The sequence below is a fragment of the Trachypithecus francoisi genome, unplaced genomic scaffold (assembly GCF_009764315.1).
Source record: "Trachypithecus francoisi isolate TF-2019V2 unplaced genomic scaffold, Tfra_2.0 Contig00518, whole genome shotgun sequence".
Classification (NCBI taxonomy): Eukaryota; Metazoa; Chordata; class Mammalia; order Primates; family Cercopithecidae; genus Trachypithecus; species Trachypithecus francoisi.
This window is the reverse complement of record NW_022680694.1, coordinates 6,734-77,509: the sequence shown is the minus strand read 5'-3', so window position 1 is coordinate 77,509 and position 70,776 is coordinate 6,734. Positions and strand designations below refer to the sequence as shown.

The 70,776-nt window shown below is 49.1% G+C and overlaps 1 protein-coding gene and 3 long non-coding RNA genes across 6 annotated transcripts in view; 1 reads left to right on the top strand and 3 right to left on the bottom strand.

Moving 5' to 3' along the window:
* LOC117085007 overlaps positions 1-4,964 on the top strand; it is a 6,743-nt gene extending 1,779 nt beyond the window's left edge. Inside the window, exons 2-3 of the long non-coding RNA XR_004437755.1 lie at positions 4,105-4,243; positions 4,926-4,964. This is a non-coding gene — a long non-coding RNA (uncharacterized LOC117085007). The remainder of the gene's footprint in view (positions 1-4,104; positions 4,244-4,925) is intronic.
* On the bottom strand, positions 2,258-41,608 carry LOC117084991 (protein FAM153C-like). 2 transcript variants are annotated; one of them, XM_033213356.1, is made up of 13 exons: positions 41,556-41,608; positions 41,077-41,147; positions 39,775-39,964; positions 39,447-39,567; positions 37,339-37,432; positions 36,849-37,062; positions 34,599-34,702; positions 24,980-25,035; positions 9,045-9,069; positions 4,542-4,579; positions 4,062-4,129; positions 3,877-3,973; positions 2,262-2,464 (listed from the first exon to the last, which is right to left on the bottom strand). In XM_033213356.1, exons 6-12 carry the CDS (start codon positions 36,887-36,889, stop codon positions 3,889-3,891), a joined length of 417 nt encoding a protein of 138 aa, XP_033069247.1. In that variant the 5' UTR covers positions 36,890-37,062; positions 37,339-37,432; positions 39,447-39,567; positions 39,775-39,964; positions 41,077-41,147; positions 41,556-41,608; the 3' UTR covers positions 2,262-2,464; positions 3,877-3,888. The 2 variants fall into 2 exon arrangements, with proteins under 2 accessions (XP_033069252.1, XP_033069247.1); XM_033213361.1 differs by lacking the exons at positions 9,045-9,069; positions 24,980-25,035; positions 34,599-34,702; ... (4 more) ...; positions 41,077-41,147; positions 41,556-41,608 and adding an exon at positions 6,555-7,298 and having other exon boundaries at positions 2,258-2,464.
* Positions 20,248-22,163, bottom strand: LOC117085013. The gene is made up of 3 exons (XR_004437758.1): positions 22,128-22,163; positions 21,669-21,699; positions 20,248-20,326 (listed from the first exon to the last, which is right to left on the bottom strand). It is a non-coding gene; the product is annotated as an uncharacterized LOC117085013 (long non-coding RNA).
* A 4,528-nt stretch (positions 41,609-46,136) lies between the features above and the next one.
* LOC117085000 lies at positions 46,137-63,514 on the bottom strand. Of its 2 annotated transcripts, XR_004437750.1 has the most exons (6): positions 62,738-63,514; positions 61,061-61,222; positions 56,758-56,950; positions 50,719-50,786; positions 48,101-48,242; positions 46,137-47,715 (listed from the first exon to the last, which is right to left on the bottom strand). It is a non-coding gene; the product is annotated as an uncharacterized LOC117085000 (long non-coding RNA). The 2 variants fall into 2 exon arrangements; XR_004437753.1 differs by lacking the exons at positions 50,719-50,786; positions 56,758-56,950 and having other exon boundaries at positions 62,738-63,507.
* Positions 63,515-70,776: the final 7,262 nt, after the last annotated feature.

Sequence of the window (70,776 nt, the reverse complement as noted above, 5' to 3'; positions counted from 1 at the left end):
TAAGGCCTGGCACAGACCCCATTTTTTCATAAAGCCTCAGCCATACCTGCCTCAAAATTCTGCCGCCATGATTCCCAGACACATTTTAGTGCTGCTGGATGTACATAACACAACCTGAAATGCGGTTCTGCATCTCTTCTTTGCACCTGGCTGAGGTCTCAGAGAGCGGTGGCTAAACATTTCATGGCTCCCTCAATTTCTAAACAGTGCTGTATACTGAGTGGCACCTCCCGGTGACTACTTTGTACCCTAAATGTTAAACGGAGGGATGAGTGAAACTGTATCAGGATTAATATACAGAAATACATTCCTGAATCCCATCACTTAATAGAAGTGGCCATTTGAATGCTGGCAGGTAGGAAGAAAAAAAGAGGACAAAGAAACCCCAAAAGTTGGCATCATAACTACTGCCACAGAAAAAGAGAATAAAGCAGAGTGGCAAGGTAAAGACCAGGGAAACACTGGCCACTGCAGGACAGAAAAATCTTCCAAGCTTGTCAGTAATGTAAGTTCCTCATTTTCCAATAAACTAGTGTGGCATAGGCCACTGTTCAGAGTCTAGAGTCTTGTCTTCAAAATGTTTTCCAGTATCAAGGACAACAATCTACAAGAAACAAAATGGTGAGAAAAAGCAGCACACTCACAGCTCTAAAGAGCACAGGGTAAGGCTACAAAAAGGACCAAGCACCTTCTCAACCTGCAATGTGCTCAGTGTCTGTAAATCACAAGTTAGGCGACGAAGGGCTGGTAGTTTCACACGAATTAAACTTTCCTTCTTGCCCCCGTTATCTCCCTCACCTGACCCACCCGATAGAACATCCTTAAAAGGCTCCTCTCAAATTGCTTGCACATGCTTGGAGAAGCTCACGGTACAGTCAGTGCACTCACACACAACTGAATGTGAGCAACACGAGGCTTACGAGACAGCAAAGACAACAACAAAGCTGGGCCCAGCGGCCATCACCTAAAGAACTCTTCGCTCGTTACATTGGAGCGAGTGATTTCTCTGGGACCAGGAACCACAGAACCCTGAGGGACACACAGCTGCTGGCCAAGGATTCAAGGCCTGGAGTGAAAATGTTACATTTCCCTCCCAGTGCTCATGTCTGCTATAAACTAGTTTAGTTCTGCAATGAACAACTAGATTTCTAACTGATATTAACAAACTTTTTTTTTATTTTTAAAGACAGGGTCTCGCTCTGTCACCAGGTTGGAGTGCAGTCATGGCTTACTGCAGCCCCAACCTCCCGGGCTCGAGCAATCCTCTTGCCTCAGCCTCCCAAGTAGCTGGGACTACAGACAGATGCCACCATGCCCAGCTAATTAAAAAAGTTTTTTTGTAGGGATGAGGTCTCACTATGTTGCCCAGGCTGGTCTTAAACTCCTGAGATCAAACAATCCTCCTGCCTTGGTCTTCCAAACTGCTGAGATCACAGGCGGTAGCCACTGCATCAGGCCATTGACACTTACATATGTAAAATACATCCAGAATATAAACCACTACAAAACAAAAATACTCCATCTTGATGTAACTTACCATACTATGGATTTGTTTTTAAAATGAGGTAAAAGTCGTTAAGAAAATGAAAGCACAAAAGAAGTCTATCAAAATTATAAAAACTCAAAAATGGCGGGCGCGGTGCTCAGCCTGTAATCCCAGCACTTTGGGAGGCCGAGACGGGCGGATCACGAGGTCAGGAGATCGAGACCATCCTGGCTAACACAGTGAAACCCCGTCTCTACTAAAATACGAAAAACTAGCCGGGCGAGGTGGCGGGCGCTGTGGTCCCAGCTACTGGGAGGCTGAGGCAGGAGAATGGCGTAAACCGGGAGGCGGAGCTTGCAGTGAGCCGAGATCCGGCCACTGCACTCCAGAGGGCGACAGAGCAAGACTCCGTCTCAAAAAAAAAAAAAAAAAATCAAAACTGAGTGAACAAAACTTCAGAAAGAATGAAAACAATTGGAATATAATCAGGAAACAATGTAAAATAGAAACAACAAAAGAACAATTTGTGCCCGCTAAAAAATAGAGGTTAAAGTCAGAATTTTTTTTTTTTTTTCTTTCTCTCCAGCCTGGAGTGCAGTGGCATGATCTCGGCTCACTGCAACCTCCGCCTCCCAGGTTCAAGCGATTCTCCTGCCTCAGCCTCTCGAGTAGCTGATATTACATGCGCCTGCCAGCATGCCCAGCTAATTTTTGTGTTTTTAGTAGAGACGGGGGTTTCATGTTGGCCAGGCTGGCCTCGAACTCCTGACCCCAGGTGATCCACCCGCCTCGGCCTCCCAAAGTGCTGGGATTACAGGCATGAGCCACCATACCCAGCCAGGAAAATATTTTAAAACAAATTAAGCAAAGATTATAAAAGTTTTGGAGTAGCACAGTTCCCGAAACAATCACGATCCACATCAGGTCTGGGCCAGGCTGACATCTCCACATCAGGGCCCTTCCTGGTGTTCGCAGAATCTGCAACACAGACAGAGGTGCCAGGGTCACTGGGGGGGGCACAGAGGTGGAGGGAGGAGGGGCTCCCTGGGGTCGTGCAGGTCTCAGAGCTCCTCGGGCCCTGGAAGGTGACCTTGGGCCCCTGAGCTCCCCACAGTCAGGTCTACTCAGATGCCAAGGCACTGAGGCCTGTGTGCTGCTCTCTGCTGAGGGGTTATGTGTCCACAGAGAGTGTCTGTAAGTGTCATGGAGGAAGAACTGAACCTGGGCACTCACACAGGCACCTTCAGGGGGCTGGTTCCCCGGAGAGTAAAACAGACACAGAGAAACCGGAATTTTGAGGATTCCAGGATCAACAGGCAGAGCCCTGGGCCCTAAGGGGAGCAGGAGGTCTCATGACACAGGGTGGGGGTGGTGACCCTGCCTTGCCACCCAGATCCTCTGTGCCATCCAGACAGAAGAGCTGCACATTGAATATGCACAGCTGCCTGGAGCACGTCATTGTTATTGCCTAGTAAGACCTGGTCTTTCTAACATCCCCACCAGACCTGTCTTTGTATTGTAATTTTTAAAATTACGCTTTGGTAAAACAAATTTCTCACTTTAGTATATTTTATAATAATAGGGTTACAGAAGACATACATTTGAAAGAGTGAAAAACAGTGTATAGATACACACAAACACACGTTATATGTGTACCTGATTTCAAGATTGGAAAACAGATTTAAAAAACAGAGGCTACCTGAATCATGCCCTTAACCCTCCCAAGTAAGCATGGCCCTGAAATGTCTTCAGGGGTTTGTTTTGTTGGCATTTGGCACAGATACAGAACCACTGACACCCAAGCCAGTGCTCTCTACATACAGAAGCCTCCAACCTCATCTTGAAAAATGGGGCCATGAGGTCACCCCAGGTCCCCAGGCCCCCACAGAGGCTGAAGAACCCCTGGGACTGGGCACATTTCAGTGCTTCTTGGATCCTGCCGTGTCCCCTGCTTGATGCCAGGACCTACTGAGTGCCTGCTGGCCTCAATACTGGGCAATACTGGGCCGGGTGGGCTGCTTGCTCGTGTGACAAGGAGCCTGGGGGTACCTCCATCCTTCTCACACCTTTCCCAGGAGGCCTGAACTGGGGGCGATTCATGGTCAACCCTAGTGTCTCCTCAGGATGAACTAGTGATGCTCCCAGTTGGCCTCAAGGGGCTGGGGGGGGCAGAGCTGGGTCCCCTCAAATGAGATGCTGGTGAGCTGAAGGGTCACTGCAGACAAGTAACAGTTCACATCCCATGGAATCCTGCACACGATGGCCTGACCAGCACCTCAGTGTCTCCCTCACTAAGCAGCCTGTGGAGGGCTCAGGCCAGCAGGCTCAGGGACTGCTATGGAGTGGGTGTCTGTTTCCTGGAGGATGTTCTCAGGGCATCCTTCACTTACCTTCAGAGGTCTCTAAAATATACTTAAAATGTCCCAACGGTTCAGGACATTCCACCAGGTATTCTTCCTGGGCTTCCTGGTTTTCTTCGTGGTTTTCCTGATGGGACAACAAGAAAGTGAGCGTAGCCATAAAGAACACGGGCATGTGTCTGCTTCCCTCATCATTCTGCCCACCGCACACTCACACTTTCTCTTCCACTTTTGTCTTTTCTGTTGCTTCTTCTGCAGGTGCAGAGGAGGGACTTGCTGACATCTGTGAGAAGGAGAACAGTTGTGTATGTCCAGAGACGCCAGTGCAGGAAAAGTCCTATCTGGGCAGGGGGTGCCCAGAGCAGACCCAGATGTCACTGGGAGTCCCTCCGGCACGGTAGGGTCCAGCTCATCTGACCCAGCCCAGCCCCTCCCTGGACCCTGAAGGGTTGTTCAGCAAGATTCAAAGCTGCAGCCTGGGGGCCAGTAAACAGGGCAATGCCAAGGCAGCGGGCAGGAGGGCTGGGGTGGGGTTATCCACACTGAAGACCCGAGGACCTCAACTGTGGGATGAGACCAAGTGCTTCAGAACAATCACAAGAGAGGAAAAGAGGAAAAGGACCAGAGCTAAGAAAGGAGCTCAGGAGTCAGAAAGAGGATAAAAGAGAGAGAGCATATAAGAGGAGATCACTTACCTGCTGGTGGCTGCCTGTGATGGTGGAGTCTCCCAGTTCTGGGAAGCAAGCATCAGTGTCCGGAGGAGCAGCGGTGATGGGTGGCCATAAGAAGGAAAGGGGAGAGTTACAGTCAAGAGAACCCCTCAGACTCCGCTGTCCCGGGGCTGTGGAGCCAACCCCAGAGCCTCTGACCTGCCCGTTTCTGGAGCCTTCTCCACAGCCCGTATCATTTCCTCTGTGCTATGAGGGAGGGACCTCTGGCTTCCCACACACTTTCCCAGCCCTCACATTCCATAACTGAGCCCAGGGAGGGGAAGCCGTGTCATTCTGTTCCTCCAAGAGGCGGCCGCCCTCTTCACAACATTGTGCATGACGTGGAATTTCTCCCTCCTCCTCCTGTAGGGCCTGCTTCTCTTCCCTCATGAATCCCATTTCCTTCCTCCTTGTGGGCCTCCACCAGTCCTACTGTTCTCCAATAGAAGAACATCGGAAAGAAGGCCAAGGCTGCATGCACTGCCAGCCTCCAATCAACACACGGATCGCATCCTGGGTCAGCAGCACCTGCCCAGGCCTGGGTTGTGTTGGGGGCTGTGGGAGCTGATGATGAATGACATCACAGATACAGTGACTGTTCTATGCCTGGAATGACCCTAGAGACTTGGAAAATATTCAGTCCTCAAAAGAATCCCACCAGCTTCTGAATATTTGGAAACAATGGAACAGAATTCAAGATAAAGCCTCTTGTCCCAGTTGCTTTAATCTGCAGGTGAGGCCAGCAGTTGTCAGCACAGAAATGAGGGGGCCTCCCGGGATTTGCCTGAGCTGTGGGAAGACTAGGAGGGTGGGTACCTGGCAGGCCTGACACACAGAACAAGCTGGGCCTGACTGGAGTGTGGGGAGCAGGACGAGGCTGTTGGGCCAGAGAGGAGGGTGTCACAAGACAAGTGACCCAAGAGGCTCCATCTGGGCCCAGTGGATGCCAGGGACCAGGCTACAGGGAGGGCGAGAGCCACTGCCTACAGCAACACAGCAGCCCCTCCACACATATCCCCGAGGACTCCTGCCAGCCACAGAGGGCCTTGAGCCACAGCTGGACTCGGGCCTCTCCAATGAAAGCCAATTTAGGTTTCATTCAAAGCCCAAGGATTTGGGATTGGGTGAGATTGGGTGCGGAGTGGAGGCCAAAAATGTGCTCAGTCATGTGTTCCGCCCTCAGGACTCCAGGACGCCGGGGCACACGCAGGAATCCCAGAGGAAGGACTCCCTGTGTCATCCAACCCAGGGAGCACCCTTAGAGCAGGACGGTGAGGACAGGACAGGAAGGTGCCGTTGCAGGTCCTGAGAGTGTAGAGAAAGAGGGTGGGCTCCTTTCAGCTCCTGGCACACGTATGAAGGACTTTGTCTTCAGGATCACGTAGCACCTGTGAGGGGCTGTGTCCCACCCCACACTCAACATTACACCTGCATACTCATCCTGTCATCTCTATTCACAACAAAACGCTGCCCCATCAAACCCAGGGCTCTGGTGCTTGCTGTGGCAAAGGCAGGAATGATCTGGTCTTTGCAAAATGTAATCTTTAAACACCAGAGCAAGAAATGATGGTGACAAACACAACTCACACAAAGCGCATGAGGACAAAACTTTTACGACTTTCTCATTAAGATACATAAACCAAATCACACTTCTACACCTACTTCCTTTTATGTTTGGTGACTTATAGATCCCATCCCAGGCTCCAAAACAAGTGTCACCCAATCCCCAAGAACCCTCCTCGCTGGTCAACCCTGGAGTGTTGGTCCCTACCTGACCAGTCTATTTCCTCCTGGATGGATCCAGAGGTGGTGCCCATGAGCCCAAGCACAGAGACACAAACATCAGCACTACGCTCAATCCACGGTGACCTCCCTGGGCTCTGTGAACTCAGGGGCTGTTAGGAAGGCCCTGGTCACAGTTGTGAGCCTTCAGGTGAGAGAGAGAACCGAACAATCCCTTTCAACTGTTCACCGACACTGGCTCAGAGCATCTCTTACCTCCAATCTGAGAACCCGAGATTCCAGCCTTGATGCACATGCACTGAGGCAGGTGAGCGCAGTGAACAGAATCTGGGCCAGACTCACAGCAGCTCCTTCCCAGGTGATTCAGGGAGAATGGAGATGCTCTCTTAAGAGCAGACATGTGGCAACTGGGAACTTACAGTATGGCTCTTGTGAGGAGGTTATGAATTTTTCATTTATTAAACATGAATGGGCACATATGCCACGGAGGACCACACTGGAATGCACAGGTCTAAACCCAAAGGTGAGGGAGATGTGACTCTCCCCCCTGCTGATTCCTGGCAGAGTGGTTTGCTCTGATCTGATCATTCATGGATGGGTACTTCAGGGGCACAGGAACAAGCTCCAGGTCCCCTGTGATGTGCAGGGATGCCACAACAAGAATAAAAACGCCTGGTCCAGCAAAGGAGGACTTGTAAACAGAAAGAGAGCATCTTCTGCAGCAGAAAAGCTGAACCAAGGCAGCCAGAGTAGAGATGAGGGGAAACTTCGGTGACTTCAGGAGCCCCCCGTTCTCCTGTGACCTTGGATCAGAACCCACTCAGGTTTCTAGATTACCATGAGAAACAATAGATTGAAGAAGATGAGCAGGAAGCCTTTTCACACTGGCGCTGGATCTCAGCAAAGGGGTTGGAAGCACTGGAACATTACTGGGGCCCAAGATGGGCTGGCCAGGGCTGCGCTCTGGGATGAGAAGGAACGAGGAGGACATAGTCCTTGCCCTCCAGTGACCAGCCACGGCCAGGATTCCTCCACACATAAGTAAAACAAAACAGAGTTTGAGACTAATAATTCCAAGACTATCTCAGAGAAACAGGTGAAGTGATGTCTCAAGGGTCACACGGGAAAGCTGCAAGGACCACCTGGACTCCGCTCCCTTTGCTGAGCTCACCTAGCACTGAAGCAGGGTCGCTTCTCACCTTCCCTGCAACTAGTGTGGAGCAGCCATCCTGCCTGAAAGCTGACACTCCCTTCAGTCACACAGGATTCAGGCAAAATCACACTTGGCTAACAGCAACCACACAAGGACCAGCTGTCAGGCCACGCCCAGAAGCAGGTGAAAAGTAAGAGACTGATCTCTGTCACAGCCAGAGAGACCAGGCCTGGGAACTACTGTGTATCTGGCCTGACCCTGAAGTCCATCCCTGCCGATCATGTCCTCTCTGGGCCACACTGGCTATTTCGGGAACTCAGTCCTGTTCTCTGCCTCTCATTAATTTCTGGTGGTGCCACTGCCATCCACATATAGGAAATAGAGAAGACAAGAAACAACAAAGTAGCTTCTCTCTTCAGACTCTCAGGAAGATGGGCAGACAGTGCTAACGCCAGCTATGAAGTCGGAGCTCGACCCGTTCTCCCTCAGCTGGAATATGAACATCCCGGCCACGCCCAGGTGATGATGAAGAACTGACTTCCTGATGTTGCACCTCGGCTGCCCCCGTGGCTCTGCTGCCCTCATGCCTTCCTTCTGCTCCTCCAAATCATGTTCCTTTTCAGGCCCAGGCCAAGGCTGTACCTGCTCTCTCTCTCACAGAGCCCACTGGGCAGCTGTCTGGGAATTCTTAGAGCCTCAGTGTTGGTAACGCTGATTTGTGCCTTTGATCACACACAGCAGAAGGCCCTGAATACCACACAGAAAAAAACTGTATTCTAAAGATTAGAGATGACCAGGGGAATTGGGTTATGAGGAGATAATTTCTGAGGTTAGTGAGGGACATTTTAAAATCACAGCAGCCTCATTGTTTTAAAATGTGGGTTAAGTATGGACACCTACAGAGCAATCAAATTCGCCTCACATACAACATATTTCCACCAGACGCACGCTCCCAAAAGAAACTCAGTCCAGAACTGGGCTAATTTTATCTTCATATGACCTTAAGCCAACCACCTTGACTTGTTTTCTGCAAAGGCCTTCAGGAGCAAACAAAAACCTTTGTCCACAGTGGGTTCAATGGGGACACCCTGGAGCCTCTGCTGTACCACAGCCACATTTGTCTTTCCCCACCTCGTAATGCATGAGTCACCCTCCATCCTCCTAGGAAGGCAAGTGCTCGCCCTGCCACTCACACCCTAGGGCAAGCCCTTTGGTTACCTTTTCATGTTGCTGTGTTTCCTAAGCACAGAACACGGAAACCAGACTAGGCTGAGGGATAGAGGCTGAGCCTCTACATGACCTTGACAATACGTATTTTGGACACTCACCACATGAATTCAAAAAGACATGCAGGAAAATCAATGGGCACAACCTCACCCCATCCTCAGAGAATGCAGTTGCTCCCAGGGACTGCAGAATGTGACCATCACGCTCTATCTGCAACAACCATCCCTCCCATCACAGCCTAGGTCCTCATCCATGAGAGGAAGCTCCACGCAGGCTGCCCATCCACAGGCAGGCCAGCGAGACCGTGGCACATTCCTCATCATCTGGGTGACTCATCAGTATGGGAGGGCTTCCACAACATGTACCCTTTTGTGGAACTCCTGAGGATTTCTGTAATGACAGAAAATAAATTGCTATGAGCATCAGACCCTGCTGCATCCTGTGTGCACAGGACTTTTCTTCACTCAGTGACATTAGAAAGCAAGATGGAAACCAGTGTTCAAAGGACTCAAAAGAAGGGAGAAAATCGACTCACGCTAAAGACACATTTTTCTCAGAGGATGTTTCCTCTCAAGTCCATGTTGGTTGGCCAGTAAGTGATTTTGTTCGAAAGAGAACAAAGTTGGTAAAGGCACAAGCTCACTGCCCCACAATGTGTGGTGGATGCTGTCACTTTTCCCTCTGTATTAAGTCAACCCTCAGTGGGGAACAGACTCTTACTTAAAGCTCCTCCCAAGGACATTGTGTAACAAATCTAAGATACATATTGTCACATTCTCATATCTTAATTTTATCCAAATCAAATAAAATTAAGAAAACAGAAGTTTTTCTTAGACAAATCCAGGTGGTTTTATCTCCATAACTTCTGGATCCTCCTCGTCATCGCTGTCACTGCACGACTTCTGCAGATGCTCCGGCGCAACTAGGAGGACACAGAGTGACCGTCAGCACCTTGGTGGTGTTGCTCACCAACAATTCAGTAACATTGCTTGAGGTGGGTGGGGGAGGAGGACAGCAGAACAGGGGAGAGGCAGGGAAGAAAGGAAATCAGGGCCTTTGGCTTTCTAGCTCCAGGCCACCTTGTAAACGTGAAATAGCCAGTCTCAAACAGGGCACACCACATAGTGCAGGCTGTGTGTCCCTGGCAGCCTCTTAGGGCTCCTCCTTCCTAGTCTGACCTGAGCTAAAGTGCCCTCTTATTGATCCCTGCCAAAGTCATTTCTCCTCAGAATGCACATGTGCTGCTGCTCTGTATATCATCCCTTCTAGAAGGTTTTGTACAGAATCAGCAACCTTTCTTGAAAGAGATTTAATTCTAGCCAAAAGATTTCATTAACTTTTTGTGATGAGGCAATTAAACCAAGATTTGAAAAAACCCAATTATCCCACCATTTAAAGATGACCCCTACCTAGCCTGTGAGATTTCTCCTTCCACTCTTCCTTTTCAGCGCAGTGTGTGCGCCATGGGGTTCACTGCTGCTCGTGCTCACACTGACTCCAGCACCGGCACAGCCTGTCATGGGAGCAGCGAGGGGGCCGGGGGGCGGGCACTGACCCTCTCCAGCCCAGCTATGCAGGACATTCCAGCAGGGAAAATGGGTGCCAGGCTAATACCCAGGTTGATCCTTGAGATTTTATGGGATGCCGTGTCTTGGGATTGGGTTCCACTGAATTTCTAAGACGTGCAGTGATTATCTCATTAAATACGATAGAATATGCCACTCATCATTGTCTGCTTTTGAACAGGAGCTGAGGAATGACCTCACCGCTGCAGACCAAAAGCCTGGGGACTCTGCATGTTTTACGTTAATGATCACACTGAAGCCCACTGTACAATGTACCTGCTCAAACCAGCCCCAGGTGAGCTGAGCACTGACACCATCCAGTCATGATAAGTGTGTGGGATCTGAATAGGTTTTCATTCTCCCACACGCACACACAAGTGCTGGAACAACCTGGCCTAGCAAGAAATTATACCAGGGCTTTGTGACAAATTCCGGGTAGTAGCCCATGGCATTAACCTTCCACTCATTCCCGAGGTCACATGTGCCTCTTCCATTTAAAAGACCAAGAGCTTGGGAAATTCGTCTCTGCACCATGTCCATCTGAGGACTGGGGATGGTCAATTTATCTTCAGGTACAGCTGTGGTGGAGGATGAATGGGTTGATTTATGCAAACTATGCAGTGGTGATGGAATTTTCCTTGAACACTGATGCTTGTGTTGTGCTGTGAACATGGGAGTATGTTTTCTGGGGAAATGAAACACACACTCCCAGATACCCACAATCATTCCATATAGACTCGCTCCTCTGTCCCTCCAAATCCTGATGTAGCACCTCACGCTACATGACACTGCTACTTTCCGGGATGACAGTACCATGGTTACATGACACTGCTGCTTCCGGGATGACAGTACCATGGTTAGGGTCGTTTACTGGACTCTGAGTTTCTGGTCCTTTTTTTTTTTTTTTTTTGAGATAGAGTTTCACTCTTGTTCCCTAGGCTAGAGTGCAATGTCACAATCTTGGTTCATTGTAACCTCCACCTCTTGGGCTCCACTGATTCTCCTGCCTCAGACTCCTGAGTAACTGGGATTACAGGCATGCACCACTAAGCCCGGCTAATTTTGCATTTTTAGGAGAGACAGGGTTTCTCAGTGTTAGTCAGTCTGGTCTCAAACTCCTGACCTCAGGTGATCCACCCGTCTTGGCCTCTCAAAGTGCTGGGATTACAGGCATAAGCCACTGCGCCCGGCTTGATTCTTCGTATTTTTTAAACCAAACTTCCCAAATTTCATTTCTGGCAGGAAGCTCAAACAAGACAGGCCCTTCAGCAAATGCAGGTGAAACAGAGCCACCTTCGCAACACTGAGATTTCAAACCTCAACAAAGAGATGACCCCAGTGTGTGTGCGCCGTGGGGCCTGCTGCTGCTCATGCTCACACTGGCTCCAGCCTTAGGACAGCCCACCCGGGGGGCAGCAGGTGGGGGCAGTGACCCTCTCTAACCCAGCTGTGTAGAAGATTCCAGTGAGAAGATGAGTACCAGGAAAACACCCAAGTTGTTTCTTCCGTTCTTATTTGGTGCTGTGTGTTGCGTGTGAGTGCTGAACTGCAGCACATGTAAGGATTGTGGAGATTATCTTATTAAGTACAATATAACATGTCTGATCATTTTCTGCTTTTGACTAGCAGATGAGAAAATTAACCCAGCACTGCAGCCAAAAGTCTGACCTCTCAATGTCTGTTTCCCATTTGTGACCACACCAAAGTCCACTGTAAAATGTACTTATCCCTACACTGAGTTATGTGACCACTGAGACAATCCTACGTGAGAGCCAGCGTTTGAGATTTCTGAAGGCTATCGAGATTTCATCTGCCACCTAGGTGCTCAAGCTCTCTGCCATAACGACAAATTATACCAGAACCACGTGATTACTGCCTAGTAGTAGCCCATGGCATCACCTTCCACCCACTCCTGAGTTCACCTCTGCCTCCTCCACTGAGGAGATAAAGAGCTTGGCAAATTCATCTCTGCACTATGTCCACCTGAGTACTGGCGAGATCCAACTGCCCTTCAGCTACAGCCGTGGTGGAGGACCAATGGGCTGATTGACGCAAGGTGTGCAGTGGTAATGGGATTTTTACTTACAACACTCATCTTTGTGTTGAGCTGTGCACATGGAAACATGCTTTCTGGAGAAACGTACACATCCTCCCAACGACATTCATCATCACTCTACACAGACTCTCCCCTTATGCCTCCCACCCTGATGCACCTCATTCAATGTCATAAAAATGACACTGCAGCTAACAGGCACTACGTAGGATGATCACCCCTCTTCAGTACACTCAGTAATTTCTGCCCTAACCTCATTTCCAATAGAAAGTTCCAACGAGAATGGTTCTCCCGATAAACCAGGCAAGAATGTGTCACCTTTCTTAACACTAAGAATTTTCCTTACCAAATAGGTGATCCCAGAATACGTACCATCTGTCTCTGCGAATGTGTCCTCCTGAGTTTAGAGAAAGGAAAACACTGTGAGGGTAAGATCGTGCTGTCCTTGTACACAGGTCTTTTCTTAACTTAGTGCTATTAGAAAGCCCGATGGGAAATTCTGGTGGAGGCAACGGTCACAAAAATAAAGCCCAGAAAACACTTGTACAAAGTCACCAGGTTTTTGTGCAAGATTTTAAAGTTAATTTTGGTGGTAAATTCAGTATTTTGAAGAAGGGTTTCTCCTGATGAAAGTGCTTGCTGACATAGTTGTAACTGAAGCTGTCATCAAGAATGCCATCTTGAATTAGTTCTTAGTTGGCAAAGAATTCTCATTTTACAATTCCCACCAAGAAATTCTCTAGTCATCTATAATGTACATGGTAGTAAGGTTTTCCTATCTTTATTCAACTGAAATTGAAAGAAACCTAGGAAAATGAAATTCCCCTTTCAGACAAAGAAAGAAGAACTCACGTCGATATCAGGGAGGAGGAAGATCCTCTCAGCGGGTGTCGCATCTGGATACACTACTAAGTGGTACTTTGGAGGATCTAGGAGACATAGGGTAAGTGTCACCACACGGATTCTGCTGAGAAAATCCCTCGGGTTGTACTGGGTGGTGTGGACATGAGGCTGGCATGTGTGAAGAAGGTGGGTTACCACAGACGGAGCTGTAGGCCTACCCTCCTTGGTGGTGAAGGCAGGCAAATGAGACCGTGAGGAAAGCCATGGGAAACAGCCTTGGTCCTCTAGCTAAGGCAAGTTCAGCAATGAGACACAGCTGATCTCAAAGAGGGCACAGGACATGGGGCAGGCGACCCTCCCTACAGTGTATCAGGTTCCTCCTTCCTAATCTGACCCGGGCTAACTTGCCCTCCCTTCGTGATCCCTTCTGAGGTCATTTCCCCCGAGGATCCACAGGTGCTGCTGTTCATCATCCCCCACCCCGAAACATTTTGTGCTGCATAAAAAGCCACCTTTCTTCAAAAAAATTTAATTCTAGTCAAAAGAGTTATGACTTCTCTGAACCTTTGATTCAAAGAGAATTAAACCAATATTTTAAAATGCTCAACTATCCTATTATTGAAAGATGACACGCACTTAGCAGATTTGCCCTTCGACTCTTCCTTTTCAACACAATGTATGTGTCTGTGGAATCAGTTGCTGCTCATGCTCACGCTGGCTCCAACACCGGGACAGCCCATCATGGGGGGCAGGAGGTGGGGACGCTAACACTTTCCAAACTAGCTACGCAGGGAATTCCACCGGGGAGATGGACGTCAGAATAACACCCTAGTTCTTCCTTGAGTTCCTATTCTGCACTGAGTCTTGGTTGTGTGGGTGGAATTAGGGCATATGTGACACTTGTGGCAATCGTGTTATTAAACAATAGAATATGCCCATGATTGTCCTCCGGTTTTGTTTTCTTTTCTTTTTCTTTTTTTTTTTTTTGAGATAAAATCTCACTCTATTACCCAGGGTAGAGTGCAGTGGCATGATCAGGGCTCACTGCAACCTCCGTCTCCCAGGTTCAAGTGATTCTCCTGCCTCAGCCTCCTGGGTAGCTGGGATTACGGGCACCTGCCACCACACTCAGTTAATTTTTCTGTGTTTAGTAGAGACATTGTTAGCCAGGCTGCTCTGTAACTCCTGACCGCAAGTGATTCACCAGCCTCGGCCTCCCAAAGTGCTGGGATTACGGGCGTGAGCCACCACACCCAGCCTGTTCTCTGCTTTTAAACAGGATCTCAGGAATAACACGACCACTGAATGAAAAGCCTGTGACCTCGCATTGTGTGTTTCACATTTCTGACCACACCAAAGTCCACTGTAAAACATCCCAACTCTAATTCTGGGTTATGCAACCATTAAGACCATCCTATGATGACAGACAGTGCTTAGAATCTCTATACGCTATCAAACTTCCACATGCACACCTAGGTGCTCAAAGTCTGCCAGACTGATGAGTTATACCAGGGCTGTGAGATCAATACAGGACAGTAGCCCAGAGAATCAACCTTCCACCCACTTCTGATTTCCCATTTCCCTCCTCTACTGAGAAAGCCAGACGTTGAGAAATTCATCCCTCCCCAACCAGTATCTGATGACTGGGGATATTAAACTTAACTTCAGACAACTGTGGTGGAGAATGAATGGGCTGATTTATGTAAAGTGTGCAGGGTGATGGAATAGTTAAAAAAAAAAAATTTAAAAAAATTAATCCTTGTGTTGTGCTTTGATCATGCACAAAAACTCCCAAAGACACAATCACCTCCCACAGACTCTCTCCTCCACACCTCCCAAACCTGATGCACACCACCCTCTTTCATGTACGGGACACCACTTCCTGCACAGACTACAAAAACATGGTCATGATTCCTCCACCTATGAGTAGGAGACAACAGACTTTTAGACTGATGATTGCAAGGCTGTCACAGAGAAACAGAGAAACTGATGCCTTATGGGTCACATGGGAATGTAGAAAGGACAACCTAACTCCAGGGCAGCCCCTCTCCCTTTGCTGAGCTCAGCCTGCCTTAGAGCAGGGTCTCCTCCTCAACTCCTCTGACACCAGCACTGCGCACCTGCTCAGCCTGGGAGCTGAGGCTCTTGGCCAATAATAGCTACACAAGGACCAGCTGCCCAGAGACTCCCAGAAGCTGTTCTTTGTCCCAGCCACAGGGAGATCAAGCATGGAAACTACTCTGTGTCTGGCCTGACCCTCAATCCGTCCCTGCTGATCATGTTCTCTCTGGGCTAAGTTGAACATTACAGGAACTCACTCCTGTTCTCTGTCTCTCACTAATTTCTGGTGGTGCCATTGCCATCAACACACAGGAAGATGGAGAAGACCAGAAACAAGGAAGGAGCTCCTGTGACCAGGCTCTTAGGAAGACGGCCAATGTTCAGGCCAGTCATGAGGTTGAAGCTCAACTCCTCCTTCAGATGAGGCTTGAACGTTCCGCCCACGCCCAGGTGATGATGTGGAACTGACTCTCCTGATGTTGCACCTCGACGTCCCCTATGGCTTTGCTGCCCTCATGCCTTCCTTCTGCTCCTCCAAATCATGTTCCTCTGCAGGCCCAGGCCAAGGCTGTAGCCTGCTCTCTCCCTCATAGAGCTCAGTGGGCAGCTGCCTGTGAAGGCAAATGGTGAAGGCAGGCATCAGGAAGGCCACAGAAGACAGACTGTTGGTCCTCTAGCTAAGGCAACCTCTTGCACATGAAATAACCCATCTCAAACAGGGCCCACCACACAGTGTTTCCCTGCAGCATCCAGGGCTCCTCCTCCTAATCTGACCTGAGCTAACGTGTCCTGCCTTCTCGATCCCCTCGAGGTCATTTCCTCCCCAGGATCCACATGTCTGCTGTGTGTTTTTTGTCCCTCCTAGAACTTTTTCCTTTTTTTGAGATGGAGTTTTGCTCTTATTGAGCAGGCTGAAGTACAATGGCACGATCTCAACTCACCACAACGTCCGTCTCCCAAGTTCAAGCGATTCTCCAGCCTCAGCCTCCTGAGTCGCTGGGATTACAGTCATGCATCACCACGCCTCGCTAACTTTGTGTTTTTAGTAGAGACGGGTTTTCTCCATGTGGGTCACTCTGGTTTCAAACTCCCGACCTCAGGTGACCCACCATCTCGGCCGCCCAACATGCAAGGGTTACAGGTGTCAGACACCGTGGCCGGACAGAACATTTTGTACTAGATAAAAAGCAACCTTTCTTCAAAGAGGAGACTTAATTCTAGCTCAACTATTCTCTATATTCACTAACCTTTTGTTTTAAAGAGGACCAACCAAGATTTGAAAATACTCAATTATCCTACCATTTACAGACGACCCCTACTTGGCATGTGATGTTTGTCCTTGGCCCTGCCTTTTAACACAGTGTGTGTGCGCCGTGGGGCCTGCTGCTGCTCATGCTCACACTGGCTCCAGCCCTAGGACAGCCCACCCAGGGGGCAGCAGGGGGGGGCGGTGACCCTCTCTAACCCAGCTGTGTAGAAGATTCCAGCCAGAAGATGAGTACCAGGAAAACACCCAAGTTGTTTCTTCCGTTCTTATTTGGTGCTGTGTCTTGCGTGTGAGTGCTGAACTGCAGCACATGTAAGGATTGTGGAGATCATCTTATTAAATGCAATATAACATGTCTGATCATTTTCTGCTTTTGACTAGCAGATGAGAAAATTAACCCAGCACTGCAGCCAAAAGTCTGACCTCTCAATGTCTGTTTCCCATTTGTGACCACACCAAGTCCACTGTTAAATGTACTTATCCCTACACTGAGTTATGTGACCACTGAGACAATCCTACGTGAGAGCCAGCGTTTGAGATTTCTGAAGGCTATCGAGATTTCATCTGCCACCTAGGTGCTCAAGCTCTCTGCCATAATGACAAATTATACCAGAACCACGTGATTACTCCCTAGTAGTAACTCATAGCATCACCTTCCACCCACTCCTGAGTTCACCTCTGCCTCCTCCACTGAGATAAAGAGCTTGGCAAATTCATCTCTGCACTATGTCCACCTGAGTACTGGCGAGATCCAACTGCTTTTCAGCTACAGCCGTGGTGGAGGACCAATGGGCTGATTGACGCACGGTGTGCAGTGGTAATGGGATTTTTACTTACAACACTCATCTTTGTGTTGAGCTGTGCACATGGAAACATGCTTTCTGGAGAAACGTACACATCCTCCCAACGACATTCATCATCACTCTACACAGACTCTCCCCTTATACCCCCTACCCTGATGCACCTCATTCAATATCATAAAAATGACACTGCAGCTAACAGGCACTACGTAGGATGATCACCCCTCTTCAGTACACTCAGTAATTTCTGCCCTAACCTCAATTCCAATAGAAAGTTCCAACGAGAATGGTTCTCCGATAAACCAGGCAAGAATGTGTCACCTTTCTTAACACTAAGAATTTTCCTTACCAAATAGGTGATCCCAGAATACGTACCATCTGTCTCTGCGAATGTGTCCTCCTGAGTTTAGAGAAAGGAAAACACTGTGAGGGTAAGATCGTGCTGTCCTTGTACACAGGTCTTTTCTTAACTTAGTGCTATTAGAAAGCCCGATGGGAAATTCTGGTGGAGGCAACGGTCACAAAAATAAAGCCCAGAAAACACTTGTACAAAGTCACCAGGTTTTTGTGCAAGATTTTAAAGTTAATTTTGGTGGTAAATCAGTATTTTGAAGAAGGGTTTTCTCCTGATGAAAGTGCTTGCTGACATAGTTTGTAACTGAAGCTGTATCATCCAAGAATGCCATCTTGAATTAGTTCTTAGTTGATAAAGAATTCTCATTTTACAATTCCCACCAAGAAATTCTCTAGTCATCTATAATGTACATGGTAGTAAGGTTTTCCTATCTTTATTCAACTGAAATTGAAAGAAACCTAGGAAAATGAAATTCCCCTTTCAGACAAAGAAAGAAGAACTCACCATGATAACAGAGAGGACCCTCTCAACGGGTGTCTCATGTGGATGTATCACCGCGCGGTCCTCTTGAGGATCTAGGAGACATAGGGTAAGTGTCACCACACGGATTCTGCTGAGAAAATCCCTCGGGTTGTACTGGGTGGTGTGGACATGAGGCTGGCATGTGTGAAGAAGGTGGGTTACCACAGACGGAGCTGTAGGCCTACCCTCCTTGGTGGTGAAGGCAGGCAAATGAGACCGTGAGGAAAGCCATGGGAAACAGCCTTGGTCCTCTAGCTAGGGCAAGTTCAGCAATGAGACACAGCTGATCTCAAAGAGGGCACAGGACATGGGGCAGGTGACCCTCCCTACAGCGTATCAGGTTCCTCCTTCCTAATCTGACCCGGGCTAACTTGCCCTCCCTTCGTGATCCCTTCTGAGGTCATTTCCCCCGAGGATCCACAGGTGCTGCTGTTCATCATCCCCCACCCCGAAACATTTTGTGCTGCATAAAAAGCCACCTTTCTTCAAAATAAATTAATTCTAGTCAAAAGAGTTATGACTTCTCTGAACTTTGATTCAAAGAGAATTAAACCAATATTTTTTTTTTTTTTTTTTTTTTTTGAGGCGGAGTCTCGCTCTGTCGCCCGGACTGGAGTGCAGTGGCAGATCTCAGCTCACTGCAAGCTCCGCCTCCCGGGTTTACGCCATTCTCCTGCCTCAGCCTCCCGAGTAGCTGGGACTACAGGCGCCCGCACCTCGCCCAGCTAGTTTTGTATTTTAGTAGAGACGGGGTTTCACCGTGTTAGCCAGGATGGTCTCGATCTCTGACCTCGTGATCCGCCCGTCTCGGCCTCCAAAGTGCTGGGATTACAGGCTTGAGCCACCGCGCCCGGCCTAAACCAATATTTTAAAATACTCAACTATCCTATTATTGAAAGATGACACGCACTTAGCAGATTTGCCCTTCGACTCTTTCTTTTCAACACAATGTATGTGTCTGGAATCAGTTGCTGCTCATGCTCACGCTGGCTCCAACACCGGGACAGCCATCATGGGGGGCAGGAGGTGGGGACGCTAACACTTTCCAACTAGCTACGCAGGGAATTCCACCGGGGAGATGGACGTCAGAATAACACCCTAGTTCTTCCTTGAGTTCCTATTCTGCACTGAGTCTTGGTTGTGTGGGTGGAATTAGGGCATATGTGACACTTGTGGCAATCGTGTTATTAAACATAATAGAATATGCCCATGATTGTCCTCCGGTTTTGTTTTCTTTTTCTTTTTTTTTGAGATAAAATCTCACTCTATTACCCAGGGTAGAGTGCAGTGGCATGATCAGGGCTCACTGCAACCTCCGTCTCCCAGGTTCAAGTGATTCTCCTGCCTCAGCCTCCTGGGTAGCTGGGATTACGGGCACCTGCCACCACACTCAGTTAATTTTTCTGTTTAGTAGAGACATTGTTAGCCAGGCTGCTCTGTAACTCCTGACCGCAAGTGATTCACCAGCCTCGGCCTCCCAAAGTGCTGGGATTACGGGCGTGAGCCACCACACCCAGCCTGTTCTCTGCTTTTAAACAGGATCTCAGGAATAACACGACCACTGAATGAAAAGCCTGTGACCTCGCCTTGTGTGTTTCACATTTCTGACCACACCAAAGTCCACTGTAAAACATCCCAACTCTAATTCTGGGTTATGCAACCATTAAGACCATCCTATGATGACAGACAGTGCTTAGAATCTCTATACGCTATCAAACTTCCACATGCACACCTAGGTGCTCAAAGTCTGCCAGACTGATGAGTTATACCAGGGCTGTGAGATCAATACAGGACAGTAGCCCAGAGAATCAACCTTCCACCCACTTCTGATTTCCCATTTCCCTCCTCTACTGAGAAAGCCAGACGTTGAGAAATTCATCCCTCCCCAACCAGTATCTGATGACTGGGGATATTAAACTTAACTTCAGACAACTGTGGTGGAGAATGAATGGGCTGATTTATGTAAAGTGTGCAGGGTGATGGAATAGTTAAAAAAAAAAAAGAATTAAAAAAAATTAATCCTTGTGTTGTGCTTTGATCATGCACAAAAACTCCCAAAGACACAATCACCTCCCACAGACTCTCTCCTCCCCCCCCCAAACCTGATGCACACCACCCTCTTTCATGTACGGGACACCACTTCCTGCACAGACTACAAAAACATGGTCACGATTCCTCCACCTATGAGTAGGAGACAACAGACTTTTAGACTGATGATTGCAAGGCTGTCACAGAGAAACAGAGAAACTGATGCCTTGTGGGTCACATGAGAGTGTAGAAAGGACAACCTAACTCCAGGGTAGCCCCTCTCCCTTTGCTGAGCTCAGCCTGCCTTAGAGCAGGGTCTCCTCCTCAACTCCTCTGACACCAGCACTGCGCACCTGCTCAGCCTGGGAGCTGAGGCTCTTGGCCAATAATAGCTACACAAGGAGCAGCTGTCCAGAGACTCCCAGAAGCTGTTCTTTGTCCCAGCCACAGGGAGATCAAGCGTGGAAACTACTCTGTGTCTGGCCTGACCCTTAATCCGTCCCTGCTGATCATGTTCTCTCTGGGCTAAATTGAACATTACAGGAACTCACTCCTGTTCTCTGTCTCTCACTAATTTCCGGTGGTGCCATTGCCATCAACACACAGGAAGATGGAGAAGACCAGAAACAAGGAAGGAGCTCCTATGACCAGGCTCTTAGGAAGATGGCCAATGTTCAGGCCAGCCATGAAGTCGGAGCTCAACTCCTCCTTCAGATGAGGCTTGAATGTTCCGCCCACGCCCAGGTGATGATGTGGAACTGACTCTCCTGATGTTGCACCTTGGCATCCCCCATGGCTTTGCTGTCCTCATGCCTTCCTTCTGCTCCTCCAAATCATGTTCCTCTGCAGGCCAGGCCAAGGCTGTAGCCTGCTCTCTCCTCTCATAGAGCCCAGTGGGCAGCTGCCTGTGAATTCTTAGGGCCTCAATGTCGGTAACGCGGATTTCTACCTTTAATCACTCAGCAGAAAGCCCCCGAGTACCACACAGAAACTGTATTCTAGAGATTAAACACGACTAGGAGAATTGGGTTATGAAGAGATAGTTTCTGAGGTTAGCAAGGGACATTTTAAAATCACACTAGCCTGATTGTTTTAAAACGTGGGATAAGTATTGAAACCTATACAGCAATTAAATTCAATATATACACATAAGTTTCCACCAAATGCATACTCCAAGAAAAAACGCAAGCTGTACTTGGTTCAGGTTCTATTCCTATTGACCGACACCAAATGCGTTCACTTGTTCTTTTGAAAAAGCCTTCAGAAACAAGCAAACAACCAACCTTTGTCCACAGTGGGTCCAATGGGGACACCCTGGAGCCTCTGCTGTACCACAGCCACATTTGTCTTTCCCCACCTCATAACGCATGAGTCACCCTCCATCCCCTAGGAAGGCAAGTGCTCGTCCTGCCACTCACACCCTAAGGCAAACAGCGCCACCTTCACAACACTAAGATTTCAAACCTCGACACAGAGATGACCCCAGAATACGTACTTTTTGCCAGTGTGGCTGGGTCCACCTGCATCTAGAGAAAAAGAAAACACTATGAGGGTCAGACTATGCTGTGTCTTGCATGCATAGGTCTTTTCTTAACTTGACACTAAAAAAACCGATGGAAAATAGTGGTTGAGACAATGGCCCCAATATCTAGAAGACATTCATTGTAAGGCACAAGATTTTTTTGCAAGATTTTCCAATGTTTTTGTTTGACAATTCCAAATACTTCTCAAGAAGAAGGCATTTCTCTTGAGGAAAATGCCTGGTGACATACAGTTTGCAAATGTGGATGCCATCTGAAATCATTTTTTTTTTGTTGATAATGAACTCTGACATTTGCCCACCAAGAAATTCTGTAAGTCACCTATAATGTACATGGTAAGATGTATACATCTTAATTCAATTGAAACAGAGAGAAATAAAATTTCAATTTCAGAGGAAAAAGGAAGACTTTACCATGTGAACCCCTGAGGCTTCCTCCAAGGATGTCTGTCCTCGCACATCCTCCTCGACAAGTTCCTTGTCACCTGGGAAACAGAGTCACTATAACCACATGAGCTCCACTGACTGAATCCCTCAGGTGGTCTTGGAGTTGTGGACCCGGGGCTGGCGTGTGTGGAAAGGTGTTCACAGCACAGACTCAGCCTCTGCCGGTCCATCCTCCATGGTGGTGAGGGAAGGCAAGTGGTGAAGGCAGGCATCAGGAAGGCCACAGAAGACAGGGCCTTGGTCCTCTAGCTAAGGCAACCTGTTGCACATGAACTAACCCATCTGAAACCCGGTACACCACACAGTGTTTCCCTATAGGGCTCCTCCTTCCTAATCTGACCTGAGCTAATTTGCCCTCCCTTCTTGATCCCCTTGAGATCATTTTCTTTGCAGGATCCACATGGCCTGTTGCTGTGTTTTTCATCGCTTCTAGAACATTTTTTTTTCTTTTTTTGAGACTCACTTTTTCTCTTCTTGCCCAGGCTGGAGTGTAATGGTGTGATCTCGGCTCACTGCAACATCAGCCTCCCGGGTTCAAGCGATTCTCCTGCCTCAGCCTCCGATTACAGGCATGAGCCACCATGTCCAGCTAATTTTGTATTTTTAGTAGAGACTGGGTTTCTCCATGTTGGTCAGGCTGGTCTTGAACTGCTGACCTCAAGTGATTCGCATCCTTTGGCCACCCAAAATGCCCGGCCAGAACTTTTGAACGAGATAAAAAGCAACATTTCTTCAAAGAAGAGATTTAATTCTAGCCAAAATATTCTATGCATTCAGTAACTTTTGTTTTAAAGAAGACTAAATCCAGATGAAAAGACTGAATTATCCTACCATTCAAAGATGACCCCTCCTTGGCATGTGATGTTTGTCCTTCTGCTCTTCCTGTCAATGTGTGTGTGTCATGGGGTCCGCTGCTGCTCACGCTCACACCAGCCCCAGGACTGAGACAGCCCTTCCTGGGGGGCAGCAGGTGGGGGTGCTGACCCTTTCTAACACTGTTGTGCGGAAGATTCCAGCAGAGGAAATGGGCACCGGAATAACAGCCAACAGACTCCTTGAAATTTTGTTAAGACCTGTGTCTTGGGTATGTGTGATACTGAATTGGAACACTTCTAATGTTTGTGGTGACGATCTTATTAAATACAATAGAATGTCCCTGAATGTTCCTTGCTTTTGACCAGGAGGTGAGGAATACCCCATCACTTAAGACCAAATGCCTGGCAACTCTCTCTGTATGTTCATACTAACGACCGCACCATTAGAATTGAGACCATTCTATTGTGATACACAGTGCTTGAGATCTTTATAGGCCAACACTTCCACATACACACACAGATGCTAAGGACTCTCTGACAGGGTGACAAGTTACACCAGGGCCATGTGATAACTTCAGACTAGTAGCCCACAGCATCAACCTTCCACCCATTCCCGAGTTCATCTATGCCATTTCCATTTAGGAGACCAAATGCCTGAAAATTATCTCTACATCATCTCCATGTGATGACTGGGGATATTAAATTTAACCTTCCACTACAGCTGTGGTGAGGAATGAATGGGTTGATTTTTGGAAAGTGCAGTGGTGATGAAATTTTGGTTTCAGAGTATCAATCTTTGTGTTGTGCTTTGCACACGGGAACATATTTTCTGGGGAAAAGCACACAAACTCGCAGAGATATTCACAATCACTCCACATTGACTCATTCCTCCATACTTCCCAACCCTGACGCCCAGCACACTCTTCTCTCCAAATGACACTGTGCCTTCCAGGCACTAGAGTCAATGGTCACATTTCTTGACTGGGTTCTTCACTTTTTAAGACAAAAGTGCTTGAATCACATTTCTGGCAGGAAGTTCAAACCAGAGTGGTTCTCCAGAAAAATGAGGCAAGAAAGTGTCACCTGTGTCAACACTAGAATTTTTCCTCAGCATAGGGGTGATCCCAGAATCCGTACTGTTCATTTGTCTGGCTTTGTCCACCTGCATTTAGAGAAAAATAAAACACCGTAAGGGTCAGACCATGCCGTGTCCTGTGTGCACAGGTTTTTCTTTTCTTTCCTTTTTTTTTTTTGCTGGAATCTTACTGTCACCCAGGCTGGAGTGCAGTGTCATGATCTCAGCTTACTGCAACCTCCGTCTCCTGGGCTCAACTCTTCCTGCTCCCTCAGCCCTGCCAGTAGCTGAGATTACAATTGCCGGTCACCATGCCTGGCTAATTTTTGTATTTTTAGTAGAGATGGGGTTTCACCATACAGGTCTTTTCTTTACTGGTGATATTAGAAAAGCAGATGGGAGACAGTGGTTGAGGCAATGGTCCCAAAATAAAGCCTAGAAGACACTTCTGGAAAGGCACAAGTTTTTTTTTTTTTTTTTTGAGGCGGAGTCTCGCTCTGTCGCCCGGACTGGAGTGCAGTGGCCAGATCTCAGCTCACTGCAAGCTCCGCCTCCCGGGTTTACGCCATTCTCCTGCCTCAGCCTCCCGAGTAGCTGGGACTACAGGCGCCCGCCACCTCGCCCGGCTAATTTTTTGTATTTTTAGTAGAGACGGGGTTTCACCATGTTAGCCAGGATGGTCTCGATCTCCTGACCTCGTGATCTGCCCGCCTCGGCTTCCCAAAGTGCTGGGATTACAGGCGTGAGCCACTGCACCCAACCGAGATCATTTCTTACCTGGTAATGAACGCTCACATTTTCCCACCAAAAAATTCTGTAAGTCATCATCTATGATGTACCTGGCAAGATTTTCATATTTCATTTCAAATAAAATAAAAAGAACCAAGAGCAACAAAATTTCCATCTTAGAAACATAAAGAAGAACTTACCGTGTGAATGCCTGGGACATCCTCAGATGAAGGCTCCCGCGCCAGGTCCTCATCATCTAGAAAACACAGAGTAACTGTCAGCATGTTGGTTCCACAGAAGGAATCCCTTATGCAGCGTTGGGTGCTGGGGACAGGGGGCTGGTGTGTGTAAAGGAGGTGAGTTAAGGGGAGAAACTTGACTACCACTGGGATACCCTCCTTGGTGATGAGGAAAGGCAAATGAGACCATCAGGAAAGCCACAGAAGTCAGGGCCTGGTTCTCTGGCTCAGCCACCTCACCACTGTGAAATAGGCAGTGTTCACACAGGGCGACACACAGATGCACTGCTGATTCCATGACAGTGTCCCAACACACCTTGTGCGTTTTGAGGCCTGGTAAGTTTCCTTTTGTTGTTCAAATGTTATAATGTCATTTATCTTTCCTGGATATACACATGCTCCTCCTGCACTTATCATTCATTTTAGTGGCTTTAAAATCAATATGTGGCCAAAATACATCATATTTATTATTTTAATAATCAAGTGCACACTTCAGGGTCATCAGTGCCATTCACAGTTCTGTGCAGTAAATTAAACATAATCCAAATCCAGATGTCTTACTTTCCACCTTAAGAAACTAGAGAAAAAAGTGTAGTGTAATGTAAACCAGACAACCCCCAAATATAATAATATTTGCAGAAATCAATGTAATAGAAATAACAAAATAAACAAAGAAACTCAACAAAACCAAAAGCTGCTTCTTAGAAAAGATCAATAGAATTGGTAAACCTCCAACCAGGCTAATCACAAAGAAAATATATATTAACACTGTTTGATAAAACCAATGGGCTATTGTTCACTGATAAGAATTATTAAGCTGTTAAGCTTCAAAAAGATACAAAAGATCTTACATGTACATTGCTAAGTAAAATAAGTTAGTCATAAGCAGCTACATATGACATGATTCCAACTCTATGAAATTCTGGAAAAGGAGACCTATAGAGGCAGTAAAATCATCCATGGTTGGCAGGAATTCTTAGAAACGGAGAGAGGAATTAGTAGGTGCAGCTCAGGTCATGTTTAGGATGTGAAATTATTCTGTCAAGATGACAAAGGACATTGTGAGTTTGTCAGAACTCATACACTGGACGACACGGAGTGAACCTTGATGCTAACCCCGGACTTCTGTTCATAAGAATGTGTCACTATTGGCTCAGCCATTGTTACAAGCGTTATCACACTCACGTAAGACGGGATCACAAAACTGAGGGAGGTGGGTATATGGAAATTTTTGGTACCACTTCCTCCATTTTTAGGTTACTTCCCAACAGTTTGAAGTTATGTCCATCACTTTACAAACCTGGCAACACTGTCTCAGAAAAAGATCCTTGTTAGTTAATGTTTAACAATCAGCAAAATGTCTACAATTTGCACTGAGATGTTCTTTACTATTAAAAGGAAACCCAAACCGGGAATGGAAATACACCTTTACTGCTATAGTTGCAGCACTAGTGACTGACTTAATACATTTAAACACGTACACGTGAAACAAAGAATACAGTGTAGCAATTTTACAATTGTCTGAAATATGACACTGAAGAATCTAGAAATCCTATTGTGAATGAACTGAATGGTATTGTGAATGAGTTTCCACGGTACCTTCCACTGCTATGGCACCAACGCACACATAGCTGGGACACCACCAACAGAACTTTCGCTTCTTACGCCTGCGGCGGCAGACGGAGGACTCCCTGGGCACCCCAGGACTGGCTCTTGGATCCTCAATAAAACATGCTGGGAAGTGAATTAAAATAAAGACAGCTGTTGATATCTTGCTGCAGAAGACCAGAGAAATGAGTCATTATTTATTCACAGCTTAAATGTTTGATCCCATTGTTCGTCATCTGCAGAGCAAAGTCCCCTGAATCTGAGTTTGGCTTCAGAAAGGACTTGCACTGTGGGTTGCACTTACAACGGGGCAGGCAAATGCCTGTACTGAGATGAGAGGTTACAGAAAGGCAGATTGGACTGACCGAGAGCGTAGGGTCTGGTGCATAGGATCTGAGCTCGAGGACTTTTGAGAAGCTGCCGGAACCTGAGGAAGTTCTATAGACCCCTCTGTGCCTCCAATCCTTAGTCTGAATGTTGAAATGTTGATAACAGCCCATGTTATGTTAAAAGGGTAAAAACAGCTAAACGGACCAAAAGCCTTAAGACGGGTGCTTCCTAAGTGCCATAAAGTGTTGAATTCAATTATTTCATGTCTGGAAGAACAAGTCAGGCCCTTGGTAGTGGTTAACAGAGAAGGCACTTGAGGGACTCCAGGGCAGTGGAGGGTGAAATTCTTTTCATTCTTGACATGTGTCTCATGCTTTAGAACTCGTGAAAAGTTTCTGTTCGAATTTCCTATGGGGCCCCCATCAGCCCAGAGAGATGGGCAGAGCAGGGGCTGCCACTCAGAGTTGACAGTTCAGGGAAATGAAATGAAGAGATTTGAAGCGACCTGCCCAGAGTCCCAACACTGACCAATGATAGATCTGAGACAGGAATTTGGTTGATTTTCCGGGGACAGAGATCCCTGAACACCTGAGGCCTCTAAATCATGGCCCGGACCCTGAACCTGGAGCTCTTTCCACTCCCTTTCTCAATCCTCCTGCACCAACGGCTCTTCAGGAAGGTCGAGGTATTGGAAGAGGTGCTGAGTCCAGAAAAAGCTCAAATAATTAAACAAAACATAACTCCTGTCCCTAGGTTTTAACTCCTGGGCTAAAATATGGCACTTTCCTGCAAATGAAGCCTCTCTGAGGAACAAATGCAAACGTCTGGTCATCCTACCCAGCGCCCGTATTGTCAGCTGTCTGGCAGTGAGCACCCCTCCACGACCAACTGACCACACCAAGGGACCAAGTTCTGCTTGGCCCCCAAGCTGGTTCGGAACACAGGACATTCCAAACTAACTACCCTTGATGGCTGTGCCAAGAATGAGCTTCCCTTCGACTGAACCACCCTCAACAAGCAGTTAATGGGAATGAACTGAAAATGTGGCACCCCAGTTGGGTTTTCAGTGGTTTCTTCTGTATCTAGTCAATGGGAGAGTGTGTTACAACAAAAAACAAAACAAAACAAAAAGGCCGGGTGCAGTGGCTCATGCCTGCAATCCCAGCACTCTGGGAGGCCAAGGAGGGCAGATCACAAGGTCGGGAGTTCAAGACCAGCCTGGCCAATATTGTGAAACCCCGTACCTCCTAAAAATACAAAAATTAGCTGGACATGGTGGCAGGAACCCAAATCCCAGCTACTTGGGAGGCTGAGGCAGGAGAATTCCAAGAACCTGGGACGCGGAGGTTGCAGAGAGCGGAGATCATGCCACTGCAATCCAGCCTGGGTGACAGAACAAGACTCTGCCAAAATAAACAAACAAACAAACAAATAAATAAAATAACACAAAAATCCAGGCGCGGCGGCTCATGCCTGTAATCCAGCACTTTGGGAGGCCACAGCAGGTAGATCAGGAGGTCTGGAGTTCAAGACCTGCCTCACCAACATGATGAAACCCTGTCTCTACTAAAAATACAAAAATTAGCCGGGTGTGGTGGTGGATGCCTGTAATTCCAGTTACTCAGGAGGCTGAGGCAGGAGAATCGCTTAAACCCAGGAGGGCGGAGGTTGCTGTGAGCCGCGATCATGCCACTGCACTCCAGCCTGGGCAACAGAGCAAGACTCTCAAAAAACAAACAAAAAAAATTGGCATGGGAAACAGAAATTTTTTTAGAGAAAAATATTTGAGGCAAAAACCTTGATAGAAGAATAAAAAATACAAATTGAGTAATAAAACTCTAAAACATATTTATAAACGTGGACAAATAGGAGTTGGGGAAATTTTTTTAAAAATCAGAATGACATTTAACATATAGGAAAACTGGCCCATCTGAAGAAACTGCAGTCAGAAGATAGAAATGAACATACATACCTCTGAGGCAGCCACTGGAACTATTCCCCATCGTGAGGCCTGAGACAACTAAGCTGCTTTAACTGCCCACGTTCAGCTGTGAGAATCTCAGTGGAAATGAAAAGGCAAGACCTACATCTCAGGTCACCTCAGCGACAGGTCACAGTAGAATTTTTGCAAGCATACATGTCACAATATGGGGCCCCACTGCTGTGACCTAGACCAGTCCATGGTCACTTTGACAAGGGGTCACTTAGACTCCATGTTTCGTTTCAAAGCCTGAATCCGCCTCTCCAATATATTTGATAGTGAACATTTCAGGGTGAAGATAAGAAAAGCTAATACATTGAGAATAAAGGCAGATTCCAGGCTAGATGTGAAATACCTTCCTCACCCATTTCTACTATTCCTGAGTCACCAGAGAGTCCTAGCTTCAACAATTCTAAACTCGTTCCAAATTCAACTTAAAATGCATTCGTGTAAGTTCAATTTTAAAGCCAATCTCTAAGAATTCATACTAATAAAAAAAGATATGAAATGATTCAGTACAAATTTCCATCACTGTTGATTCATCACAAGTTTTAAGAACTATTAAATCAAATGGGTCATTGATAAGGAATAAAAACTGCATTAATATAGATGTTGCAATTTTTTCAGGGATTATCTAATTGACAGAGTGGTTAGCAGGATTTGGGAAGGAACACATATTCCCTGTGTAAATGGAGAATTTTAATTCTCAACAACTGAATACAAAATTGTGTAGGTGTGCACATATAAAGGTACACATACATATGAGAGAGAGAGAGAGAAAACTTAGTTTAAAAACACTAGACCACAGATTTATATCTCTTAATGCTAAATTGGGACAGGCATTTTTAAAAACAATATATTAGGAAGAATAAAAAGGAATGAGCCTAAGCCTTTCCTTCCTGGTGCCACCTAAGTGTTCACAGTAAATGAAAATAAATGAGCCTTTTACCCTGGTAGCCAAAGCCCTTTTAAAAAGCTTTGTTGTGGTGTCACTGCTATATGATTGTTCAATTAATAAATCTGGTAAGATGTGCAGAAACTTAACAGTTGTTATTTCCAGAGGCAAACGCTGGCAGGCCGCAGAAGAGGGAAAGACAAGTCCAGATGTCAGTGTGCAGTCTTCTGTGCCTTGGAAATGTCCTACTAGCATGTTATCCCCCCAAAATTAAACCCCCAAATGCTGGTAGAAAACAAACATTTCAATTTGCTAATGCTTCACAGGGACAAGAATTCAGGCAGGACACAGAAAAGAGAGCTTACTGGTGGTTGCTGATGTCTGGGGACTGCAGAGAAGCCTTACGGAGTGGGATTAAATTCACAGCAGGGGGTTGGAATCTTCTGGATGTGCCATCATGCACAGGTCTGCAGAGGAACTTGGGCTTGGCTGGAGAACACACAGGACTTCCCTGGGCTTCCAAGCAGCAGGCAGTCTCAGGACACTCAAGAGCTTTGAATTGGTGGCCAAGGGCTTCACTGGTGAGTGTCCCGAGTGAAGCAGGCAGACGCTCATGGCGTTTCCAACATAACTGTGGAAGTTACACAACATCACTTCCACGTCATCTGCCAGTGACAAGTAAGCACTGGGGTCAAGTCTGGTTAACCAGTGAGGGTGGGCAGAGACTCCACCTCTCAAAAGGAGAATAGCAAAGAAACTGCAAACGTGTTAAAAGCCACGTGCATATTCCAGCTTAAACATCTCCAGTACAAAGATACCTCTCAGATATGTGAGGAAGCGCTTGTCACTCTCTGGCACCAGCCAAGGGTAAGCTAAGCGTGGGTTTCACTTACGCATCAGCCACTGTGAGTTGATTGACAAGTGAATACAAACATTCAGGGAAACTAACCAAAGCGCGTTACAGGGTAACAGGTAACGAAAGGTAACATAGACCTGATATGCTGCTCTACAAAGAAACCATTTCATCCACTCTGTTCACAAGATCTACGCATTTGGAAATGGAGAGGAGACTTTTTTCCTCCACTTTAGATTCAGGGGTACATGTGCAAGCTTGTTACATGGGGAAACTGTGTGTTGCTGAGGCTTGGTATTGGACCTAAGAGTGTCTGCTCAGCAAAGAGACCTTATTTCTCATAAAAGGTTGCATACAGCCCACAAAGTGGCCATCCCGCAGGCTGGGAAGTGTGCCTCCCACCAAGGTAAGAGCCTGGCACGTGGAAGGAGGAAGAGTTGGGGCAGGAGCTTCACTCTGGACAAGCTGGCTAAACAGAAACTTTCAACAGGTTACAGGAGGAGCCATGAATATTCATGACGGTGGTCCTGATGCACGTGTACCGACCAAACATGCGTGTTAACACACGACCCATGTTCACTTTGTGGTGAAGACAATATATAAATGTGTTACAATTAGGCTGTTTACCTCAAAAGGTCTTTTCAGGACACACAGGCACACAAGTGCACAGCTTCTGTAAACCAGCCAGAATCAGTCCATGGTGGGTGGGCTCTTAATAAAAGAAAGTTTTTATTTTATAAAACAGTCTTAATAAAAACAGTCTCCTGTCCCATCAGAGCTGTAGTCACGGCTGCTAGAACAGGGGTTGGGGGCCAGTTAGTCCGTGCCTGGTGCTGAGCTACCATGGTTTTAACAATGCTTATTTAGCTGCTAGAGAAAAAGAAAACCCTGTGGCAATCAGAACAGTTTATTCCTTAAGTCGAGGGGTGTGTGACTCCACCCTTGCCTGGCATGGCCTTAGGTGCTGTTTGTAATTTGGTACCTTGGTGTCACAAAGCTTCCGTTCTGTCAATCGTATGATCTCTACTGCAGCAGGCAGGCTGGGCGGCCGTGTCTAAACATAAAAGGAAGGGTCATAACAAGGCATCAGATCGCCCAGCCTGTCATGGCCCAATGCCCGGCACTGAGCGGGTGAGGAGCAAAGGCCTGGGGCAGGCTGGACTGAGTGGTCCACAGGAGCCTCATTTTGGGAGGCAACTGCCTCAGTTAATGGCCCCACAGCCCAGCTGCACTCACTTATGAGTCAGTCCCTCCATCTGGAAAATCCGACAGCCCGTCCCGTTTCTAGTGCCCTCAGTTGAAGCATCTCTCTGTCAAGCCGTCAAGAAAACACTGGTCTCTGGAGATGCATGGACAGCCTAGTGCATACACTGGGCACTCAATAAATGCCAAGGGCAGCTACCTCCCTGGTGTGCAGTGAGGACTGTCATGATCATGGCAGTGCAGCCTGAGTCCCAGACTTCAATTCCTTCTTCCCAAAATGTAGAGCAGGGGACCCAGTGTGGGGTGCAGGGTCTCTTCAGACTCCTCTCCTCCTGGGCCCCCAGCGGGGAGAAGGGTGGCCTGGCGGAGCAGCGGGAGGAAGAGCAGAGATGGGAGCTGGCCCTGGCCTTAAAGGTGCCACCATCTCTGCATTGCCCTATCTTCCTGGAGGCTTCCTCCTCCAAGATTCTGCCTGAGCCACCCATTGGAGAACACAGACATCCCTCCCCGCATTCTGTGCCGAGAAATGGAGGCCCCAAATTTGCCTCTCACGCTCATGTTGGAACCGTGACCAGGACCTGAGCCTCCTGACACCCTTAGAAGACACACAGCCCTCTGCCACGGGTGGGAAGGGGTTAGGGCATGGCTGAGGTTTCATCAGCAACTGGGCACTGGGGGAGCCAGCACCCCAAGGCTGCACATAGGCCCGGTCTTCTGCTCTGAGGGGCCTGGGCCCCAAACAGTGCCACGCCACCACCCACACTTCCACACCCGCCAGCCCAGCTGCAGCAGCTTGGCCAAGATAACGGGCACTCCTGCTCAAACCAGATTTCCCAGCTTTTGTGGAGTTCATCACCAGCCTCGCTAGCAGTGACTTCCCACCTCTACGCAAAGGAAACTGCCAACGAGGTTACCATCCATTTTTTTTTCCTAGAGTGAGGCCTGGCTGGAAAAGGAACAGGCTCCCCCAGTGGCCTGTGAACGACCGTGTGAGGGTCACCAGGCCCCCTTGGCTGCAAGGCTCGAGCCCACCCCTGGCCGACTACATCATGCACTGGCCCTAGCTGGGGTGATGAGGCCAAGGCATCACCAGCTTTGACCTGGTGCCTCTGGGCTGGGCAACTGTCCCCTGTGCACTCAGCAAGGCACATACTAATTTAACCCAATCTGTCAGCCTAGGTACCTGGAGCTGAAACGGCCTGCCCACTTTTGCCCCACCCCAGCCCCTTCTCAACATGAACCTTGAGAGTCCGTGGTGCATTCTTCGAGAGTAGGCGCGCTCCAGGTGCTTCACCCACATCGGCCCACTGTCAGAGGGAGGGCCTGTTAGGATCCCCATCTCCCAGAGGAGGAAACTGAGGCAGAGACAGGGTGGGTACCCCACCTGAGGACACACAGAGAATAAGCTAGGACAGAGCCTAGTGGCAGGTCCGGGCTCCTCCACTCAGTGACAGGCATACATAGAAGCCGGGGCACCTTGAGCTGCCATCCCTGGGCCACTTACCCACCTGCTTGCAACCCAGGCCAAAAACTTCACCATAAATAACCATCCACAGCTGCCCTCGGCCTCCTCTAGAAGGCAGGTGCCCCAGAAGCTTCCTCACAAGCTCTTTGACATTTCAGTGACATACGGGTGGCTGAGGAGCCCTGAAGCCAGGAGAAGGTCCGGCAAGGTAAGACAGGGATTTAGCTCAGGCAGTGCCCACCAGCAGGGACAGCACCACCATGGGCGTCTGCTTGGGAGGAACACCTCAGGTGGTTTCCCCGATGCTCAGTGCTCGAGGCCTCACACCCGTCCTTGCTGGACATAGAGAATTAACTGAGCTTCCAGGGGTCCCTCCGTCAGCCCTGCCGGGTCCTGGTGCCACCAAACACTTAAGGATGTGGAGGTGACAAAGTCAATTACAGAGCTGAATGTCTGTGCACACCAGTGACGTGACGCGGGATTCACAGCTGACAGAGCTGAGTTCCTGCACACACCAGTGACGTGACACGGGACTTAGAGCTGAGTGCCTGCGCACACTAGTGACGTGACACGGGACTCAGAGCCGACAGAGCTGAGTGCCTGCACACACCAGTGACGTGACACGGGACTTACAGCTGGGGATGGGTCAGGGCAGCCCTGGCAGAGCAGCTGCCACATGGGGCAACCCCTGCAGTGACAGTATCAGGTGGGTCTCCACCTCCCCAGGGTAGCCCGTGGGGCAGAGCTGGGCTCCTCTGAGACCCACTGCAGCTCTGGGGAAGGGAGGGGTCTGGACATATCCTCATCACAGGCTAAGAGGAGCAATGGGGGTGAAGTGGCAGCCCAGGTCCCACATGGAGCTGCCTTGGACTCCAGAGCAGAATCCAAGGGGAGCTTGGGGGGTGAGCACAAAAAAGGCCTGAGGGTCTGCTGGGGTGGAGGGTGAAGGGAAGAGAGCTGGGAACCTCTAGAGCAGGTTCCAGCCCAGCACAGACTGGGGTTCAGACAAGCCCAGGACACAGCCAGGCAGCCCAGTGCTGGGGCACAAGTCACCTTCATCTGGACACTGCTATCCAACCTCAGAACCTCAACTTCAAGAGCAAAAAGGAATCCAAGCCCAAGGTGGGGTGGCTGTGCCAGGAAGGGTGGTAGCACCAAGTTTCCAATGATGCTGCCCCCATGTGTGACAACTCATGCCTCCCTCTGGGCCTCAGTTTCCCCATGTGTAAAATGAGAGGTTTGTACCTGATGCTGAGGCTCCTCTCAGCTGGGGTTCTGATGCCCTTTGAGCCAGTGTGACGTCTGCAGGATCATTCACCAAATAAACTTCTGACCAGGGTCCAAGGAGCCTGTGGGCATGATGGAAATCAGGATGGGTCCTGGCCTAGGTGGCCCCCTGGGGGTGAGGGACAAGGGGCGAAAATAGGGCCAGAACCACAAGTGTCCTCCTAGGCCACTGACCATGAGGCAAGAAGATGTGAGCCTAGTCCAAAGGAGCGATTTCAGCAACAGGAAGGAGCAGACAAGCAAGGCAGAGCAGCCCATCCCGTGCCTCTGCACCCCTTTGTTCTATGCCACGGCTGGACACAAGGCCTGACTCTGTTCCCAGCTGTGAATGGGGACAGGAACTCCTCCCTGGGAGCACAGAGTGTCTGCCTATGGATGCCAGTTCTCCCACCCCAGCAGTCAGATTTGTGGGAACCCACCCCTGTGCTGGCCTCCAGAGCTGCCTGGGTGCAAGCACCACTCTCCCAGGAAAGTGGCTCAGGGCTGGCGGCATGTCATCTCACCACAGCAGTTACAGTAATCAACTCACACCGGATCTGCCCGGTTATTGTTAGAGTCTGGATGGAGGGTGAGCAAGGGAGGGCAGCCCTGCTTTCCCACGCAGCTGAGCCCTGGCCCATCATGGAGTTGTCCCTGGCACCTTCCCCAACCCCCATCCTTTCCAAGGTGGTTCCTGAGCAGCCCCTTCTCACACGAGTGGTAACATCATTGCTTCCAGGACGTTTGCACTCAATGTGTCCTCGGGGTCAGGTCTTCTGACAACGTCCTCAGGGTACCTGAGGATGTGGTGACTCAATGCCCACATTAGGACACAGATACACCCACGTCCTTCCCACCAGGGACCTGGGGCTCAAGCACTGACAGGGATGCCCCTGGATGGAGCTGCTTCTGAGAAACCCAGGTGCCGCTGTGACAGCGAAGTCAGCTCCACTGCAGGACGGCCACGTGAGATGAAACCACGGCTCAGAAGAACTGGGTGCAGATGTGACGTAAAGTCAGCCACACGACAGGAGACCCCTGAGACAGCCGGGTTGAGGGCTCAGAAGGAAGCTTCTCCAAAGAGAGAGGCCACTGGCTGGCAAGCACAGGAGAAGATGCCCAGCTGCACTGTCACCAGGGAAAGGCAAACCAAAGCCACAAAGAGATAGCACCGCGCACCCACTGGATGGCCAGGTGAGGCACACCAGAGAATAACACATGGTGCTGAGGACCCGATAAAGGATGACCCTCTGCACCTCTGCTGGAAATGGAACGTCATTCAACCACCGTGGAAAACAGTTTGGCAGCCAACTTCATACCTGTGACCCCAAAGTACTAAAAGCAGGGACCCCGATATTTCTAACAAGAGTGTGCCTAGCAGCATTTTTCATGACCACCAAAGGGTGGGAAGCACCCACGTGTCCATCCCGTGATGGACAATTCACCCCAACAGAAAGGGGGCCTGACACAGGCCACAGCAGGGAGGAACCCTAAAGATCTTATGCTGAGTGACAGAAGCCAGACAAAAGCCCATGTGGATGAAATGTCAAGAGGCCAAGTCATAGAGGCGGAACTGCAGATGGGGTTATCAGGGTCCGGGGGAGGGGAGTGGTGAGCCACTGTTTAATGGGCATGGGGTTTCCTCTTGGGGTTATGGAAATGTCTTGGAACTATGTAGAGGCGATGGCTGTGCAAGGCTGAGAAGGGGCTAAATGCCACCACATTTTTTAAAATGTTAGTTTTATGTTATGTGAATTTCATCTAAATAAAAAAAGAACCCATCATTATTTGACACACTTTTTCTCCCTCTCTGCCCCCCCAGCTGCTGGGCCCATCGCCAGCTCCTGCTGTTCACATGAGGACAGGGACAGAAGAGCCCATGGGCAGAAGCGTGTGCAGGCGTACCCCTCGCCCACTGCCCCATCCCTGTGTCCTTTGTACTCCAAGCCTCCCTTGCAGTGAGAAGGGCCATGTGACAGGACCCCGTGGAACACAGACAAAGTGATGGTGGCCCCCCTTCCAGGCCTCAAAGCTCCTCAAGCCTCAGCCTCCTCAAATTCTGTGCTCTTCTGTGCAAATGGCTGGTCACACGAGCTGGAAGGTGTGGCCACCAACCCCAGGGCCTGGAAGACATGCCAGGCTGTGCCATTGTGTCAAGCAGGACACAGTGGACGGCGCTAAGCCCCTGAGACTGGGAGCGTTTCTGCCACCCAGTTCAGTCTCACTTACCCTTGCAGATGCAGGTGATGGGGAGGCTGGGGAGTAAACATGATGTGAGCCCTTCTTCAGTCACGATGTTCCAAGGCTCTGCGGGGCGTCCTGTTTGTGACCTGCCAGAGGAGGCTCCTGCAGAGATCACCTGTGGGCTGCCCACTGGTGCTGGGTCACACAGCCAGACTGACCCCTCACGATGGCAGAGCGTCGTGCCCACGTATCTGAGTGCCTGTGAACCCCGCTTCCCCAGGTGAGGAGGGCCATACCCAGAGCCCTGCCTCAGCTAAGTGACTGGAAGGGGGCTCAGGCTTCCCTGAGCACAGCAGATGCCCCACAGGCAATAGTGGAACAGCAGGAAGGGGAGCAGACCAGGAAGCCCCCGGCCCTCCCAGGACCAGCCCCTGGCTGCCGAGTCTGTACTGGTTTTAGTGGCAAGAAACCCAGTGAGCCCTCTCCCTCCACTGGACGCCCACCCCAGATCCTGCTGCACCCCCAGCTCACTCACCCTTGGGTCCTGGCACCTGGTGTGCTCACCTACCCCAGCATCTCCCAGCTCATTCACTAAATTCTAGGAAATAACATGGTTTCATTTTCTCTTTCTGAAACACAAGGGAGAGAATTTCCTGGAGTCACAGAGGCACAGGAGGGAACTGGAAGCAACATCGATGGCCCTCGTCCTGCCTCCTGCCCAGGACCACATTGACCCTCAGCCACTTCCCTGGAATCCTGGGCTTCTACAGAGCACAGATGTCAGCAGCCCAGGGCACAGAAGAGCCCAGAGCCAGGAATGGAAGTGCCACTGCCAGCAGCTGAATCTGAGAGGCAGCTCCAGGGCCCTGGGACCTAGGCCTGCACGCCACAGACATCTCCCTGAGCTGGCCCCAGGCCTTCCGGGTATCCCCAGTATGAGGGAGAAAAGCCTGCATCCACCATCCCGCCAGGTGGGCGCACACCTGTCTGGAGGCACAGGTGACCTTTCTGAGGTGGTGCCTGGACCACTGTACTTTGTGCTGCCACCTGAACTGCCGCCCTCAAGGTCCTGCCTGTGCCATCTCCCTGCCCCCGGCTCTCTAGGACGCAGAAGCCAAGCAGGGAGGAGCTGCGGGAACACGGACCTCGCTGCCGCTCTCACGCATTCCCTGCTTGCCTGCAGGAACATGGACACCTCGCTGCCGCTCTCACGCATTCCCTCCTTGCCTGCAGGAACATGGACACCTCGCTGCCTGCTCTCACGCATTCCCTCCTTGCCTGGGGTCTCAGAGAGGACAGTTCAGGGATCCACAGGATTCACAGCCTCCAGGCTCTGGGGAAGGGGAGAACGGGGTCCCTGAGGCCCCAAGATCATACACCTATGAGGCTAGGGCTCCATGGAGGCCCAGGTCTGCTCAGAGCCATCCATGTGCCTGGGCCTCACCACAGGGAGGTAAGACCAAAGTGGGGAGGAAAGGCAGGACTTCAGGCGCTGCCAAGTGTCCTGCAGCCTGGGTCAGGAGAGGGCCTGTCCTCCAAGGTCTCCTGGGGGAGGTGGAGCCCGCCTCAGGGGGCACAGCATCACCTCCTTCAGCCCCAAGCCTGGGCCAGGCTGCCACTCTGGTGGGGGAGCCAGGTGGGCTCTGGGAGGCCTGGGACTTTCTCACCCCTCCCAGCCCCCAGGGGCACAGTGCCTGGGTGAGAGACCCCAGGGGACCTGTGAGCTTGACCTTTCTGAGTCACACTGACCCACGGCCTCCCAGGGGCCAAAGACTCCACCCCACAGAGCACAGAAGATGGCACTGGCAGGCCCAGGCACAGATGGTCAAGGAGACACAGCCCCACTGCTGTAGTCCCCTGTGGCCACATTACGCTCCTTGTCTGGTAGCCAGCTCTCAATCTCCTGCACCTCACCACACAGGCATGTGGAAAAAGTCACCGCACAGGGCCTTGACTGCTGCCTCTCCCTGCCAAGTGACAGCTTGTGAGGTCTCTGCTGCTGTCTCCCCAGGGTGAGCACAGACCGGCAGGAGCTGAGGCTACCCCAGGAGTGCTCCTGGGCTGCCCACAGGTGCTGCCGCAGATTCCCCTAAGTCACTCACAAGGAAAAAGCTGTGGAGAGGCGGGAAGTGGGGTGGAGAGAGGGCACAACTAGGGTGGGGGCTGGGGGCACAGCTCTAGCACCAGGAAGTGGTCTCCCGGCACCCCCTGGAGGGAGCTGTCACAATAGACACGCAGCCCCCTCCACTCCAAAAGGATGGAGAGAAGCGTCAAAGTGAGGGCTGGGCTGGGCTCCACTCTGCCCCTGTTCCTTCTCCCAGGGTGAGCTGGGACGTGGGAAGGAGGCCCTGCTCTGGACAAGGAAACAGAGTTGACCCCTTGCCCCCTGTCGCCCAGCCTCCACCCTGCACCCTGCACCCTCCACCCTGTCCCCAGCACGGCAGCTTCCATCACATGCCAGATCTCCAGGCAGGCAAACGCGGGTTGCAAGGGCCACAGCCTGACTTCCTCGCCACACACCTGCACCACCCCTGGCACAGATGTCTTCCCGCCCCTCCCTCAGGCCTCCTCTGATGTGGCCATGCCTGGTCTGGTCCCCAGACCCACCACACTCCTTGACATCAGCCAAAGCAAGGGTCCTACCTCAGAAAGCAGCTGAGACCCCAGGGCTCCTATTTCAGCCTCTGAGCACAGTTCCACGAGTCACTCCTGTATCTGGGCCAGACTGTCCCCAGGGCACTGGAGCCTGAGGCAGATGCTTTACCTGTGAATGGGCAGGATTGGGGCCACCTCCCTTGTGTGGGAGCCCTCCTCAGCCCCACCCCTGGACCCTCACCACTGGCCCAGAGAAGGGGCTGGAGCAAACCAGAGGACCCAGGCTGGGGAGCTCCTGCGTCCTTTCCCCCAGCACCAGAGTTCATTGACCATGGATGCCTCAGTTCCCTCACTTGTGAAATGGGCCAAGGTAAACCTGGTGAAGCTTCTGGCCAGAGAGAGGAGAGGAAAAAGAGAAATGAAGCAGGCGGAGCTGCGTCCCTGGCCTGAGCAGAGGTAGGCCTGCTTTCTCCTGCACGCCAGGCCGCTGGGCCACTCTGGCCTCCAGGAGTCGCCTGCAGCCCTCACTGGTGGGCTGCCCACTGTGGGGCTCCTGAGGGTGGGCCCTGCAAACAGAGAGCCAGTGGGGCAGTGTCCTGAGTGGATTGGCCTAATGCAGCCTCTGCAGAGGGTGTCCCGGTGGCCTGGAGAGGGGGACCTGCCAAATCACAGCGCCCAGCTCCTCCGTGCTGGGAGCAGAAGGCCCCTGGTCTGGGGGAACAGAGGGCAGGTCCTTCCTTGCCACAAAATGGGACCCAAGAAATCAGGCCAGGAAGATGAGAGGCCTGCTGAGGAGCTGAGGGGAAAGGGGCGTGGGCCGGCCTGGGACCTGTGGGGGAGCCCCCGATGCTTGGACTCCGTTTTCCCATCCACACAATGGGGACAGCCAGACCTATGTGGAGCAGCGACATGCCAGAAACTTCTAAAGTGCAACTAGAGGTTCTCTAGTTCTGGTTCCAGGATACCTGGCACGGACAGGCTACGCCCCGCATGTATGAAGGGCGTGTGTCTCTGTGTGCCCATGTAGGGTCCCTGTATATGTGAGTGGTAAAGGGGGCTGGGTTTCCTGTGTGGACCTGGGTGGAATGGGGGTGTGAAGGAGTCACACTGTGTGTGTCCACAGCCTCAGGGGCATATCTCCATGAGAAGAGACAAGAGTGTGTCTTGGTGGTGACCCAGCGTGTGAGTATGCCTGTGTGAACTGGGAAGGATCCTCATCCCCCAGAGACAAAGCTCACACCATGGCAACAGGCCAAGCTGATGGCAGCAGAGCCCATCTGAAGTAGCCACTGTCATGATGCCGGCCACCTGGACAGGCACAGGCAGCGGATTCTCAGGTGCAGCTGCCAAGGGGGGCAGTCCCCGGAGCCCACCCTGGGAGCCCTCTGGAGCCTACCCCACCAACCCCACCCTAAGCAGGTCAACACTTAAAGTACTCAGTAATTGTGGCCCTGAGCTGTCCCATGGCCCCAAAGGCCACATCTTCAGGTGCCCTGCCAGGCAGCAGCACAGGACTCCAAGACTGCCGGGTGGGTCTCAGACAATAGCAGCCCCTCCAGGGGAGCCACCCCAGAAATCACAGGCTTTTAGGTGTTTAAACACCAGGGCGGCAAAAAACGCAGAAGGAAATACAACCAAGGGAAATAAAATTTCCATTTCAGAGGTAAAAAGAATTTACCATGTGAACCCCTGTGGCTTCCTCCGAGGATGTCTGCGCTGACGCATCCTCCTCCAGGTCTTCCAGGTCACCTGCGAAACAGAGTCACTATACTATAAGCACATGAGCTCCACTGACTGAATCCCTCAGGTGTCTTGGAGCTGTGGACCCGGGGCTGGCGTGTGTGGAAAGGTGTGTTCACAGCACAGATTCAGCCTCTGCCTGTCCATCCTCCATGGTGGTGAGGGAAGGCAAATGGTAAAGGCAGGCATCAGGAAGGCCACAGAAGACAGAGCCTTGGTCCTCTAGCTAAAGCAACCTCTTCAACCTCAAATAACCCATCTCAAACAGGGCCCACCACACAGTGTTTCCCTGCAGCATCCAGGGTTCCTCCTTCCTAATCTGACCTGAGCTAACTTGCCCTCCCATCTTGATCAATATGGTGAAACCTGGTCTCTACTAAAAATACCAAAAAATTTACCAGACTTGGTGGTACACACCTGTAATCCCAACTACTTGGGAGGCTGAGACAGGAGAATCCCTTGAACCTGGGAGGCGGAGGTTTAGTGAACCCCAGATCATGCCATTGCACTGCAGCCTGGGTGACAGAGAGAGATGCCGTCAAAAAAAAAAGAAAGAAAGAAAAGAAAGTTAGAATCTCATCCACCTCTGAGAGAGAAATACTCTGTGCCAGGAAGAATGAAAAAAAAACACTGAAGACACTCAAGGAGGGTGCGGTGAGCCAGGATGCTAACACCCACCACGCCGGCTGCCCCACAGGAAAGGCCCTGCCATCCACCTCACCACTGATGGCCTCAGGGATGCTGTTCCCACGATCCCGTCCAGAAAAAGGAACAGATTCCAGACAACAAGAACTCAAAAGACACTGATGTGAGAAAGAGGATCAGTGTGGATTTGCTGGTCCTTTGTCCAACTGAGACAAAGTCAGGAAGACAAAGAGGGAAGGCCATAAGATGACCGGTGCTTTGTGAGTACCCTGTGAGATTCAATCATTCCATGTCCTGAGGAAGAAATCAGACTTGGCCAGGCACGGTGGCTCACACCTGTATCCCAGCACTTTGGGAGGCCAAGGCGGGTGGATCACCTGAGATCAGGGGTTTGAGACCAGCCTGGCCAACATGGTGAAACTCTGTCTCTACTAAAAATACAACAATTAGCTGGGCATGGTGGTGGTGGGCACCTGTAATCCCAGCTACTTGGGAGGCTGAGGCAGGAAAATTGCTTGAACCTGGGAGGCAGGGGTTGCAGTGAGCCGAGATCATTCCATTGTACTCCAGCCTGAGTGACAAGAAGGAGACCTCCTCTCAAAAAAAAAAAAAAAAAAGAAAAAGAAAGAAAGAAAAGAAAGAAATCAGGCTCTTGGTGGTGGTAAATATAGAAAAGCTGCTCCGGGGGCTCCAGGGTGGGGGACGGAATTTTCTTCCTCCTTCACATGGGCCTGATGATTCAGAGTCATGGGGAGAGTTTCTGTTCTTTCCTGTGATGCCCACATCAGCCTGGAGGGATGGGCAGGGCAGGGGCTGCCACCCAGAGTTGACAGCTTAGGGAAGTGAAATGAGGGATTTGAAGTGAGTTGCCCAGAGTCACAGCACTCAGGAGTGATGGATCTGGGACAAGAATGTAGATGGTTTTCTGGGGACAGAGGTCCCTGAACGCCTGAGATCTCTAAATCATGGCCTGGACCCTGAACCAGGACCTCTTTTCACTCCCTTTCTCAACCCTCCTGCCCCAGGTCTCTTCAGGAAGATGGATGCCTGGAGGTGGCTGAGTCCAGAGAAGAGCTTCAATCATTCAAAACAGAAACCTCCAGCCCCTGGCCTTGCTTTGTGGTGAGCATGTGACCAGTGACCACCCCAAGGGACCAGGGGTCTGCCTGGCCCCCAAGCTGGCTCAGGACTCAGGATGTTCCGAGCCAACTGCCACTTAACGGCTGTGCCAAAAAAAACTTTCCTTCAACTGACCAACCCTGCATGAGCAGTTAATGGAAGTTAACTGAAAACGTGGCCACTGGGGCTGGTGCATCAGTGGTTTGATGCATTAAGTCTATGACCCATCCATCTTGCTGACGGCTGACCTGAGCAGCAACCTGAGAGTGGACAGCACCTCGACGAAGGGCACTGAATGGCCCGGAAGCCACCCTGGTGAGCAGGCCCTCCAGGTTAATGAGAGATAGGTAAGGTGGGCCCCAGGCCATGAGCAGGTGCCGGAGGAGAAGGACCGTGAGCAGAAAAGCAAGTGCCTCCGCCTGCTCACAGGAGACAACCCAGATAGACCAAAAGCCAAGAGCACAAAACTATGTGACAGCTGAGACCAATGTCGGCTTTTTAGACCTTGAAGGCAAGCGTGTTGGTGTTACAGTGACAGAATTAGAACCTGGGGGAAGGTGACAGAGCTGATGAAAATTTGAAGGCGGAGGTTGCAGTGAGCCGAGATTGTGCCACTGCACTCCAGCCTGGACGACAGAGGGAGACCCCATCTCAAAAAACAAACAAAAAAAAAAAAGAAAGAAAAGGAGAGTTCTCATCCCAGCCAAGTATAAAGATGCAACTTTTCCAAGAAAAAAGAAACAGAAGGAAATGATGTGTGACCTGTAAATTACATGTAAAGAACACAGTAAAGGTCGAACTTCTGAGGCATCAGTCTGAGAAGTTTTTTTTTTTTTTTTTGAGACGGAGTCTCGCTCTGCTGCCAGGCTGGAGTGCAGTGGCGGGTCTCAGCTCACTGCAAGCTCCGCCTCCCGGGTTTACGCCATTCTCCTGCCTCAGCCTCCGAGTAGCTGGGACTACAGGCGCCTGCCACGTCGCCCGGCTAGTTTTTTGTATTTTTTTTAGTAGAGACAGGGTTTCACCGTGTTAGCCAGGATGGTCTCGATCTCCTGACCTCGTGATCCCCCGTCTCGGCCTCCCAAAGTGCTGGGATTACAGGCTTGAGCCACCACGCCCGGCCGAGAAGTTTTTAAGAAGAAATAGGCCGGCGCGGTGGCTCAAGTCTGTAATCCCAGCACTTTGGGAGGCCGAGACGGGCGGATCACAGGTCAGGAGATCGAGACCATCCTGGCTAACACGGTGAAACCCTGTCTCTACTAAAAAAATACAAAAAAATAGCCGGGCGACGTGGCAGGCGCCAGCTACTCGGGAGGCTGAGGCAGGAGAATGGCGTAAACCCGGCAGGCGGAGCTTGCAGTGAGCTGAGATCCGGCCACTGCACTCCAGCCTGGGCGACAGAGCAAGACTCCGTCTCAAAAAAAAAAAAAAAGAAAGAAAAGGAGAGTTCTCATCCCAGCCAAGTATAAAGATGCAACTTTTCCAAGAAAAAAGAAACAGAAGGAAATGATGTGTGACCTGTAAATTACATGTAAAGAACACAGTAAAGGTCGAACTTCTGAGGCATCAGTCTGAGAAGTTTTTTTTTTTTTTTTTGAGACGGAGTCTCGCTCTGCTGCCCAGGCTGGAGTGCAGTGGCCGGGTCTCAGCTCACTGCAAGCTCCGCCTCCCGGGTTTACGCCATTCTCCTGCCTCAGCCTCCCGAGTAGCTGGGACTACAGGCGCCTGCCACTCGCCCGGCTAGTTTTTTGTATTTTTTTTAGTAGAGACAGGGTTTCACCGTGTTAGCCAGGATGGTCTCGATCTCCTGACCTCGTGATCACCCGTCTCGGCCTCCCAAAGTGCTGGGATTACAGGCTTGAGCCACCACGCCCGGCCGAGAAGTTTTTAAGAAGAAATAGGCCGGCGCGGTGGCTCAGTCTGTAATCCCAGCACTTTGGGAGGCCGAGACGGGCGGATCACAAGGTCAGGAGATCGAGACCATCCTGGCTAACACGGTGAAACCTGTCTCTACTAAAAAAATACAAAAAAATAGCCGGGCGACGTGGCAGTCGCCAGCTACTCGGGAGGCTGAGGCAGGAGAATGGCGTAAACCCGGCAGGCGGAGCTTGCAGTGAGCTGAGATCCGGCCACTGCACTCCAGCCTGGGCGACAGAGCAAGACTCCGTCTCAAAAAAAAAAAAAAGAAGAAATAGATTTCAGAATGAAAAATTGTTACCTCTTGTATTCTCACTGAGAACAAATTCATATCTTAAGAATAGTTTACTTTTCAATCAAAATTCTAGTTTGATATTAGCGTACGTTTAACATTGTAGCTAATTTTAATAAGACCTTATAAACAAATCTATCCCAGTTTTGATTGGGATTAGAAATTATGAGGTTATAAAACATTTGTTTCACAAGTCTTTTACCACCCCATAACTTTTTCTGTTTTATAACTGTTTACATTCATTCAGTTGTATTTATCTTTTAAATTTTTCTTTACAACAATCCCCAAAACTTTTAAACGAGGCAACATTGTTTCAAATCATGAAATAACTCATCATTGTTTGTAGCAGTCTCTGCATTCAGCCTGCTCTAATATTTGGTTTCAGCTTTGGATGTCTCTATTCAGAAGACTGGCCTGTAATCTCCCTCTCGTGGGCTGTCTCATACCACACTTGGTATCAAGATTCTCCGGATCTGGTGAAGGCAGTGTTGCTGTGTTCCTTCTGGATCTATTCTATGGAAAAGTGTGCATAAACTTGGCATGGGAAACGGGACATTTTCCTAAATAGAGGAAAATGTTTAAGGCAAAAATCTTGATAGAAAAATCAAGAATACAAATTGAGCCGTAAAACTCTAAAATTTGTACATCTATAGACAAACTGGAGTTGGGGAAATTAAAAAAAAAATATCAGGGAGACATTTGAAGTCCAAGCGGCTGATCTGAAGAAACTGCAGTGTGAAGAGGGAAGTGAGCACACCTTGAGAAGAGCAGCAAAGGTCGCCTCCCGTCGTGATCGCTGGTCTCCTCGCTCTGCACAGTGTCAAACGGCAGTTCACAGAGTGGCAGCCGGGACGGAGGCAGGACCTTCATCATGAGATGGCAGTGGGTGCACTCAGGGTGCTACGGCCGTAGACAAGGGCTCCATCTTCAGATGACCTCAGTGACAGGTCACCGTAGAATGTTCAAACGAACACGTGCCACACTATGGGGTCCAGCTGCTTCTATCTAGACCAATTTCTTTTGGTTGCAAATTCTACTTTCTTTTTAAAAGCCAGCATTTCTCATGAGGAAAATGCTCTCTGCCATGCAGTCTGTCCCTGAAGCTGTCACCTACAGATGCCATCTTGAATCAGGGCTTAGTTGGTAATGGACTCTTACATTTGCTCACCAAGAAATTCTGCAATTCATCTATAATTTCCATGGTGAGATTTGCATATCATAATGCAAATAAAGTGGAAAGAAGCCAAGATAAATAAAATTCCCATCTTAGACAAAGAAAGAAGACTCTACCTGGTGAAGAGCTAGGGTCACCTCCGGAAACATCTCACTAGTCATTGTTGCTAGGAAACATAGAGTCTCTGGCAGCCGTGGGAGCTGCTGAAGGACCTCTGGCAGCCTTGGGTGCTGAGGAACAGGGCTGGCATGTGTGGAGGAGATAGGCGAGAGCACAAACCAAGCTGCTGCTGGGCCACCCTCCTTGGTGGTAAAGGAGGCAGAGGAGACCATCAGGAGAGCCCTGGGAGACAGAGCCTTGGGTCTCTGGCTAAGCCACCCTCATCACTGTGAAGTACGCAGTCTGTTCACACAGGCAGCACACAAATGCACGACATCACTCCAGAACAGGGTCTCCTCACAGAAAGAGGCCTGGTAAATATCCTCTTTTTTGTAAAAATGTTACTACGTCATCTAACTTTCCTAAAAATACCTATGCTCCTACTGCAGTTATTTTAATGGACTTTAAAATACGGTGAGCTACACACAATATTTACTATTTTAATCTTTAATTTCACGATCCAGGAGCAGACAGGACTATAACAGCAGACAGAGAGGGGAGCCCAGGCACTTCCCCCTGACCCTGAATCAGAATCCACATAGGAACCTGAAAATGTGTGGGACTCAGCAGACTGCGGAGGGTGAGCAGGAAGCCTTTTCACACTTCTGGTCTGTCTCAGCGCTCGGCTGTGTGTACTAGAACATCACTGGTGCCCCAAGATGGACTGCCCAGGGCTGAGCTCTGGGATGAGAAGGAACAAGGAGGACACGACCCCTACCCTCACAGTGACCAGCCATGGCCAGGATCCCTCCACCCATGGATGGCAGGTCACAGCCTTTGGCACTGATAATTCCAAGCCGATCTCAGAGAAACAAGCAAAGTGATGTCTTATGGGTCACAAGGGAGCTTTGCAAGGAACAACTGGCCTCTGGGGCAGCCCCTCCCTTTGCTTAGCTCATCCTACACTGGAACTGGCTCCTCTCCCACCTCTGCTGCAACTAGTGTGAAGCAGCTGCCCTGGCCAGGAGCTGTAAGGCTCCCTCCAGTTAAATAGGATTCTGGCCAACACACACCAGCCCCATGCACACAATGCCACCCTACGTAGAGAACGCGGCGGCTCCCAGGGACTGCAGAATGTGCCCATCTCTCCTTATTTGGAGCAACCACTTCTCCCACCACAGCCTGGGTCCTCAGTCACAACAGGAAGTTCAACTCCGGCTGCCTATCTACAGGAAAGCCAGCGAGACGGTGGCACATTCCTCATCATCTGGATTATTCGTCCACATGGGAGAGATTGCCCCACATATACCGTTCTCCTTGACTCCTGAAGCTTCCTGTAATAACAGAAAACATATTGCTGTGATCATCAGGCTGTGCTGTGTCCTGTGTACACAGGTCTTTGCTAAACTTGGTGACATTAGAAAACCAGATGAAAAACTGTGTTAAAGTCTAAGGAACACAAAAGAACAGGACAAACCGCCTCACGCTACAGACACAATTTCCTTGAAGTATGTTTCCTCCAAGTCCATGTGGCTTGGCAATTAAGTAATTTTGTTCAAGGAAAGAATCAAACTGCTAAGGAAAAAGCTCACTGCCACACAGTGCTTGGCTGATGCTGTCATTTTATCCTGCTATTAAAATCAAGCCTCACTGGGAAACAGGCTCTCACTCAGAATTCACCTGACCGAGGACACTGTGTAAGTCATTTATAATACATACGGTCAGATTCTCATCTCGCAGGCTCATTCAGAAAAATAAAGCTAGGAAAGCAACTGTATTCCTCAGACAAATGCAGGGGTCTGATCTTCAGTTTCCATGGGGCCTCCTTTTTCTTCTCCCTGAGGTGTTCCTCCATTGGAATCTAGGAAGATAACGTGTGACCATCAGCAGGTGCAGGAAGGAGCAGGGAAGAACAGCTTTCTGGCCCCAGGCCGCCTCAGCAAGTAAAATAGCCCATCTTGAACAGGGCACAGCACCCAGGGCAGGCTGGACTTCCCTGCAGCCTCTCAGGGCTCCTGCCTCCTGATCGGACCTGAGCTCACTTGCCCTCCCTTCTTGAGTCCTTCCAAGGTCATTTCCTTCCTAGAATCCATCTGTGGTGCGTCTGTGTGTATCTGTCATTCTAGAATATTTTATACTTGGTAAAAAGAAACCATTGTTTAAGAGAACATTTCATTCTAGCCAAAATGTTCTATATATTCACTAATCTTTTGTTTTAAAGACAATAAAACAAACCTTTGAAAATACTAAGTTATCTTCTCATTTAAAGATAACTCCTACTTAGCAAGTGCTATCTGTCCTGGCACTCAGCCTTCTCAATGCAGTGTGTGTGTGTGTCGGGAGTCCGTTGCTGCTCACATGCACAGGGGCTCTGACACTGGGACAGCCCATCATGGGGGCAGCAGGTGAGGGTGCGGACCCTCCCCAACCCAGCCGCGCAGGGGAGATGGGTGGTATGCTAACACCCAAGTTGTTCCTTGAAACCACATTCGGTGCTAGGTCTTCACTGTGTTTACTCCTCAACTAAAGCATTTATTTTTCCTCTTTATTATTTTTTTGAGAGACAGTCTCTGTCACCCAAGCTGGATTCTAGTAACATGATCTCTGCTCACTGGAACCTGTGCTTTCTGGGCTCCGGTGATCCTCCCCACTCAGCCTCCGAGGTAGCTGGGACTATAGGTGCACCACCACACACAGCTGATTTTTTTTTTTAATAGATACGGGGTTTCACCATGTTGCCTAGGCTGATCTCCACCTCCTGGACTCAAGCCATCCTCTTGCCTCAGCCTCCTGAAGTGCTAGTATTACAGGCGTGAGCCACCCACCTGGCCAACTGGAGCATTTCTGAGGCTTGTGATGGTCCTATTATTAAACACAATAGAGCACGTCCCTGATTATTCTCTGCTTTTGACCACGAAATGACAATGACCCCACCACTGCTGCCGACAGCCTGTGAGCTCTCTGTGTGTTTCACATTAACGATCACACCTAAGTCCACTGGAAAATGTGACTATTCCTACCCTGGGTTAGGGAATCTTTGAGACCTCCCTACGCTCAGTGTTTGGGGCCTCTCTAGGCTCTCATCCTTCCACATCAGACAGATACCGGAATTCCCTGGCATGACGAGTTATACCAGGGCTGGCTGGTGAGTGCACAACAGTAGCCCAGTGCATCAACCCTCCATCCATTCCTGAGTTCACATTCGCCTCTTCCATTTAGGAGATCGAGAGCCTGGGAAACTCATCTCTGCACCATCTCTGAGCAGTGTGGATGTAAAATTTACCTTCAGGGACAGCTGTGGTGGAGGATCAATGGGTTAATTATGTGAAGTGTGCAGTGGTAATGCAATTTTTTAGGAAAAGTGCTCCCTGGGTTGTGCTCTGTACAGGGAAACATGCTTTCTGGGGAAATGCACATGCACTCCCAAGACATTCCCAATCACTCCTCCCCACCCTGATGCACACCACACTATTCCATCTACATGACAATCCTGCCTCCCTCCCCACCCCAATGCACACCACACTATTCCATCTGCATAACAGTCTTGTCTACCTCCCCACCCCGATGCACACCACACTATTCCATCTACATGACAATCCTGCCTCCCTCCCCACCCCAATGCACACCACACTATTCCATCTGCATAACAGTCTTGTCTACCTCCCCACCCCGATGCACACCACACTATTCCATCTACTTGACAATCCTGCCTCCCTAGACTCCAGTGGATGGTCACAGTTCTTTATTGGACTCAGTGTTTTTTATACTGAACTGTCCAAACCTCATTTCTGTCAGGAAGCTCAAACTGAAGTGGCTCTCCAGCAAAAGCAGGATAGGAAGTGCTACCTTTGGCAACACTAAAGATCTCTCCTTAGAAAGCAGCGCTTCCAGAACACATACCTTTTTCTTTGGCGCATTTGTCGGCCTGCATTTACAGAAAGACACTGTGAGCTTCAGACCATCCTGTGTCCTGTGTGCACAGGTCTTTTCTTCACTTGGTGACATCAGAAAACCAGATGGGAAATCGTGTTCAAAGGAACACAGAAGAACAGAAGGAGCCGACTCATGCTAAAGTTTTTCCTGGAGGATGTTTCCTCTCAAGGTCATGTTGCTTGGCAGTTAAGTGATTTTGCCCCAAGGGGAGAATCAAGCTGCTAAGCCACTCAGTGTGTGGCTGATGCTGTCATTTTCTCCTGCTGCCTTAAGTCAAGCCTCAGTGGGGAACAGATGCTCCTTCAGAATTTCCCCCACCAACGACACCGTACAAGTCACCTATGATACATATGATCATATCTTAAGAAAATAACTTTCTCTCAGATAAAACCAGGTGGCCTGACCTTCAAATGCCATGGGCATCCTCATCTGAGCTCACTGGCGAGGCCTTCCAGGGGATCCTCAGCGGGAACTAGGAGAACACAGAGTGGCCGTGAGCACCTTGGCGGTGTTGCCCATAAACAATTCAGAGGCCGGGCGCGGTGGCTCAAGCCTGTAATCCCAGCACTTTGGGAGGCCGAGACGGGCGGATCACGAGGTTAGGAGATCGAGACCATCCTGGCTAGCATGGTGAAACCCCGTCTCTACTAAAAATACAAAAAACTACCCGGGCGAGGTGGCGGGCGCCTGTAGTCCCAGCTACTCGGGAGGCTGAGGCAGGAGAATGGCGTGAACCCGGGAGGCGGAGCTTGCAGTGAGCCGAGATTGCGCCACTGCACTCCAGTCTGGGTGACAGAGCGAGACTCCACCTCAAAAAAAAAAAAAAAAAACAATTCAGAGCCACTGGTTGACATAGGTGTGGGCCACTCCACACTCCACTCGACCTGGGTGGAGAAACCAACTCCAGTGAAACACATGTAATTTTCTTTAAGACTGGAAGGATCTATTTCTATGTTTACTCAAAGAAGCAGTAAACTTCTTCCAAGGGAGAATTTGGCTACTTTCAGCCTCATGGAGGAAGTGTGAAGGGGGTGCCCTTGTACCCTCTACACAGGAGAGGTGCGATGTGCTACTGGCAGCCTAGGAGAGCCAGCAGCAGAGAGGAACTGGAGCCCCAGAGAAGCCAATTCTTCCCCCAAAGAAATGATGCCCAGGATCACATTCACCCCTAACAAGGGGAAGTCATGGACCTGTGCTGGGAGGATGGCTATGAACAAACACCTCAACGACCCCAATATGGATGACTCTTGACAGACATCTGGACTCACCCCAATGAAGACTGCTGGGAACTGGGCTAATCCCACTGAGGATGATTAACACCTGGGCTGAGCCCCCCTGGGGACAACAATGAGGATGTCTATGAAAACTTGGGTGTTCTCAGAAGAGGACGGCTATGAACACATGGCCTGGGCCCACTGAAAACTGCTGCTAGGCTGGGCCCAGGAGGCAGCTTTGAACAGATGGACTGATCAGGACAAGGATAGCTGTGAATACTTGGGCGGGCTGGCCCAGATGAAAAGGGTTATTAACTTCTGGGCTGGTCCCCAATTAGGACATATGAGAAAACCTGGACTTCCCCAAGTAATGATTGCAACGAACAACTGGGCTCGGTCCGATGAGGATAGTTGTGAACACCTGTGCTGTGCTCAATGCGGATGACTGTGTACAATGGGGTCTGGCCAACGACAGGTGTGTGTGTGTGTGTGTGTGTTTGTGTGTGTGTGTGTGTGTGTGGTGTGTGTGTGTGTGTGTGTGTGTGTGTGAACAACAAGGCTGTTTACTTCACCTGGGTGCAGGCGGGCTGAGTCCGAAAAAAGGAGTCAGCGAAGGGTGGTGGGATTATCATTAGTTCTTATAGGTTTCGGAATAGGCAGTAGAGTTAAAAGCAATGTTTTGGGGGCAGGGGGTGGAGCTCACAAAGTACATTCTCAAGTGTGGGGAAAATTACAAAGAACCTTCTTAAGAGTGGGGGAGATCATAAAGAACCTTCTTAAAGGTGGCGGTAATTGCAAAGTACATTGATCATTTAGGTAGGACAGAAATAAATCACAACAGTGAAATGTCATCAGTTAAGGCTGTTTTCACTTCTTTTGTGCATCTTCAGTTGCTTCAGGCCATCTGGATGTATACGTGCAGGTCACAGGGGATATGATGGCTTAGCTTGGGCTCAGAGGCCTGATATTCCTGTCTTCTTATATTAATAAGAAAAATAAAACAAAATAGTGGTAAAGTGTTGGGGTGGTGAAAATTCTGGGGGGTGGTATGGAGAGATAATGTGCAATGTTTCTCAGGGCTGCTTCGAGCGGGATTAGGGGTAGCACGGGAACCTATGGTGCGAGAGATTCAACTGAAGAAAGATTTTGGGGTAAGGGGTGATACTGTGGGGTTGGTAGAAGGAGCATTTGTCGTACAGAATTACTGGTGATGGCCTGGATGCGGTTTTGTATGAACTGAGAAACTAAATGAAAGACACAAGTTCCGAATAAAGTAAGAGGAGGAGAAATATAGGTATTAAAGGACTAAGAATTGGGAGTACCCAGGACATCCAATTAGAGAGTGTCCAAGGGGGTTCAACGTTATTGTTTGCTTGACTGGCGAGTTTTTGGGCTCTATCCTTGAGTTTTATGTTGTCATGTAACAGGCCAGAATGATTTAGGTAAAAACAACACTCTTCATTTAAAAATATACGGAGTCCTCTTTTTTCAGCAGTAAGTCAAGGCCTCGGCAATTTTGGAGGAATTTTTTTGTTAAAGAAGGATTAGAAACGGCTAGGAAAGAGTAAGTTTGATAGTGTGGTGGAGATGGCTGGGGAAAAGTACAGGGTGGCCTAGGAACGGGAACCAGAGTAAGAGTAAGTATAAAAGTAAAGAATAGGACTTCATCAGGGTGAAAGTATTGGAGGGTACCTTGCCACTGAAGATCTTCTATCCACTTCAAGAAAGTCTTAAGGGTGGCAGACTGAGGTAAAACCAGGAGCCACTAAATACCAAGAGCTTGAGAAACTGCTTGGGTGATTTGACTAATAAAGGCCAGTCTGTTATTGGACTGTATAGAGGTGGGACGGCCAAACCGAGGAATTATGTCTGACAGAAGAGAAGAAATGACCACGGTGACCTTCTCAGACCCTGTGGGAAAGGCCTCTACCCATCTAGTGAAAGTGTCTACCCAGACCAAGAGGTATTTTAGTTTCCTGACTGGAGGCATGTGAGTAAAGTCAATTTGCCAGTTCTGGGCGGGGACAAATCCCCGAGCTTGATGTGTAGGGAAGGGAGGGGGCTCAGTAATTCTTGAGAAGTAGAAGAATAGCAGATGGCACACTGAGAAGTTATCTCCTTGAGGACAGATTTCCACGATGGAAAGGAAATGAGAGGTTCTAAGAGGTGGGCCAGCGGCTTGTAACCTACATGGAAAAGGTTATGAAATGATGACAGAATAGAATGGGTCTGTGAGACTGGAAGGAGATATTTTCTTTGGTCCAAGAACTATTTGCCTTGTGCAGGAAGAGATAGGTGGAGTTTCAGTGAGGGAGTAGGGGGGAGTGGCCAAGTGAGAAGGAGAAAAACTGCCCTGAGGGACAGAAGTTGGAAAGCTTGCTGCTGTTTTGCTATCTTATCAGCGTAAGCATTGTCCTGAGTGATGGGATCTCATGCCTTTTGATGGCCTTTGCAATGAATGATTCGAGCTTTCTTTGGAAATGACGCGGCCTTGAAAAGTTTTTATTAAAGAGGCATTAATGATGAAGGACTCTTGCATAGTGAGGAAACTTCTTTCTGCCTGTATAACAGCACGGTGGTGCAGGATATAGAAGGCGTAGCCAGTATAAATATTGACGCGTAGTCCTTTTGCAAGAGTGAGGGCTCCAGTTAAGGCAATGAGTTCGGCTTGCTGAGAGGTAGTGGAGGGGACAGAGCGGTGGCCTCAATGATAGATGTGGAAGATACTGTAGCATAGCCTGCCTTTGCTGGTGAGTGGCGATTAGGCCTGGTGGAACTGCCATCAATAAACCAATTGTGATCAGGGTGAGGAACAGTAAAGAAGGAAACATAGTTTGGAAACAGAGTGAATGCCAGGTGGATCAGAGAGATAACAGTCAAGGAGGTCAGGTGTGGTATCAGGAATAACGTGGGGGCCAGCCTAAAACAGCAAGGTCAAGTTGTTTGGACAGAAAGGCTACAGGGCACGGTCCCGGCTCTTGTGTAACAATTCCGACCACACAGCCCTGCAGCTTCGGCTGTGTGTGATGAAAAAGGGTTGGGATGAGTTAGGGAGAGCTAGTGTGGGGGCAGCTTCTAGGGCTGTTTTTAAGAAATGGAAAGAGAAGTGAGGAAAGGATTTAGGATCAATGGGGTCAGCTAGGTTTCCTTTTGTGAGTTTCTATAATGGTTTTGTTAGGACAGCAAAACCAGGTATCCAAAGGCGAAAGTATCCAACCATGCCTAAGAAGAAGGGAGTTGTTTTGTAGAAAAAAGGTGTTGGGTTTAAGAGATTGGTTGGACATGATCGGCAGGGAGAGCACGGTGTTCTTATGTAGAATTATGCCAAGGTAGGTGACGGATGGAGAAGAAATTTGAGCTTTGGAGGGGGATACCCTTGAAGAATAAATGTGAAGGAGCAGGAGGGTGTCTTGTTGAGAAGATTCAAAGGATGAGCTACAAAGTACAAAGTCTTTGACTACAAAGTCTTTGACTACAAAGTCATCAATATATTGAATAAGGTGAGAAGCAGAGGGGTGGAAAGAAAGTAAATCATGGGAAACAGCTTGGAGGCTGAAGTAATGAGGGCTGTCCCTGAAGCCTTGCAGCAGTAGAGCCCAGGTAAGCTGCTGGGACTGATGGGTGTCAGCGTCAGTCTGGGGTAAAAGCAGAGAGGCTGGGACGAGGGGTGCAGGGGGATAGTGAAAAAAGCATCTTTAAGATCAAGAACTGAATAGTGAGTTGTGGAGGAAGGTACTGAGGACGTTAAGAGTGTATGAGTTGGGCACTACAGGGTGGACAGGCAAAACAATTGGTTGAAAAGGCGCAGATCCTTAACTAACCTGTAAGACTTGTCTGGTTTTTAGACAGGTAAAAGGGAGAATTGTAAGGAGAGTTTATAGGTTTTAGAAGGCCATGCTGTAACAGGCGAGTGATAACAGGCTTTAATCCTTTTAAAGCGTGTTGTGGGATGGGATATTGGCATCCAGCGGGGTAAGGGTAATTCGGTTTTAATGAGATAGTAAGGGGTACATGATCGGTCGCCAAGGAGGGAGTAGAGGTGTCCCATACCTGTGGGTTAAGGTGGGGAGATACAAGGTGAGGATGCGAAGAAGGCTTTGAAATGGGGGAAAAGGCAGCAATGAGGTGTGGCTGTAGCCCAGAAATAGTCAGGGAAGCAGATAATTTAGTTAAAATGCCTCGACCTAATAAGGGAGCTGGGCAGGTGGGATAACTAAAAAGGAGTGCTTAAAAGAGTATTGTCCAAGTTGGCACCAGAGTTGGGGAGTTTTAAGGGGTTTAGAAGCCTGGCCGTCAATACTCACAACAGTTATGGAGGCAAAGGAAACAAGACTCTTGAAAAGAAGGTAATATGGAGTGGGTAGCCTCCGTATTGATTAAGAAGGGGACGGACTTACCCTCCACTATAGGAGTTATCCAAAGCATCTGTGATGGTCCGGGAGGCTTCCAAGGCAATGGGGCAGCGTCAGTCTTCAGTTGCTAAGCTGAGAAGGTGTAGAGAGCCTTGGGCCAGAGTTCCAAGGGCTCTGGGAGGGGGTGCTGGGCGAGTTGGACAGTCCGATTTCCAGTGGGGTCCCGCACAGATGGGACACGGCTTAGGAGGAATCCCGGGCTGCGGGCATTCCTTGGCCCAGTGGCCAGATTTCTGGCACTTGTAGCAAGCTCCTGGGGGATGAGGTTCTGAAGGAACCCCTGACAGCGGCCAATGACAGCTTTGACAAATTTAGTAGGCACCAGTGAGGAAGGGTGTGAAAGCATGAGCTACTCCCGGTAATTAAAGCATTGCAGACCTTGGCTTGGCCCAGTGAGACTGAATGTGAATATCTGGCCTGGGGCGAAGGAGAATAGCTGTGAACACCTGTGCCCGGACCAATGAGGATGGCTGTGAATACCTGGGCTGGGCCCAAGGAGACAGCTTGGAATAACTGGGATGGGCCCAGAACATATGGCTATCAACACCTGGGCTGACCCCAATGTGAACAGCTAGAAACATCTGGTGTGTGCTCAGGAGGACAGTTCTGTTCATTTTGGCTGAGTTGAATGAGGACAGCTGTGAACATCTGCACCGTGCCTAATTAAGATGATGGTGAACAGATGGGCTGTCCCCATGGGGGACATCTGGGAAGCCCTGGCCTGGGACCATGGAAACTGCTGGAACCAACTGGGAGAAGTCTTGTGAGGAAAGCAATGAACTCCAGGGCTGGGCCCAGTATGGATGGCTGTCATTACCTGGGATGGCCTCTATGAGGGTGGCTGGAACCAATTAGCACACGTGTGAACAAACTAGCTGGCCGGATCAGGACAGCTGTGAACATCTGGGCTGGCTGTCACGTGAAGGACAGAGAACTCCGTGGCTGGCTTAGATGAGGACTACTGTGAACACCGGTTCAGGCTTAGATGAAGACAGCTGGGAAACCCTGGGCTGGACATAAGATGGCGATGAACAGGTGGCCTCGGACCAATGAAAATGATTCTTACCCTGGGCTTCATGTCATTGAGAGGAAGCGTGAACTCCTGGGCTTGCTTTGATACTGATAGCTATGAAAAACTGTTGCTATAAAGAGCTGAGCTCACACAAACGAGGGAGGCTGTGAACACCTGGGCTGACCTGGATGGGGATGACTGTGAACACATAGCCTGGGCCCAGTGAGGACAAGTACTAACACCTGGGCTAGATACCAAGGAGGACAGCTGTGAACGCCTTGGCTGGGCTCCATAAGGACAACTTGGGAGTGTTTGGGCTCGGCCCTAAGTAAATAGCTGTGAACCCCTGAGCTGGGCCCAGTGAGGGCTGCCATGAAAACCTGGGCAGGGCCAGCGAGGACAGCTGTGAACATCTGGCCTGGGTCCAAAGAGAACAGCTGAGAACACTTGGGCTAAGCCAGTAAGGACAGCTGTGGCACCAGGGATGATTGCCATGTAGACAGCTGTAAACACTGTGGCTGGTCGCATGAGCACAGCTATGAATGTCTAGTCTGGGCCCAGTAAAGACAGCCAAAAACACCTGCCCTGGTTTCAGTGAGAGCCACTGTGAGCGACTGAGCCTGCCCCCATGAGGATGCCTATAAACAGCTGGCTGGGCCCAAGATGAATGGCTCTCGACACCTAAACCCACCCCGAGAAAGATGCTGTGAACAACTGGGCTAACCCCACTGAGGACGACTATTAACACCTGGGCTGGGTCCAAGTGAGGGCGACTTCGGCTGGACCCGGAAAGGACAGCTGTGAACACCTTGGCTTTCTCTGATGAAGACGGCTATGAACCCATGGCCTGGGCCCAACGTGCAAAGCTGTGAACACCTGCGTTGGTCCCAGTGAGGGAAGCTGGGAAAACCTGGGCTGGGCCCAGTGGAAGCAGCAGTGAACAACCAGGCTGGCCACAAGAGGACAGCACACGGAAACGGATCATGATGAGGACGGCCGTGAATGCCTGGAAACAAAGCTACCTGAAGTCATTGCACTTCATTTTCATAAAGGGAGTACTATTTCATCTGTTCACAGCAAAAACTGGCAGAATCATCATGCTCTGGCTTTTATGAAGCTGATCCCCATGAGTAGAAAAATCCTACGAAGCTGAACTCAGAGATAACTGTTTAAAAAGCTGACTCCAATGGTTCACATTAATGAGCTCTTGTAAAGAGCCTTCTGGATAGAGCATTCCATCTGATGTCTTTCCTGGAAAAAAAAAGGCGGGGGGGAGGGGGCGCTCTGGGCAGAAAGGGGCAGAAGAAAGTGGAAGTCCACGCCTGGGCTCGCCTGCCAGCTGTAGCTGACCCCTGGCTAGGGCACTGCAAAGCCAACCCAGCCTGTGCTTCCTTTCAGACCCCAGCTCCCCGGCAGGCTGGCTCCTTCTCTGGAAGCTTCCTCCCTGCTCTGGGAATGACACTTCATGGATTCATCTGTTTGCATTTTCCGGATGACATCACACTCAATTTTTTTCTTTTTTTGCCTTTCTCTCCCTCTGTTCACCTCTCACCTCTTAAAATCCTGTTTGTCCCACTTCCCTGTCCTTTGGAAAAGTAGTAACACCCGCCAATGACCATCTCTGCAGTCCCCAGACTCCCTCTCCCTGTCATCATTAATAAAGGTGACACCGCAGCTTGGCGTGAATGCAGGTCCTCCCCGACACGCCCTACCCCCCCATCTCTTGGAGCGTATAGTTCCCTGACTGCAAAACCCCTGCCTTTGAAGGTTTCTTCCTGCACCCAGCTCCCTTATCTATATTCTGAGTCACACTCAAAGAAAAATCAAGTGACACAGTGAAAAATGCCATTCGGAGAGCTGGCCTGGTGGAGCCGACATCAGATCAACTTATTAAAGCCCCACATCTACTAATTCCACCTAGAAAAAAAAGATGTCAAAGTTGTTTGGACTGATTTGTTCCTCAAAATCTCCCCTGACTGTCGCCCTGGCAGGGCCAGAGAAATCCCAGCAAAAGTCTAATCAAAGTTAAAGCTCAGAGTTGGAGAGCTGACGGGGTGGATGCTTCTTGGGAACGATCCTGCAAGCCAGCCTCCCTGCCGCACAGATGGGGAAACCCTGGACCAGAGGGGTTAGGTGGTTTCCCCACAGTCACATTACAACCCAGGCACGTGATCACTGTGTTGAGTTGACTTTATCACCCTCTACCACCTTCAAACAGCAGTCCCCTGAACCTCCAAGTTTCCCACAAAGAGATTGTTCTCTCCCAGCCTTATTTTGCCAGAGGGCTGTCCAGGTGCCCAAGATAAATGAACCTTAAGGCTGATATTTGAATAATACATTCTTATTTCTCTGACCAAATAGGTTTCCAGATTTGGGGCAGAACAAGCCATTCAGCAATTATTTTATCTTTCAAAACAAATGGAATGCATGTCCCTATTACCACTATTCATTGCCGCTTTGTCCATCACATTCTGTGCACAGCATCCAAATCTGGTTAGGAACATCAGATTAAAAACCAAATGACTGATCACTGAAATCACTCTGCATAATGAAAATCGTCTGGACGTGGCTTTAAGGAGCCTCAGGGCAGGAACAGGGTGGGACATGTGAGGCCTCACTTTCATCACTGTAGCCAGAGATCTTCAAAAGGGCAGACTGCAGGCCTCACGGAGCCCACAGAAATGTTTGGTTTGGCCAGCATCATGTTTCTAAAACATTTGAATTTGTTGTCAATATTTAAAAACCAGAAGAATTTGCATTAAATTTTGAATATTCAGTTTCTCTTGGACATTTGGAAGATCCAGCAATCCCAGTCTTTCCAAGGAGCTGCCCCATGGAGAGGGCAGGCCCTTTCTAGGCAGGCAAGGCCTGGCCTCATTCTAAGGTGACCAACTCATCTTGGTCAGGTGGGGGACGTTTCCTGGGAGACCCCTCAGTCCTAGGTACCAGGACAGTTGGTCACCCCATCTAGTTCTCTCACTGATGTTATCTGCCTGAAACCTGTGGACACTGCACGTGTGACCTCTTCTCTACAGCCTCCGCCACTCCCCTCCAGGGAATGCCTCTGCAGAACGACATGCAAAGCTGTCCGCTCTGAGAATTCTCCCCACTCTCCTACATACCACCTACTCTCAACTTCTCTTCACTCCTTGGCATTTGCAAAAGCCATGGATGCTGACACAAATGAAGTCCAATTCTTTTTTTTTTTTTTTTTTTGAGATGGAGTCTTACTCTGTCACCCAAGCTGGAGTGCAGTGGTGCGATCTCAGCTTGCTGCAACCTCCACCTTCTGGGTTCAAGAGAATCTCCTGCCTCAGCCTCCCAAGTAACTGGTATTACAAGCCCGACACCACGTCCAGTTAATTTTGTATTTTTAGTAGAGATAACGTTTCATCATGTTGGCCAGGCTGGTCTTGAGCTCCTGACCTCAAGTGATCCACCCGCCTCATCCTCCCAAAGTCCTGCGACTACAGGCTTGAGCCACCGTCTCCTGGCCATTTTTCTTTTCTGAAACAGAGCCTCGCTCTGATACCCAGGGTGAGTGCAGTGGCGTGATCATGGCTCACTGTAGCCCTGACTTGTTGGGCTCACGCAATCCTCTCACCTCAGCCTCCAGAGAAGCTGGGACCACGGGCACATGCCACCAGATCAAACTATTTTTTTAATGTTTTATAAAGACATGGTCTCGCTGTTATCTAGGGTAGTCTCAAACTCCTGGACTCAAGTGACTCTCCTGCCTTGGCCTCCTAAAGTGCAGAATTCATTTTTAAAGACCCACACAAGTGCCATTTCTTCCCCTGGGAAGCCTTCTCTATTCTCCCGGTACCAGGTAGAACAGGGCAGTCTGTCTGTGTTCTAACCACATTCAATTCTTCCTTTTACTTTGCTCATCACCATTAACACAGCATCAAGTGAGCTGACCCAGGGAGCACCCTTCCCAATAACTAGACGGAGTCAAAATTGTGATAAAATTGAAAAATGTGAAGATTTCAAAGCTTAAGTTGAAGTCTCAGTCTCTCTGCAGTTGTGAGCTTTGCACATCATTCATCAAAATGAAAAATGAAAACCATTCCACAAGTATCTGCACCAACTCCACAGTGGTATTTACCATGCCGAAGTCGAAGAACACTTGGACCCCGCTGAACACTGACCGCCAGTGTTTCTTCTGCCTGTAACGTGGTATCTTAATCCTATGTTGATGTGTCTGCCCCAGTGGCCCTGGAGATACTCAAGGGCAGCAACCTTCTTCCCAATCCTGTATCCTCGATGCCTACAACATAGAAAGCACTCAGTAAAAATATACCAAGGAGGGGAGTGCTGGACTCCCATCAAAGAGGTTAAGAGGACTGCCTTATTTGCTGTGGTTTTAAAGGACAAAGATCTTCTCAGCTGTCCCAGTGCTCACAGGGACGCTGAAGCTTAGCCGAGTGCCCTGAGCCGTATGACAAGCTGAAACAACCAGTCTACAATTGGGGTCAAGCTCTAATTCTTTCGGCCATTGATCATGAGATTACAAACTGTTGTCAGCGTTGGGGTCTTTTCTGGTAAGTAAAAGAGGATTCTAGGAAGATTTTCTCTCCTTCAAGCTTCAGACATACGCATCCAGCATCCAACTTCCTCCTGGACATTTCCACCCCACGGGCGGCTCGTATTAACATGTCAACATGATCCTTCCCCTCTCAGACCTTTCTTCCTCATTCCCGTGCTTCTTCTCAGAACCAGCCACTTTGGCCAGGGCAGAAATCCAGCCATAGTCCTTTGTTCCACCCTTTCTTTTGCTCCTCCCACATTCAATAAATCACTAAGCCCTGGGGATTTAGAAATTTGTCTTGAAATTAAAAAAAAAAAAATCTTGAATTTATTCATTTCTCTCCCCACACTCTTACTGCACTGATTGACGCTACTGTCATGACTACCTGGATGATTGCAGCAGCCTCCTAAATGCACCCCCTGCCTCCCACTCCGGCCCCTCTAATCGATTCTCCCTGTTGCAGTCAGTGTCTCTACAATGGAAATGAGACTAAGTCTCACTCCTACTTAAATGGATCCCACTTACTCACAGAGTCAAAATTCAAACCTCTTAGCATGGTGTTCAGTTCCCTGCATGACCTGGTCCTTCTTCCCTTTCAGCCTCATTTCTTCCACTCTTCCTACTCTTCCCTTTAAATTTTACCATCCGGCCACACAGAACTTGTACAAATTCCCCTCCAATCTGCACATCCAAATCATATTCTGATCACCACTGACAGCCTGACCACATGCTGTTCCCTTTACCAGAAGCATTGTTCTCCATCTGAGCCAACACACACATCTACCTACCTTTTAACGATTCACCTAGTCACCTCTGCTGAACTTCAGGGCCCGTATTTGAAATCACTTCATTTGGAAAAGCTTCTGGGATTTCCTCCATCCCTAGCAGGGATGGGGGCCCTCTTCTGAGCTCTCATGTCCCTGTGCATATCACTTTCATGGCACTGATGGCGGTTTTCAGGAACTCACCTTATCTGTTGACCTCAGGACTCGGAAGGCAGAGACTGGCTCAGTGTCCTACTTTCTCCTTATCTCTTTATCCCCAGCACCTGCACAGTGCCTGACACACAGGAGTTACTTCACCATTGCTTGCTCAATGAATGGATATAAAGTATGATCTCGGAAGATTCAGCGGGACATAGACTGGGAAAGTGTATCTACGTAGCATGTGTTCATTTAAGTTCAATTTGATGGGACATGGATTGGTGAAGGGCTCTCTTTAATCGAATAGGTTCCCCCAAAAAATTAGACAAACCTGGTCTGTATGAAAAGTGACTTCCTCATCGCATGATGGCTTGAGCCTGAGCAGAAACGGCAACAGCTTGTGGAGTACTGGCCATTCTTACCAGCCGCATTTTCCATGGACATAGTAGGAAACAACACTGGTCCCAGAGTGAGGAGTCCACAGTCTCAGCTCCGTCCTGCCACCTGTTGTCCCTGTGTCCCAGGATGGGTTGCTTTTCCTGCCTGGTCCTCACCTGTAATATAACGGTATGGAGCCAGCTCCTATGCTGAGTGTGGTGACTTGAATTCACCCACAGCTGAATTTGCATCCCAGCTTCTCCAATTACTGCTGTGCAGGCCTCTGTAAGTAATGCTGACTTCATGGGGATCGTACATAGATTAAATGTGATTACATTCCTTAAGTGGATAATGCCACTCTGCTCACAGAATAAGTGCTCAACAAATGGTTACACTGAAGCATACCAGCTCACCATAGGACTAAGTTATCAATGGATTATATGGTAAAGCTACACAGGCATAGCTAAGATTTGGGGCTGTTTAACTCTGAGTCATGCCTTTCCCTTGACCCCCCCCCACACAAAAAAATCTTTTTGTACACATTTGCAGCCCATTCTATCTTTGTAATGAAGCAACCAACCTGTTGGGAAAAAGCTGGTGAGTACTGGGAGAAGCTGAGGTAGGGCTTGCACGTAAGACTCCAGGGCTCAGGGCATAAAACCCCTCGTGGCCTTTAGAATGTGTCTGGACTTGCTGGCTCCTTGCTTCTTGCCCTCCTAAGCGCCTAGATCGATTGTATTCCCATTATCTCAAATAGCTGAACATATTCCGTATAATGGGCAACTGCCACAGCTGTAGATCCTGCACCTGCCCTTTCAACCCCCACATTCTCACCACCTGTTTCTCTGTTTGATCACCAATAAATAGTCTGGGGTTCCTGAGCTCCGGGCCTTCGCAGCCTCCACACCTGCGATGGCTCCCTGGTCCCACTATCTCTCAAACTGTCTTTTTCTCAGTCCTTTGACTCTGCCGGACTTCGTCACCCCCATGACCTCGTGTTGGACACTACCAATGTACATTATGATTAAAACAGTAAATCCTTATTGCACTCAATCAAGCCCCCAATTATGCTACTACCATAATGGGATTATATGTTTCATCTTGGAATTTTAAAGGCCTTAGAACTTCAAAGTATGTTCTGTTGCATACTGCCATTTCAAGATTGGCGGAATATTGCAAAGGAAACTTTCCTGCTCTTCTGAGGTCAGTGAATGTTTCCCCGTTTCATCCTAGGTCTCCTCTGAGTCTCCAAGGTCCCAGCTGGTGGAGAAGCACGGAGATGCCTTTCCAATGGATACTCTGTCCCTGGATTCCTCCTCCAGCAGAGGAAACATGTCCAAAGTGAGAGCCCAGAGGCCTGAGTTCTAGTCCTAACTTTGCCATCAATGAGTTAAGTGATTTTGGGTGAACCTTTTTTTTTTTTTTTTGAGATGGAGTCTCGCTCTGTCGCCCGGGCTGGAGTGCAGTGGCCAGATCTCAGCTCACTGCAAGCTCCGCCTCCCGGGTTCCCGCCATGCTCATGCCTCAGCCTCCCGAGTAGCTGGGACTACAGGCGCCCGCCACCTTGCCCGGCTAGTTTTTTTTGTATTTTTTAGTAGAGACGGGGTTTCACCGTGTTAGCCAGGATGATCTCGATCTCCTGACCTCGTGATCCGCCCGTCTCGGCCTCCCAAAGTGCTGGGATTACAGGCTTGAGCCACCGCGCCCGGCCTGGGTGAACCTTTTAACCAACATAGGCCTCAGTTTCCTCATCTGTAACATCATAAAAAGACCCAGACCTCCAAATTCTGGAAGTCTATAATTGGTACCTGAAATTAGATGTCAAAATTAATCTCCTTTCCTTTCTTGTTCCTTGGATGAGGTTGGGCGCTGAGGCCATGGTTCTAAAACTCTGCTACACGTTAGAATTATCTGCCACCCAACTCTCCTGACATCAGGATGTTTAATGCTCCCTGGGTGATCTTAATACGTGGCAACATTGGGAACCACTGCTCTTAAGGGTGAGTGAGCTCAGTAGACAAAAATGAGGCATGCTGACCTGACTCCAACACTAGCCAGCTGTATGATCTTAAGCTATTTAATCTCTATAAACTCTTGTTTCTAAGCTCATCTTGTAAGGTTCTGCAAGCAATAAGTAACATAATGTATGGCAGTCTCTATCTTGCTACTCAAAGTGTGGCCTGTAGACCAGCAGCATTAGCATCACCTGGGAGCTTCTTAGAACTGGAGAATTGCAAGCCCCAGCCCACATCTAAGAATCAGAACCTGATTCTAAGATCTCCAGGTGGGTAGCAGGCCCACGGAAGTTTAAGAAGCACTGTCTTAGCACGCAGTAGGTATTCAATAAAATCTATCTTCTGTTAGTCTTCTCCACAATCCTCCCCTTTCACTCATTAACCATCAAGTCACACACACTATGCGCAGCAGTGGATGATGGGCCCCAAGCACAGTAAGTGGCACACAGTAGTAGGACCTCAACAGATGTTTGGTGATGGAATAGCTTGATTCAAAAGGGAATCAAACCTGGCTCCTCCTCTCAAGGAGCTCCTGGTCCATGAGGAAAACTTAAGATATGAATGCCAACATCCAGAACAGAATAACAGTCATGAGTAATGGAGACGCACCTTTATTTGCGCATGTGCTATGTGCCAGATACTAGCTAAGCAATTCACAAGCAGCTCCCCTTTGAATCCTCCAGGCAACATTGCGAATTATGTGCCATTATTATCCACCTTTTCCAAATGAGAACACTTTGGCTCAGAGGGGAGAAGCAGCTCATCTAAAGCCACACTCAGCTAGTACATGGCACCAATATGATCTGAAGTCAGGACAGCTCCAGCCTGACCACGCAGTAGTACTGGCTACTGGGAGATGAGGCAGAAGCGCTGACTTCTGGCTTACCAACTTTGACCACCACCCCTTCAAGGGTGGCCCTGTCTCTGGGGACTGAGAAAAGAGACAAAAGGAAGCCCTGCACGCAGAGATGCTGGGTTTCTATTCCCAGAAGAAGAGCTGGTCAGAGGGCTGCCAGCTCCTGTGGGCCACCTGTCTGACACAGTTCACTGCATCTATCTGCCCCCTCCCAGGCCTCTCCCCTGCTGCTTCAACATTTTACTTGCACATACGTTCTGCAGATTCCAGTCTTCTCAGTGACAGGCCAGAGCAACAGAAAAGAAATTTACAGTCTGAGCTTGGGGATAGGGGTGGAGCCATTTTCTGGAAACTGCCTGATGTGGGACAGAGTCTGGAAGTCCCAAATTGGAAGTCCTGAACTCCAGGCTAAGAACAGGTGTATGGTCACCAGGGATAAAGCACAAAACGTAATTCCCCCGGTCTCCCTCTGCACACAGATGAGTTCCCTCAAATCCGCATCTGAATCATGTTGTGGTCAGTAGACTTTCATCATTCAACAGGAGGTGCTGGATGGCAGGGAAGCTGGTGGAAATATTGATTTGTAGCTCAACCTTCCTGTAATTCTCCTCCTCCTTCTCCCCCACCTTATCCTGCCACTTCCACAGGGGTCGGACTTTTGTTCCTGCCCCTTGGAGTAGTGGTTCTCTCTGTGGGCCCCAGAGCAGCAGCAGCAGCAGGCAGCTTGTTTGAAATGCACATTCTCAGGCTCCACCCCACACCCACTGAATCGGAGCATCTAGGGGCAGACCCAGCAGTCTGTGTTTAACCCGCCTTCCCGGGGACTCTGCTGGGTGCTCAAGGGTAAGCGCCAGGGCCTTAGAGAGCATCTCTAGTGAGTGAATGATGCTACGGTGAAGCAAGAGGAACAAATGCTGCTGGTAGGGAGGAAGAGGCAGAAACTGAAGCAAAGAAAGGGTGAAGAGAGACTCCCAAGACTGGATGAGGGGGTGGGTTAAGATTTTGGGTAGCAAAGATCAGTAACTCCTGCCTTGATGTGCCCCGGAGGGGAATGGCTGTGTAAGTGCCCCTACAATGGCTGGCCCCTGGGCCCAGCACTACCAAACCAGCAAAGCCTCCAGCTCTAAGGGACATGCACAATTGTACAATGAGAATATCAGCAGTGACCACAATGTGCCTAGGACCAGAGGAGTCACCATGAATGCACTGCTAAGCATAGGTCCCCAGGGACTTCCATATGACTCTCTGGCTCGGGAGGGAGCAGGGACGGACAGACGGACGCCTAATCAAAGGTGAGTCTGAGTTCCTGTCAATGCCAGCCAAGTCAGGTCAGGGCTGCTGTGGGTTGGATTTAATTTGATTTAGAGAAAATAAGGGATCTGTCATCATCCATCTCATCAGTTCATGGACATAAACTTATACCCAGCCCAGCTGGACCTTTTAAAGAGGCACCATGACGAAGAGCATCCTCAGGCCCTCCCAAACTCTCGGTGACAGCGCCTAACAAACAGAGCAGAGGCGCGGAAGGTGTTGTTTCCTGATACACATATTCCAGGGGAACCCAGTGGATATTTCAGGGATGGGAGCTGTAACTGTAAAGACAGTCCCAAAGCCCCACTTAAGCATCAAAATGTCAATTCTCCCACACTTGGCCTCGGCCCAGCTAGAGCTTCCACCCTTACCCTTCCACTTCCCATCCTGCACCTGGCCTAGGAGTATTTGCAGAATACAGCCAGGCAGGAACAGGGGAGCTAAGGCAAGGAGAATTCTGCCTCATCCCCAGTCTGGCCTCAATATGCTTTCTCATTTTGATGTCTACCTTGACATTTGCCATCTCGAAACAAAGAGCTTTCCTTCCCCTTTCAAATCCTACGGTAGGTCTTATTTCCTGCTCTCTCATGGTTTTTATCATTCCCTACCTTTTGTCGCCGTATTTTCCAACAGGTCATTTCAAGCATTAGACAGTTACGTTCCTAGAGATTAAGTCTTGTCTAACCTCTTCATCTCACACCCACCACAGGGCCTGACACACATCAGGCTTGCAGCACATTCTTGCAGATGGAGTGACAGACACAACTACCTGTCTGACAACTCCAGGTGGCATGTCCGCAGGCATCTCAAACTCAAGATGCTCGGCTGGAGTTCTTCACCTTCACGTCTTCGCTCACCCCAAACCTGGTTCTCTTCTTTCTCTTGGGAAATGGCACCTCCATCCTCCCCTACTTTCCAGCTGCCTCTATGGAAACCTTTGACATCTTTACCACTTTCTCTGGCCACATCCAACTCTTGACCAAATTCTTTCTGACTGCACCTATAACATATGGCCAGACTCTCTCCTTTTCTCTCCACCCCAGGTCAGTCCACCACCCTGTCTCCCTTATCCTACAGCAATAGCCTCCTAACTGTCCTCCATTTCCAATCTTGCTCCCTCCGCTCCAGGGAGCAACCAGAGTAGACTTTCTAAAAACCCAGTCCTATTACTCACATCTCTACTCAGCCACAATAAAGCATGAAGCTCTTAGCTCAGGTTCATCATCCACCACTCCACACAGACACACCGGCTTTCTCCAAGTTGGACAAATTGGTTTGTTCTAGTAGGTTCTGGCTTCTCTTCTTCAGACAGTCTTGCTTTTTCACTCAGGCTGGAGTGCAGTGGTGCAATCTCCGCTCACTGCAAGAGCTGCCTCTCAGGTTCAAGCAATTCTCCTGCTTCAACCTCCTGAGAAGCTGGGATCACAGGCGCCCGCCACCACACCCAGCTAATGTTTTTTATTTTTAGTACAGACAAGGTTTCAGCATGTTGGCCAGGCTGGTCTTGAACTCCTGACCACAAGTGATCTGCATGCCTCAGCCTCCCAAAGTGCTGGGATTATAAAGGCATGAGCCACTGCGCCTGGCCTTGCTTCTATGCTTCTTACAAAACTTTACTTAAAGTTTCCTTCTTAGCACTTGTCACAATTTTAATTAGATATTTATTTATGCAAGACTTGTTTAGTGCTTGTGTCCTCCTTAGGTGGAGCTCCTCGAGGCAGAGAAATGTCTGCTTAGTCCATCACGCTTTCCCAGCATAAAACACAGTGCCTGGATGTAGAAGGTGCACAGTCAATATTTTTAAAATGAACACGTTTAGGCTGGGCGCAGTGGCTCATGCCTGTAATCCCAGCACTTTGGGAGGCTGAGGCGGGTGGATCACGAGGTCAGGAGATCGAGACTATCCTGGCTAAGACGGTGAAACCCCGTCTCTATTAAAAATACAAAAAATTAGCCAGGCGTGGTGGCGGGCGCCTGTAGTACCAGCTACACGGGAGGTGAGGCAGGAGAATGGCGTGAACCCGGGAGGCAGAGCTTGCAGTGAGCCGAGATCGCGACACTGCACTCTAGCATGCTATGCTTATTCTTGCTATTGTTAGAGTTGATGAGCCAGCAAAGGTAAGACATTTCCTTGATACAAGGCAAGACTCGGCAATTCAATTTAATTCTTTTCGGTACAGTTCAAGTCACTTCAATTATATTCCATTAATCCCACAAACCTTCACGGATACCAGAACTCTGACAGCCTTTACCTAGGTGTGGAAACATCAGAGATGATGATGATCCATTAATTGCCCTTGGGGGGCTACTCATTTAATGCCCCCTCATTTATGGCCAATGACAACTATAGGACACATGACTAATCTCCCTACATGCATGAAATTGCAAATGGGCACCAGGTTGACATAAACAGTGTCTCACTGCCATCACTCACTCATGTAATATACTGGGGTGTTTACCGTGACAGTTACAGTCATTTTTCTTAGTCCTCAGGGATAACATGTTCCAAGACTCCCAGTAGCTGCCTGAATCCATGGAGAGTGAATCCATATAGACTATGGACCCCAGTACATATATTCAGTTCATAGCCTATACTGAACGCTCTATATACTATGATATTTCCTATACATGCATTCCTGTACAGTGTGAATACACTGGACAAAGGGGTGATTCACATCCCAGGTGGAGAGAGTAGGATTTTAGCACATGACTCGGAACAGTGCACAATTTACAACTTACGAATTATTTATCTGTGGATTTTCCATTTAATATTTTTGGACCACAATTGACTGCAAGTAACAAACCACGGAAATGAAACCCACAGATTGTACGAGGAATGGACAACAATATAGAGGCTCAAATACAGCAGAACACCAGTAGCGGTGACTAATGAAGGCCAAGAATGTGGAGTCAGATGACTGGCCCTCCATTATTGGTCATTTTAAGTGACAGAAATCCTCTAATCCACCTTGAAAACCTATCCTAGAACCTCACGTTTCTTTCCAATCAATAAGTTTCCTTTTTATTCCATGACATCTTGAGTATATGAGATTTGAGCCAACTCACTTCCCAAAAGATGTGAGATGAATGACAGGCTGAAAAACAAGACATATTAATATCATCAATAGCCTGGAAAGAGTTCATCTGCTACAAGCAGCAGAAACAGTACCTTTCAGGCACCATAACTAAGCAGATATAAATACCCAAGAATCTGTCTCTGAATTCTCTAACACGTAAGAAAATAAAAGGTACCAAGGTACACAGTTTTTATCTTTTGACATGGAAGGCACACATAGCTTTCTACAGGAATCACATTATTTTCTCGTCTGGTGCTATACACTGGTAGAAATTTATCATGGGTCCTTATGAAAGAACTTAGAGAGGCAGGGTAGACCTTGCCCTAATCAGTTTCACAAAAGCATAAAATGCTCCTCAACCTGACCATTCCCTTATCCACCTTCAATAAAGGCAATTCTTTGAGGGATTGATAGCCTGAGATCTGACACTCTGCCTCTGATGATCTAGCTTTACATTGGTTAAATTTCATTTAACCTATTTACTCTTATCTGGACCTCAACAGAGACCGAACAAGCTGCTTGCACTCCTTCCTAATATTGCAGGCTCAGCTCTCTAAAGTGCTTCTGTTTCCTCTTTTCCTGGCCAAATCTCTTTTCCATCCTATAGTTGTATTTCCTATTTTGCCCTCTGAGCATTCTACCTGGTCTCCACAGAACCACTTCTAGATCTTTCTAGATCTACAATGACTCTAAGGATGTGGAATAACTAGGATGGCACCTGTTAGTAAAATAT

Excerpts from the sequence above, each read along its gene's own strand:
- LOC117084991 (XM_033213356.1), bottom strand. The coding sequence starts at position 36,889 with ATGTTTACTCCCCAGCCTCCCCATCACCTGCATCTGCAAGG. Across the intron at positions 25,036-34,598 it reads GAGAGGAGCCTCAGCATCAG|ATGATGAGGACCTGGCGCGG; the intron begins GTACAAACCTCT and ends TGTGTTTTCTAG. Across the intron at positions 3,974-4,061 it reads ACAAAAGTGGAAGAGAAAGT|GAAAACCACGAAGAAAACCA; the intron begins GTGAGTGTGCGG and ends TTGTCCCATCAG.